We start from the raw sequence: 72089 nt of genomic DNA on the forward strand, positions 1-72089 counted from the left end.
ATATTGCAAGTGAAGGTATCAACCAATATAGACAGAAGAAATTTTTCTCTTAAGAGAGCTCTCTTTATTGATCAAATCTCAGATCTCATCTCAATCCCAATAAACTTATGAATAGCAAGAAGGCCAGTATGATTTCTCCACAGAACTCATGAAGAGGAGTAATGTGGAATAAGCCTGAACATGGAGTCCAGAGCAGGAAAGAATTCAAGGAGGCAGCACGTGAGCTGAGCCTTGAAGGATGCTAGAGATACCAAGAGGTAGAAATAATGAGGAGGGCATTCCAGGCATGGAGAATAGCCACTGCAAAGGTACATAAGTGGGTTGATGTGTCACATATGGGAAACAACCATCAGGCCAGTGGAGCTGGATTCTGAGGGCATTAAGGGCTGACATGTATGACCAACCTGGAAAGAGAGATCGAAGCCAGATTGTAAAGGCTTTAAATGTCAAGCAGACTCATTCTGAGCTGTTTGTTCTATTTCCCTACGTTAAAGAGTTCTGCTCTCTTTCCTGTAAAAGACAGCTAAGTAGCACAGTGGATAGAGTTCTGAGACCAAAGTCAGGAAGACCTGAATTCAAATCAGTCTCAAAAACTCACTAGATGAAGAGAGGACCAGGAATCCATAAATATCCCCCCTTCCCCCCCCCGAAGGATTACAGCCTTCTTATCAATCTGAGTTGGCAAGTTGGGATTTCATAGTCAGACAATTATTTTGTCCTAGCAAGTAAGGAATGCTTTCCTATAAAGTGCTCATACTCTCATCAAGGATTCTACCTAACAATCAATCAGAAATACAATGGGTGTCTGACATTTGGGGAGTGGTTAAATAAATTGTGGCATGTGAAGGTAACTGTGGCACTAAGACTTTTGGGACACCCTCTGTGTGTGTGTGTGTGTATAAATGCATACAATGTGTATATGAATACATACGTACATATATGCATACACAAATACATGCATATCCATATAGGTATGTATGTCTCTTTGTGTGTGTGTGTGTGTGTGTGTGTATTATATAAGTGTATGTTTAGATAGATGGATGGATGGATAGATGGATAGATGGATGGATGGATGGATGGATGGATGGATGGATGGATAGATGGATAGATGCATGGATGGATGGATGGATGGATGGATGGATGGATGGATGGATGGATGGAAGGGTGGGTGGTGGATGGATGGATGGATGAATGGATGGAAGGGTGGGTGGTGGATGGATGGATGGATGAATGGATTACATAGGAAGATAGATAGAATAGACAAGGATTCAAACAGCCCTGACTATAGGGTTAAGTACAGGCTTCCAGCTAGAAGTCCTTCTTATTTTCCTACTAACTCTAGCTGCTAATCAAGCTTTAATGGTTGTCTCCTTTGGACAATGGAAGAGAGAAAAAGTCTCTTTCTGATCTGAGCCCTGTATCTGTCTCATTTCACTCCTAGTTAACACAATGTATACCATGTCATCCTCCATCCTCAGACCAACTAATGACACTATTATTCACTCCTGAAAATCCCACCTTTACATTCATTCATTCAGCTGAACACTACTCTAGACCCAGGATATGATACTGAACACCTGCCCACTGCCTAGAGGTTACAATTCTTCATTGGACCAGTCTCTAAGCCTCATGCTAGCCTGACTCAATCAGTCCACAAGCATTTACTAAACCCTACAATGTTTCAGGCTCTGTACTAAAACTAGAGATACAAAAAAGAGGTAAAAAGCAAGCCCTGCCCCCAAAGAGCTTACATTCTAATGCAGTGCCCTCAAGGATTTGATACAATCTGACCTTGTTCCCTTACCCAGCCATAACCCCAGGATCCTTTGACCATGGTACCCTTTTCTCAGGTCCTTTGTTCAGCCATCTCTGACTCTTCATTACCCATTTTGGGATATTCTTGGCAAAGATAGTAGAATGATTTTCCATTTCCTTCTCCAACTCATTTTACAGGTGAGGAAACTGAGGCCAACAGAGTTAAGCAACTTGCCTGAAGTCACACAGCTAGAAAGTGTCTATTACCAGATTTGAACTGGGGGAGATGAAGCTTCTATTCACAGTGCTACCTAACTGCCCTCATCAGAACCTGTCTTTCTAGTGGACAAGATACTCCATTTTTTCAGCCCAACTGCATGCATTATCATATTGTCCTTACCACAGCCACCACTGCCTTTCTCTCCCCAACCCAATCAAACTGTCCTCTGTATTCTTGGGGCCACTACTACTCCAAGGGCAACTGTTTTGGGCCCAGGTGAAAGTATTTCTAATAATGACTATGTCCATTTAGAATCCCTTCTCTGAGTCTCAGCTCTATCATCTGTTGAACAGACGAGCAATTTAAAATTTAAAATCTTTATCATTCTAATCATGGGTAGAATAATAGAATCTGGAGGCTAGAAAAGCCCTTGGATGTCATCTAGTCCAACCCCTTCATTTTATAAAGGTGAATAGGAAAATCACACAGTGGGTTAGTAGTAGAGAGCCCAAATCTTCTGCCTACAAAATGGATTTTTTCTGGAGAATGGGTCTTCCTATTTCATCCAGGCTGGAAGTGTAGTGGCCACTTGTAGATATAACCCCCTGATGATTAGCATGGAAATCTTAAGCTTTTCTATTTCTCTTACCTGAGCCTATTTTCCCTTCCTTAAACAGGCTAGTGGTGAGGGAGATCACCATACTTAATGTGACCATCCAATCAGCTTAAGCTTAAACAACTAAACACAAGCAATCTACCAGCCTCACCCTTCCCAGAAGCAGGGATGACAGGTATGGACCACCCCACCTGGCTAGATAGTACTTTCATTGTATCATACTGCCTTCCCTCCTCTTTGTAGTATCTCCTAAGGACTTCCATCAAAGGGACTGATCTTTGTTTTAAAGGCAAATTTTACTGAGTATTTACTGGAACTTTAAGAATGCCCAAGCCTTTGGCTTTCACTGTACCAGAGTTCTCTCATCCTGTCCTCACTTGATTGGGTTGAGGTCCTATGGGTCTCGTTCATGACTTTTCACAGCCTAGCCCTCATCCTTTGAGCATTCTCCTTATTCCTCACTGACTTTTAGAATCCAGAAGGTCCCTTCAAAGCTCAGATCAGATCAGATATCTGAGCCCTCCATGAGATCATTCCTGACTCCTTTAGCTAATACAAATGCTGCCATCTCTAAAATTCCTATGAATTTGCTGTGTATATATTTCTTATCCATTTGTATACATATCTCTCCCATTAAAATGTAAGCTTCCTGAGGACAGAAACAGTTTCATTTTTGTCTTTGTATCTCCAGAATGTAGCCCAGTACCTAGAACATAGTAAGCCTTTAAATGTTACTTCTCCCTTTGGGGAACAATGGTGTAGTCTTTCTCAGTGACTATATATATATATATATATATATATATATATATATATATATATATATATATGGTAGTAATTTCCTTTGTAAGCTGATAGATTGTATATAACCTGTCTAAAAGATTAATTATTTTGCAAATTGTGTGAATTAGTTGCTTATATCTTCTGGAAGCCACTGGAAAATAGATAATGCTTTTTCCCTGGTCTCCAAAATAGCCTTTGTGTGTCTTTAGTGCTTCTCAATGATTATGTTAGAGTTAAGAACCAGGCAATGGGATGGCAGCTTTCACCAAGAGGTCCATAGGCTTCACGAGTCCAAGACAAATATACACACAAACACACATGTATGTTAAATACCTTTACTATAGGAAATGAAAATGAAAATCAAATCAAGTTTAACTAGAAAAAATATAATAAATTTAAGAGAACCTTTGGTGTAGTGGAAAGATTTAGAGTCAGAACATCAGGGATAGAAAAACAGATTAGGAGCCAACCTGGCCAACTCAATCAAGCAAGAATGGATGGATGGATGGATGGATGGATGGATGGATGGATGGATGAACAAATGGATGAATGAATGAAAAGCATTTGTTAAGGAGCCCTTACTAAGTGCAAGACACTAAGCCATGTGCTGGAGACACAAAACAACCTATATATAAGGGTGATGAGCAAGGAATGTAAAGACCTTCAGTGACAGGGAAATGGTATCTCCTGAATCAGCCCCTATCATTCTGGGCTCATTCTAGCTTAAAGAAAGTTTGTCCTTACCTTTAAGACTAATGTCTTTGTAACCATGGATAATTCTTTTGAAAGAAATAGATTTTTATTTATATCTTTTGAATTTACATTGTGTGCGTTTCCCCTTTTATAATCCCATTATCTGACTTTTTTCTTTATATCACTATCATTTCTGGATGTGGGGGAGGAGGGCTGGATTTCTTTCCTTCCAGCATGAATCTTTTCTTATATAACAAAGAAGAATAATCAATCAAAACTATCTAATATGTGATCATATAAGACAATACACGATGTCCCAAAGGATATCTCACATCTATGAAAACTGAAGCTCAGCTGGAGAATTGGGGAGAAGAGAAGATTTAGGGAGAATGTATCATTATTTTTCAGTATATGAAGGGTTTCCATTGGATTATAAACTCCTGGAAGGAAGGGACTATCTTTTGTCTCTTTTGCATCCCCATCACTTAGCATAGTACGTGGTACATAGTAGACACTTAATAAGTATTTATTCATTGATTAATTGATTTCATGAGAGTTAAGACTTGTTCTGCTTGTCTCCTATCATAGGAAGGCCTCTTGCAGCTAGGTATAAATGACTCACCCCACAGACAATGATGAAGATGAGGAAGATAATTATGACAATGATATTTATATAGCACTTTTAGATGTGCAAATATAAATATTATACCATTCTGTCTATAATAGTTCTCAAAATAAGATACTATTATCATCATTTGTTGTTATTCATTCATTTTTCAGTCATATCTGACTCTTTGTAACCCCGTTTGGGATTTTCTTGGCAAAGATACTAGAGTGGCTTGCCACTTTCTTCTCCAGCTCATTTTACAGATGAAGAAACTGAGGCAGATAGGGATTAAGTGACTTGCTCAGGGTCACACAATTAGTAAGTTTCAAGCCAAATTTGAGCTTAAGTATTTCTAACTCCAAATCTATGGCTCTCTCCGGTATTCCTTACCTTGTAAAAAATAAGAGTGCCAAACACAGGGCAAGGAAAATTTAATGATTCTTATTCTGACTCTGGTTTTGGTGAGTAGTATGATGTCCTCATTGTCTTCCTTTTCTTTCTGGAAAAGATGCTTGAGTGGTAGTACATACAACCTATTCAGTTTGGACCATCCACAAGTTCTGAGGAGTTAAAGCGGCTCTCACTGAGTTTCTTTCACATGTTCATGTACATTCCAGAGACCACATCACCCCTGGAAGCAAAAACCTTGTGCTAGGCTTGAAACAAAGAAAACTGTGGGTTCCATTTGCCTACGTAACAGAGGTTACTAGTCACTAGTGTCCCCCAATTCCAGCCTGGCTTAAAATTGGATGTCTTCCCCAGCCCAGACTTCTCTCTAAATATTCTATCAGAGGGTTTTGATCACCTTCAGGTAATGCACACTGGACTAGTTGTAGTTTATACAATTATACACGCAGATTTGGAGTATGGAGAGGGGAAAACTCCTGAACAATCAGAGTTGTCCAAAAGTCCAAAAGTGTAATAGGTCGTCTCAGCAAGGATGCTTTCCCTATAACTGGAGGTTTTCAAACTCAATGGACCTCAGGATTCAGAAGAATAGGAGCCAGAGCTGAGAATGGCTAGGCATGGATGAGGTTGAATCTGCATCCTTGTCAAAGGGACATGATAGTGTAAAACAGTACTATTCACATAATGAGCACTTAGGCAACTTGCATGCTGGTGCTAATTGTAACAGGCTTTTTTATCACTAAAATTTTGTGCAGTTTCCTTTTAGGAAGTCAAACCCTCTAATAAATGGGGGAAAAAAGGAAAAACAAAACTATGATGGCTCTGAAGAATGACTTTCTCCCTGCTTATAACAGAGAGAAGGGAAATTGCTAGGATAAGGGGATGAAGTGAAGGGAGGGAAAAGTACACACACACACACACACACACACACAAAGTAAGTATATATAGGGCATCCTAAAAATCCCAATCCATTCTAATGCAATTAGTTCATAAAACTGCCCCCAAAATGTTTGGGATATCTTGTATTGTTTGATATGATCACTGTATTGAATTATTTTGATTAATTATTTTTCTTTTTCATAGAGGAAGATTAAAGCTAGAGTAAGAGGGGCCGTTAGGTTGCTCAGTGGTTAGACAGTCAGGCCTTGATGCAAATCTGGCCTCAGACACTTCCTAGCTGTATGACCCTGTGCAGGTCACTTAACAACCCACATTGCCTAGCCCTTACCACTCTTCTGCCTTAGAACCAATATCAATTCCCAGACAAGAGGTAAGGTTTTATGAAATTACTTTTGTTTATTGTCAATAGTTACAAAACATTATTAATCAATGTTGGAGGTAGATTAGAACTCAGATAAAGAGTTCTTTACTTGTTTTTTCTTACAATAGACTCTTGGCAGTTTGGTGAAACTATGGGCTTATTCTTAGAATATTGTTTTCAAAATGCATAAAATAAAATACAGAATTACAAATCAATATTCCATAAATAGAATTTGATCATGTGATCTAGTATTAATTCAAATAATAGCAGGGATTTCAAAATAGTGAAAATATAAGCAAAATTTTTAAATATTTGTAATGTCACATGTAAATATCTATGCTTTCTAAGTGGTGGCAAAATTACAAGTACTACTACTCCTACTCTGGGTTTTTGCCTACATTCATAATTTAAGGAAATGCTAAATTTCATTTAGAGATTGGTAAAACAAAAGGGTTTTTTTTGGTTTTTTTTTACCCCTGACATTTATTCATATTCATTTTATTAAAAACCCAGCCTTCTGTCTTAGAATCATTGTAAATATCACTTCCAAGACAGAAGAGCAGGAAGGGCTAGGCAATTAGGGCTAAGTGACTTGGTTAGGGTCACACAGCTGGAAAGTGTCTGAGGCCAGATTTGAACCCAGGAACTCTCCAGGTCTGACTCTATTCATTGAGCTGCCTAACCACTCCTATAGATTCTTGACTTTGATGATACTTAGTTCAATTTCAGAAGTCTGAATTTTTTTCTTTTTCTTTCATGGGGAATTTAAAGTACCTTATATACATTTATAAGTTACTAAACTTTTAAAGAATTCTCAACATTGGGGGCAGCTGGGTGGCTCAGTGGATTGAGAGTCAGACAGGAGGTCCTGGGTTCAAATCTGGCCTCAGACACTTCCCAGCTGTGTGACCCTGGGCAAGTCACTTGACCCCCATTGCCTAGCCCTTACCACTCTTCTGCCTTGGAGCCAATACAAAGTATTGACTCCAAGACAGAAGGTAAGGGTTTTTATAAAAAAAAAAAAAAAGATATCTCAACATTTCTAGCCTTTGTATAGTCTGCTGGATTTATGTTCTTTATGTAAACTTCAACTTTTTTACTTATTTTAACTTTAAATAAAAATTATATTTATTTATGGTATTAAAAGATAAAATATGTTGATATAATACAATAACACATATTTGTGCATTTCTGAGTTTCTAAACTTTTTCTGTGTCCTTTGTGACTTCCACACAATTCTCCAAAAATTCCCATTATTTTATGTTGACCCATAATATATCAGAGAGACAGGGAGAAATTATGTCATATTCTTAAAAAGTCTGTATTTGTAGATAAATTAACTGGTCACTATCCTAGTGCTCTTGTATGTGTCTGGGGAACGATACTCAAGACCATTAGAGAGGCCTTCTTTCTTTGCCTCCTGGGTGCCATTTAGTACCATCTCAGCTGGTTCACTTATCTAAACATAGCCTCTGCTTATAAAGTCAATTTGTCAAAGTGAGCTGTTCTCAGGAACATAAATCCTTCAGGTTGAAATTTGTAAAAATTCTATGAAGGAAGTTTTTGGCGACCCAGCTATGCCTCTATGAAGCCAGTATATGGATATGGAAAGCAATAAATTTAAACAATTTTCTGGGTGTCATGTCTACACCAGACTCTAAATACAGGTGAATAAAAATTCTAAGAAAAAACCTTTCATTTTTCTTCTACATGTCCAGCTTCTTATTGGTCATTCCAACACTCGGCATCGAGCTCTTTAACATCCGACACCCAGATTGTTATTCCCCAAGCTTTCATCCTGAGATCTTTTTGATGAAATATTCTGGGTTCACATAATAGCTAACAAGATTTAGGGATGCTTTTCATTTAGGCTGTATACCTAGCTGGAGGAAGAATCACAGACTTAAAAGAGACCTGAGAGTACATCTAGTCCAACATTTCTAGTACATCAACAAGCAATCATTTAGCTTTTGCTTGAGGATCTCTAATGAGAGAGAGCACTCGTTACCTTTTTTGAAGCAACTCATTCTACTTTGAGATAATTCCGTATGTATTAGGAAGGTTTTCCTTACCTGTATTTTGAAACCATTGAAGCCAGTGTTGGCCAGACCAACAGCTTTTCATCTTTCCTTGGAAGAGGGATATACAGGCAAAATACTGAATGTCTGGTGGTTATTAACACTGTACTGATTGAAATTGCAACTAGAGGTTAAAATCTTTGGTTCTATTTAATTCTAAAATTGGAAATGAACTAGAGGCATTTATAAAGAAATTCCCCACTCAAATCTGGTCCAGGTCTGTTCTATTCAACTACCAATGGCTTATGAGTTAGCAGATCTAAATCCCATTCCCACAGATAGAAATCTCCCTCTCATAATGTGTTTTTAAGTTAAACTATAATTAAGCTTCACCAATATGAAATGACCTTAAGTCACATCCTTATTTGTTCTCATCTAGATTATCATAAAAGACTTCTAGCTGCTTTTTTTTTGGGGGGGGGAAGGGGTTCTATTTTGTTTTGTCTATACTTAATAATAGTAGTTTGTTTCTATATAGAACTTCAAAGTTGGCCTAATATTTTACCTATCAATAAATTCTCCTTAAACTTGTGCCATTACTATATCCATCTTTCAAATGAGTAAACTGAGGTGCAGCTAAGTGGCATGCCTAGAGGCATAGAATTACTAAGGACAGAAGGAAACAAATATTTATTAAGTTCCTACTGTGCCAGGCACTGTGCTAAACATGGTTCTTAAAATTAATTAATTAATTAATTAATTAATTAATCTTTACCTTCTATCTTAGAATCAATACTATGTATGAATTCCAAGCAGAAGAAAGGCAAGGGCTAGTGTAAAGATTAAAAGATTCTAAATCAATACATTAGGCAATAGGGGTTAAGTGACTTGCCCAGGGTCACACGGCTTAAAAAAAAATGACTGAAGCCAGATTCAAATTTAGGACTCCCATCTCCAGACCTAGCTCTTAATCACTGAGCCATCCAGATATCCTACTTATTGAATGTTATCTCCTTTGAATCTTAAAATAATCCTGGGAGTGAGATGCTATTTTTACAGATCCTCATTTTTACAAATGAGGAAATTGAGGTAAATAGAGATTAAGTGACTTTCCCAGGGTCCAATAGCTAGTGTCTGAGAGTAGATTTGAACTCAGACATTCATGACTTCATGTCTAGTACTTTATCCACTGTGCTACCTAACTGCATCTGGAAAGGAAGTATTTGTATAGTAAGTTTCTAAAGTAGGACTCAAGCTCATGTCTTCCTGATACTGTGTCCAGTATTCAATGCACACTATGCTATGGTGCTCCTCTACTTCATACCAGCATTTGGGTAACCTTCTTTATGGAGCACCATGGTCATGTCCCTTTCCAACAACAACAACAAAAAAAAAACTGCAGTGGCTCCCATTGACTACTTAATAAAATATAAATTGGCATTCATAGTCATCCACAATTTGGGTCAAGTTCACTGGTGCAGATCTATTCTATACTTGTCCATTATACACCCTATGATCAATATAAAAGGGATCATTCTCTATTCCCTGTTACTCCACTCTCTCCCATCTCCATGTGTTTATTCACACTATGCTCCATGCCTATAATATATGCCCAGTGATGCGCTGTAGCTGGGGCTTATGTCAACTCACAATTAAATTTTCAGTGTGAGCTTTTACACCTCAATAGTCAGCAGATGTTATAAATTCAGGCTTATTTATTGTTTTGTTGATTTCTAGAGTTAAGAAAAGGATGGAGAAAATGTTAATAATTCAGCTGAAACTTAAAAGTGTCCTGTGTATATTTTTCTCCCAAAGAGTCAGTTGTTAAAATTTTACCAGCATGTGTTGTCTACATACATTTGTTGATGTCCTTTGAAGGTCAGCTCAGAGGACAACATTCCAGCCCTATTTTAAGCCCCTGCCTCCCGAGCCAAATGGATCTCTCCTTGCTCAGATTTCTTTTTTTTACATTTTATTTTCCCAATTATGTGTAACAATTTTCAGCATATATGTTCCAAAATTATAAGATCTAAATTGTCTCCTTCCCTCCCCTCCCTTCCCTTCCCGCTCCACAATATTGTCATGTAAAACTTCCATTTTGATCATTGTTATGAGAGCATACTCAAAAAAAACCAAAACTACAAATAGAAAGACAAATAAACTAAAGTGAAAAATAATATAGTTTGATTTGCATTCCGACTCCAACAGTTCTTTCTCTGGGGATAGATTGCATCTTTTGTCATAGAATATCCCAAGTCATTGTATTACTGAGAGTAGCCAAGTATTTCCCAGTTGATCATCATAGAATATTACTTTTACTGTACACAATGTTCTCTTGGTTGTTCATCTCACTCCATATTAGTTCATGTAGATCTTTCCCCCTTTTTTTCTGAAATCATCCTGGTCATCATTCCTTATAGCATAATAGTGTTCCATCTCCATCGTATACCACAATTTGTTCAGCCATTCCCCAATTGATGGACATCCCCTCAATTTCCAATTCTTTGTCACCACAAAAAGAGCTACTATAAATATTTTTTGTACAAGTAGGTTCCCCCCCTTATTTAATCTCTTTGGGATACAGTCATAGTAATGGTATTACTGTATCAAACAGAATACACAGTTTTATAGCCCTTAGGATGTAGTTCCGAATTACCCTCCAGCATGATTGGACCAGTGTACAACTCTACCAACAATGCATTAATTCCTCAAATTTCTTATAATACTTTCCTCTAATTATTTATCTAATAGATATGACAAATCTTTTCCTTCCTAATACTTGCTAATTCTTGGGGAATGTATAGCTCTCTTTCCCTCACCTAGATGTTTTTGGAAGCAGACCTGGCTGTTTTAAATAACCAGATCCAGACACCTTAGGGGGAACTATCTAGAGCAGTGGTTCTCAACCTTTCTAATGCTGTGACCCCACAATATAGTTCCTCATGTTGCGGTGACCCCAAACCAAAATATTATTTTAGTGGCTACTTCAAAACTGTAATTTTGCTACAGTTATGATTCGGAATGTAAATACCTGATATGCATTATGTATTCTCATTGCTACAAATCAAACATAATTTAAACATAGTGATTAATCACAAAAACAATATTTAATTATATGTTGAAAAATATTGATCCAGCAGGAGGCAGCCTGAGTGATGGAGCAGGAGGTAAGTCCTGCCTGGAGAGAAAGTCCGCAGATGCTGCCTTCTTCCTGTCGTCTCCCTCCAAATCGAGCTGAGGCTTCCCTTTGCTGGGGTTACTCAGCTCCATTATCTGCTCCAGGAGTTATCCGCTCCAGGACTCGTTCTTAACCCCTCCCGAGCCAGCGCCTGGGTGCTCTCTCTGGGTTTCTGTTTGAGTCCGGTCTCCAGGCAACAGGGTAAATCCATTGCCCCTCATAGGGGGAGGGCTGCTGATAAGTAAATAATATTAGTACAATGTGCGGGCAGCAGGGTCCCCGTTCTTTCCGAGATCTTGCTGTAAAGTAGTGCAATTTCTCAGCAGCTAAAGCCATAGGAAATATGTATTTTCTGATGACTTTAGGCGACCTCTGTGTTTTGGTCATTAGACCCCCACCAGGGTCGCGACCCACAGGTTGAGAACCGCTGATCTAGAGTTATACTGGTAAATATTCTAACAACCAGATCTCAAAAAAATGTATGGACAACACACTTTTAAGTTGCTCTACATGATTAACATTTTATCCCTCTCTTCCTTGAGTTTGGACAATCAACAAAATATAAGTTTCAGGAAAAATGACACTGTAAAGTTAATAATAATGGAAAGGAATGCCAGTGTGAAGGAGAAAAGCCAGATGCTATTGTTGGAATCCTATACAGGATAAAATATAAATGATTCTATAGATCACTAGGAGAGGATTGCTCCTTGGCAGGGGTCATAACTCTCCTTGGGTTTTGTACAAGTTCTATTTGTTGTCCTTAACTTATAAATAAACTTGTTCATGCTTTGAACCTTGTGAACTAGTATGCTTTTAAAGGGAGCTGGTGATTTGCCCTCCATAGCAGGGAAGAGTAAGGGATATAGAAATCAAATTCTGAAGTTCTGATATGAGTTGACCATTAGCAATGAACCAGTGAAGTAAAAGGCCCTTCAAATTGTGCTTTGGCCCTTTGAGTGATAAGAAAGGCTCTGGTACTAGATTCCATTTGTAAACATTTCCTTGTTTTTATTCATATTATCTACCTTTTACTTATTTATCTGTCCAATATCTAATGCGTCTTCGAATATACTAATCACTTAATAATGAACTTGTTGAAGGAATGCATGAGAATGTTTAGGAAATATAAACTAATTTTAATATTAACTTGAACAAATTATGATTGAAAAAATAAATGTACTGGAGATATATTAGTAAAAGTATTTCATATACACAGTCAATAAACATTTTCCAAGAACTTACTATGTGTCAGGCATTGTGCTAAATGCTGAGGCTACAAATATATAAATAAAGATAGTCACTACCCTCAAGGAGCTTACAATATAATGGGAGATAAATATATTTATGCATGAATGTGTGTATACATGTATGTGTGTGCTTATGCATGCATATATGTGTATTATATATACATATATATGATCTTATATAATATCCTCAAAGCAAAATAGAAATAATTTTAAATTTATCCAGTTGATTTCTCCAGAATTAGTGCAGATAACCAAGACACACCTGTGTGTATTAGGAACATATCATTCAGAATTGCAAGAAAACTTTAAGTTTATGTAATAAAATCCCTTTGTTTTTTGGATACAGAAACTGAACTTCAAAATGCCTTGCCCCAAGTCACACAGGTAGTAAGTTGGATTTGAATACAGCTCTTCTAACTCCAAATACAGTATTACTTCAAAAAGAATATCATGGAAAAGGCCATGGACCTGAAGCCAAGAGATACTGAGGTTGAAATCCCACCTATTGGCAATCCTGAAGCACATAGGACAAAGGATGCTCTCCACCTCCAGGTATAGAACTTTTGGAGTCAGGTATAGATCAAAGCATACAATTTTCCCTTCAGTTTATTTGTATTTTTATTTGGGGGGTTTGGTTTTTTGTAAGTTTTCTCTTACAACAGTGACAATATGGAGATAGACTTTGCATGGTAATACATATATAACCCAGGGTGAATTGCTTCCCAGAGTAAAGGGAGGGAGGGAGACAATTTGAGTCTTGTAACTTCAGGAAATTTATGTGGAAAATTGTTATTACATGCAACTGGTAAAATAAAATATATTTTTAAATCACACCTATAAAAATGGGGATACAAAAATGTGTAATGTTTATCTCTTGGGTTTGCCATGAAGTCAAATGAGAGAGGGGATGCCAAGAGCTTCTAAACTTCTTTTTGTGTGTGTGGAAAGGGAGCAGTAATCATTCTTCTAATCTCTTTTTTAAATTAAATTTATTTTTTTAAAAACATTTTCCCATGTTTACATGATACATTTTCTTCTCCTCTATTCTTCCCTCTCTCCTCCCGGAGTTGACAAGCAATGGGGCTTGTATCATTCTTATGATTTCATTGGTATGGGTTCCTCCCAATAAGGAAAAATCTTCTATCAATGCAGGTCAGAAATTCTCTGCAATTGATTTTAGGCAGTTACCTGAGATATTAGAGTGACTTATTCAGGGGAAACATAATTAGTGTCAGAGGCAAGACTTGAATTCAGGTCTTCCTGACTCCAAGGCCACCTCTCTCAATCCATTGGGTCATGATTTTTTCTAAACCATAAACTCTTCTTTTTTTAATTTTATTTAATTGATTAATTTAGAGTATTTTTCCAGGATTACAAAACCATAAACTCTTCTAAAAGGCCATGTGCCATTCTTTCTGTCATAGGATGCTAAAATCAAGCCATGCTCTGTTGACATCACAGCCTCCTGGGAAATGTTGGGTGACTTGGATAATTTCCTTCAGTTGTTCACTGTCTAAAGATCAGACTGACCTTGCAAAGCTGAATCAAGATGGTGGCAGGGCATAAGTCCATGAAGGGAATGCTAGATGAGGGAGTGAATTTGAGGGGCTCTTTACAAGTGGCAGGGCATTACGTCACCCCTTGAGAGTCACCTGCTCTTCATCATGTAGCTGAGGGATAAACCAGAATCAAACTGCTCTTGCCCACTTTCCAAGAGCTCCAATGAGTTTGAGTCTAGCTAGGTAAATCATTTGGTCCACAACACATCTGTCACAGCTCCAGGACTTATTCATTTCTTACCCAGGGAGCTTGCAAGATGCTTAACAAGGCACCTAGAGCCAATCCAGATGTTCCCTTCCCAGGATCCCATTATTAGGCAAGATGGAGTTCTGTGCCTTCCCCTATGAAGAGAGCAATCAGGAGAGAGTGTCAGCACCATCTGGAGGGAAGGCAATGTCTCTATATGGAAGCCAGATGGGAGCAGCTTCACCCAAATGGAGTGGCACATGCTGGCACCACGCATGCCAAAAGCACGTTTGACACCCCACATCTCCCCATCATTATTTACCAACTTCCCAGAAATCCGGTTTAAGTGGCAAGATGGGCAGAGGCTTTTGCTTATGCTGGGTCTGTAGAGTAGCGCCTGACAGGCAGACTGGGGGAGGCAGGGGCTGGCAGGGCTCAGCTAACAGAGAACAGCCAGAATTAGAAACTAGACTCTCTGGGCTTGCCCTGAGCTCTGTGTCAAACAATTTCCAGTTAAGTGTGAATTTCCTGCTTCCAGAGATGACATTTCCTAAGCTATCGAGGCATTATCATCCTCCTTGCCTTCCTGCTTAGTTCAGGTCATGAAGACCACAATTATGTGTATTTAATGCAATCAGTCAATCAAAAAATACATGAAATGCTTATTACATACACACCTCTGTACTTAGCTCTGGAAATACAAATACCAAAAAATGGATAATTCTTGCCCTGGAGGAACTTAGATTCTACTAGGAGATGCACCATATTAATTCACAGATAAGTAAATATAGGATATAGTAACTACAGGAGCAGCTAGGTGGCACATTGGATGGAGTTCAGAGCCTGGAATCAGGAAGATCTGAGTTCAAATTTGACCTCAGACACTTCTTAGTTGTATTCCCTTGGGCAAGTCACTTAACCTCATGATTGCCTGACATCTGGATCCAGTATCCTGTCCAAGAAAATCCCTTGCATGGCCATGGTCCAATGGGGCTGTGAAATCTGAAAGGCTGAACAACAGCAACAAATACAGGATATATACAAGACAAGGGCTTCCCACCTCTCATCAAAAGAGTACCAGACTAGTGCTGTGCATGCTAAGAAATGGTTAATGTGTTTACTTCTTTTTGCTGAACTGTGCAATTTGTGACAAGAGACTGCTTCTTCTGGGAGTAGAGGTTAGTAGGTGGTGATGGGGGATCACAAAAGGCAAGCATCAACAAAATACTTAAAAGTGCTCGGAAAAAAACACAAAACCCACAGAAGGGAATACAAACAAATATGGTGGGTTTGTTACTGCCCTGTTTGATTTATTTCTATTTCTTCAAAAAACAGTACGCTCCAGAATGTACAATAACAAGTTCACGGTTTCTTGGGCAAGATTCTTCCTTTTTTGTAAATTGAAATCTTAGTTGATAATTGCTAAGTTTACAATAAAAAAAAAAAAGAAAGAAAACACCTTGAGAAGAATAAAGGAATTTTAAAAGTGATTAGGGCAGACAAAAGAAAAGAAGATCAAGAAAGGTCTCTTGAAGGAAGTTTAGTGTGAACTGAGCCTTGATGGGAGTTAAGTTTTTCAAAAAGTCAAGGTGAGGGGGCTGCTAGGTGGCTCAGTGGATAGAGAGCCAGGCCTGGAGATGAGAGGTCCTGGGTTCAAATTTGACCTCAGTTACTTCTTAGCTGTGTGACTCTGGGCAAATCACTTTATACCCCCCTACTCCCCCGCCTTGCTTAGCCCTTACCACTCTTCTACCTTGGAACCAATCAATACACAGTATTGATTCCAAAATAGAAGGTGAGGGTTAAAAAAAAAGGTCAAGGAGAACAGAGAAAGAAAGTAAGAGATGGAATGCTATATGGGAGGAAGAACGAGCAAGGCATTATTATTGGAGCCTTTTAGAGGGCAAGTGCTGGAAGGAGAATAAGGTGTAAACAGCTAGAGGAAGGAGGCTGGAACCAGATTGTGGAGGGTTTCAAATACCAAACAGACTGAATCTGTAGTCTACCCTGTACCCAAGTGGGGAAACACTGAAGCTTCTTGGGTAGGGGAGGGACATGATCAGACTTCTGCTTTACGGGTATCATTTTGGCAGCTGCTGGAAAGGACAGAGAGCCTGGATGCAGAAAGACCAGTGAGGACAATTGCCATCATGTAGCACCCAGGCTGGAGATAGACTGTAGGGCCCAGGGAACTGCAAGGAGGCCATTCCTCTCATGGTTGGGGGTTAAGAAAGTGATGGAGAAAATGTTAAACATGAGGATTAAACCTAAATGTACATCCTGCATACATTTTTTTTTTAACCCGGTGAATGATTTGCCAGCATACCCTTGGCTGGGATCCTCTTGGCACTCGAGTCCTAAGAGTATAATGGTTCTTTCTAAACTAAATTAATTTTTTTAATTAAATTTTCTTTTTTATTGTGAACTCAATGATTGCCAACAAACATTTCAACATACAAAAAACAAGAAAGTGTTGACTGAGAATGTGCTTCTTTTGTTTAGTCTTTTTCTTAATATACACAAACACACATTTTAAAAGATAAAACAAAACTGCTCGATTTTTGTATCCATTCCCTTTTGTGTTTTTGACCTTCTGTTCATTTTATTGATTCTGTTTTTCTATAGATATTTATTCCTCCTCTCCCCTGCTCCCTCAGCCCTATCTTTTTGCTTTCCAAATAAAAATCTTGGCTGCTAAGCTAAACTAAAGACTCAGTAGGTGCCTTATGCCATAGAAGATGCTGTAGGTCAATGTGACAAGAATGTATTGGGGGAAAGGCAGCTAGATAGCACAGTGGATGGATTTTGCCTGGCCTGGACTTGGGAAGACCTCAGATCAATCTGGTCTCAGATACTTCCTATAAGTATGACCCTGGGTAAATCACTTAACCCCAGTTGCCTAACTCTTGCTGCTCTTCTGTCTTACAATTGGTACTAGAATTAGAACTAGAATTGGAATTGGTACTAATTGGTACTAGAATTAGAACTAAAATTAGAATTGGTACTAATTGGTACTAGAATTAGAACTAAAATTAGAATTGGTACTAATTGGTACTAGAATTAGAACTAAAATTAGAATTGGTACTAATTGGTACTAGAATTAGAACTAAAATTAGAATTGGTACTAATTGGTACTAGAATTAGAACTAAAATTAGAATTGGTACTAATTGGTACTAGAATTAGAACTAAAATTAGAATTGGTACTAATTGGTACTAGAATTAGAACTAAGACAGAAGGTAAAGGTTAAAAAAAATCTAGTAGGGATCTACTATATACTATTTTTTCTTAGAGAAGTAGAGGATTGTGGGTGCAGAGTATTGCACACACCGTCAGACAGTTACCCTGTTGATCTGTCTCACTTAGCATTTTTGTTACAGAGGAGAGTTTGACCTACGTGTCAATGCACACTTGTGGAAAATGTCTGGAGAATAAAAACAAAAGTTTTAAAGTCATAAATAATATTTTAAAATTGTCCCATAATTCCAAACCCTCAAAAAAGAGAAGCTTTTGATATTCTCTTTCCTGTCTCTTGGTGAAAAGGAACATATAAGGGAGGAAAGTTGAGCTAGCCTGCCCAGAAGAGGAGCTTTGAGAATGGTGGCAGTTTAGGAACCAGGGTTCCCCATAGTTTAGTTCATATCAGGGTCACAAAGCACAAAATAGAGGACCTTAAAATTACCTTGTCCAATTTCCTCACTTTACACATGAGGATACTGTGACCCAAAGAGGCAAAATGTCATGCCCAGATTTACACAGGTGGGATTAAAACCCAGATCCCCCACCTCTAAAACAAGTACCCTTTCTATTATACCACCCTGCCTCAACCGGATTCCTGGGGCAGAAGAAGAAGGTAAAAGGTGCAAGTTGAACCAAAGAGGGATATGGTGGGACTTAGCTTCTTTCTTCTTGTCCAAAAGGGATATTAAGAAGCAGAAAGAGGGGACAATGGGAAGCCTATATTCTACAATGCTTCATTTCCCTTTGGATTGCCCATGATTCAGTATCATTGGACTTCTTGCTGTTCTTTTTTATATGAAAGTCTCTATCTTGTCTCCAGGCCTTTGAATTGACTGTCCCCCATGCTGAGAATGCACTCTCTCTTATTCACTTCTGCCTCTTGGAATTCCTAATCTCCACACTCAACTCAAGTGCAATCCCCTCTCATTTCATGATCTGCCTCACAAGTTCCAGTGCCCTCCCGACAAATTCACCTTGCTTTATATGCATGTATACATACAAACATATATGTACCCACACAAACACACATCTCTGGGAAACAATCCCCCTGGACTAACACGGGCTGCTTGGGTCCCCAGACAACAGCTGATTACTTCTCCCTCTCAGGATCTAATAAAGACCCTGAGGAGCCAATGGGTTTTCAAGTGTTGTTACTTACCAACCCTTACCCTAACCTCAAAATTCACAAGAAAAGATTCTCTCATCCTTCATCAAAAACAGAAGGGAAAAAAATCAGAGGCCAAGGATTAGAACCCATTTTTTCATGGGGTACATGTTGATCTTAATGTAAAGGACCCAAATCTTGACCCCTTGCTGCACTGTCTCTTACTGGATTCCACCAGTAAAGAAGTAAAACCAAGAGCAGAATAATGAAAAGAAGGGTTAAGGCTAATTAATTAAGGCTTTTTCAGAACACTTTTCTAGTTCTGGCTACATGCCCAATCAAAAAATCATCTTCTAGGGGGCAGTTGGGTAGCTCAGTGGATTGAAAGCCAGGCCTTGAGATGGGAGGTCCTGGGTTCAAATCTGGCCTCAGACACTTCCCAGCTGTGTGACCCTGGACAAGTCACTTAACCCCCATTGCCTAGCCCTTACCACTTTAATGCCTTGGAACCAATACACAGTATTGACTCTAAGAAGGAAGGTGAGGGTTTAAAATTTTTAAAATTTTAATTTTAAAAAATCATCTTCTAACCACATCATCAGTGGGTCAGAACCAGTGGAAGACTGTCCTGCATGTCCCACTGTCTCTCCATTAAACATCATCACAACTCTCCCAGAAGCAGGCTCTGGGGCCTGAGAGAAGGTGGCATCAGTCAAGCATGTTGTTAGATTGTGCCCATGTACCAGTCCTCCATCACACTCATCTGTTACAAAAGTATTATTTTTTTATACTTTCAAATGGCAGAGGTGGGGCCATGGGGGCCAGGAAAGGAAACAAATGCTTGTTAATTGAAGTTTTAAATTAAATTTTTTAAAAATAACAAAAGTACATAAAATGACCTGATTTGGGAGGAAATTAGTCTCTTCCCTACCTACTGCTTCCATAATTTCCAGCCCCTTCATCATTCTTATTTTAGCTCAGTATTATTTAAATCTAGATTCTGACAGGTAGGTGGTAAAGTGAATAGAGTGACAAGTCTGTAGTAAGAGGGAACTGAGTTCAAATTTAGTCTCTGAAACTCTAAGCAAGTCACATTACCTTCATTTGCTTCAGTTTCCTCACTTATAAAATGAGGTTAATAATACCTCCTACCTCCCAGGTTTATTGTGAAGATCAAATACTTTGAAAACCTTGAAGAACTATATAAATTCACACTCTCATGAAGACAGACCCAAGTTCAAATCTAGCCTCAGATACTTATTAACTATGACCCTGGGCAAGTCACTTAATTTTTCTGTTCCTTAGTTTCTTCTGCTATAAAATGGGGATGATCATAACAGCATCTACTTCCCATAATTATTGTGAGGATTAAATGAGACAATAATTGTAAAATGCTTAGCACAGTACCTGGCATGTAATAAATACTATATGTATATATGTGTGTATATATATATATATATATATATATATATATATATATATTTGTGTGTGTGAGTGTTAGCTGTCATCATTATTTGTCTCCTTTTCAGAATGTTTTGATAATTGCAATTCATTACATTGTTTTCTTATATAATACCATGTATTATACTTTATGCATTTAAAAGCATTATTCTGAGAAAGAAGCATTAGGCAATAGACTGCCAAAGGGGTCCATAACACGTGCCAAATATGTTGTTGTCAGTGCCCTTTTTTTTAAACCCTTACCTTCGACCTTAGAATCTATACATTGGTTCTAAGGTAGAAGAGTGGTAAGGGCTAGGCAATGGGGGTGAAGTGACTTGACCAGGGTCACACAGCTAGGAAGTGTCTGAGATCATATTTGAACCCAGGACCTCCCTTCTCTAGGCCTGGCTCTCCATCCACTGAGCTACCCAGTTGCCCCCTTACCCTTTCTAAAATATGGTGCCCAAAATTGAACATGACATTCCAGATGGGCAGCTGTAAAAGCACCTTTTTTAAAACCTCCTCTTTAGTTTCTCTAGAAATATTAAGAAATAATATTTCTTTCTAAAGCTCTTTTCATACACCTGAGAAAAATCCCTTCAGAAAGGTGAGTGATGGATTGAGTATTAAAAAAAAAATCTTTCATTAGATGAATGGGTTAAAGGACAATCTCCTCTCTTCCCACCCCACCCCCAAAGGATTAGTCTAGGGTCCAGCCCATGGAAAGTCCACTCTGAGGATAGGTGCTTTCACTGCCTCCTAATCAGTTTAGATTCTTAATATAGATTTCTAGGAGGGGTACCATTGATTCCTCAAAGGAAGTGAACTAAGAGGAAAGAAAGTTATGTGGTTATTAAATTCTGGAATGTTAACTTAGAGTGTATTTTAACAAAGGTTTGTTTCCCTTGTTCAAGGGCAACTAGGTGGCGTAGTGAATGGAGCACTGGGCTTGGAATCAGGAAGATTCATCTTTATGAGTTCAAATCCATCCTTAAATATTTTCTAGCTGTGTGGCCTTGGGCAAGTCACTTAACCCTGTTTGCCTCAATTCCCTCATCTGCAAAATGAGCTGAAGAAGGAAATGCAAACCTCTCCAAGAAAATCCCAGAATGGGTCATGGGGAGTCAGATTCAATAATTCCTTGTTCAGGATTCCAATAAATTTTGGCTGAAATCTCTAGGTAGAGGATCATGTTGGAAAGTCTGGAAAACCATACCAATTGGAACTTTGACTCTCTCTCTCTCTCTCTCTCTCTCTCTCTCTCTCTCTCTCTCTCTCTCTCTCTCTCTCTCTCTGTCTCTCTCTCTCTTTCTCTCCATGATAAATCAAATGCTTTCTTATAAATTTGGAGTCAGAGAACCTTGGGTAAAGATTCTTGATCGACTGACTACCTATGTGACTTTAGGCAAGTTACTTAGCTTCCCTGATCCTCAATTTTCTCAATAAGAAGACAAAGTTGTTGGGCCAAATGGCCCCTGAGGTCCTTCCCAGCTCTAAAACTATGGTCCTATGTAGCTCAATCAGGGCAAAACAAAAGAAATTCCTCAGGCCAAATAGTTTTCTCTTTCTCAAAAATTCCCCTAAACAAGTTCCCTATTTGGATCATATACCATCTGTGCCAGGGAAAGGAGTGTAGGGACTAGAATAATACAGGAAGCATCCTTGACTTTAAAAATGCTCTAGATGATCTCAGTCCCTGATGGACAGTCAAGCTATGAATACTGAGGGCTTGGACGAGCCTTATTGCAGCTGTTTTCTTCAGCAGAAAACACTCAGGATGCTCCAGACCGTGCCTACCCAAAGGCAGTACATTCTTGCCTGGCTGCACAATCATTCAGGAAGAGAAAATCCATTATCCTTGCACATACACATTTGCATAACTCAGGCCACCTGGAAGATGCCTGTAGTGTTACTTCCCTAGTTAGTAGTGGACCAGAGAGGGCACAGTGCAACACTAGAGAAAACACTATTGAGGTTTTAAAGAATCAGAATCCATGATCTCGTCACTGTTTGCTCTTCCCCTCACCCACCAAAATTACACTGTATTTGTTTTCTCTGTATATTTGTGTGGTAGGTTGAGTCATTTTGGCCCTAACTAGAAGTGTTTCATTTTATACTCTCATCCTCTTTTTCCTATTAATTCTGCAACCCTGTGTTTGTTTGTCCTTTTTTTTTTTAATAAAACCCTCACCTTCCGTCATAGAATCAATACTGTGTATTGGTTCCAAGTCAGAAGAGTGGTAAGGGCTAGGCAGTGGGGGTCAAGTGACTTGCCCAGGGTCACACAGCTAGGAAGTGTCTGAGACTAGTTTGAACCCAGGACCTCCCAACTCTAGACCTGGCTCTCAATCCACTGAACTACCCAGCTTCCCCCTTTTCCTTCATTTCTGAAGAGCCAATGGCATCAAAAGATGATGCCATGGCTTGTTAATAAATTGGATTGAAGTGGGACAAAGTTGCCCAAAGTCCTTAACCTCCCTCACTCTCAGTCATCAAAGTCCAATGGTAAGACAAAAGTCAGGATGACTGGCGATAGCCCAGGATCCAGTGGATAACCTTGGTATTTTGGGTGCCTAACCAAGCTCTCAGACTCCCACAATGCCTGCTTCATCAACTTTCGTGGCCTTTGGAACAAAGTCTCATTTGGGGAAGGGTAGATATAGCCTTAACTCATTGATGTGTCTGAGACCAAAGCATAGTTTAGCTCACCTTTCAAGATAGTTTCAAGAAGAGGTATGTATGTAGGGTGTTAGGGAAGATTAGCGCCTCTGGTGAGAGGGATTACTAAGCCCTTTTCAGGGCTACTCATCTATCTTTGTTGTCTATCTTTCACTCAACCATCCCCTCTGACTTCAAAAAACTATAGCATGCATAGGAGCCTCACAGAACCCGTGCGTCTCCCACCCAGCACCACCACAGGCTTTTTTTGGTCTAGATCTGATGTAGAATGCAACGAGCAGAAGAACAATTTATATAATATCAATATTATAAAGATGAACAATTTTAATTTGAACAATTTTAACTTTCAGATGAGATGATTAACTTTGACTTAACCATTTTACTTTCGTATAGACTGGGGGTAATCTATAAATATTTGTCATGTAAAAACAAAGTCCATCATTTTTAAATAAAATAATGAAGAATGAAATGAGCAGGACCAGGAGAATAATTTGTATGAAAAAAAAATTTTAGAAATAAACAGTTTTGAAAGCCTCAAGAACTATGAGCAATTCAAACACCATTCATGATTCTTGAAGGCCAACGATGAAGCATGTTGGGACAGAGAGATGATGAATTTGGGGTACAAAATGAGACTCAAACCTTTGCATGAGGCTATTGAGGGAATTCATTTAGCTTGATGATGCAGATTTGTTATAAGGACCCCCCCCCTTTTCTTTATTCAGTGTGCTGAAAGAGAGGATGGGAGAGAGAAAGAAAATAGATTTCTATTGATTTTTTTTTCATCAAGATTGGAAGATAGGCTACAGATATGAAATGTTGCATTAACTTTCAAATGAGGACATTAACTTTGACTTAACCATTTTACTTTTTTATAGACGGGATAATCTATAACTATTTGTCATGTGAAAACAAAACCCATCAATAAAACTTTTAAAATATATATCATTGTTATTGCTACTGAAAAGAGCACCCCAATCAAAGCCCTTTGGTTCACCATTCCTGAGACTTCCCACATCAAAATGCTGCCGCACCCCTTGTCACCACTTCTATATGTATTTTTTCTCCCCTATTAAAATGATGATCTCCCCAACCACTTCCTCTGATCCAAGCTCCTAAGTAGACATCTGTAAAGCTCAGAGTTAAACCACTATCTGGAAAAGAGCTTCTATTGTCTTCAGTACAAAGGAGACAGGCATGTTGTCCTCTCTAATGGTCTTATACAAGCTGGAAGTAGGACTGAGATGGAGAAGTAATGAGTCACAAAAGATGATGTATGCTCAGGGACTGCAGGCCCCTGCTCTCCAAACACCCCCATTTAAGGAGGGTACTCAGGTCAGTTACCTCCTCATTTCCCATCAAGCTTTACTCCTCTGAACCTCTCATTCCCCAGAAACTTCCTCATCCTGGAAGATCACTTCATTTCTGGAACTCACACCTTGAAAGTATCCTCTACTCTGAAAAGCCTCCCCCCCCATTTTTATTGGAAGGTGGAGGACTCCTCCATGAGTCTCCACTGAAGGAAGGCATCTAGTCCAGTTATCTCTGCATTTGTCACTCAGCTGCAATACTCTGGACTTCATCATAATGTCTTCTCCCTGGGTATCCTCTCCTCCCCCCTTTTCAGCTTTCCCATATGGATGTAAGAAGATTCAACGGCTGAGATGGTGACACAGCAAAGCACTGTGGAGTGCTCAGGGCCTGTTGGAGCACAAAGGACAACACGGCCATCCAATGCAGCTGAGGAAGTCTCCAGGTGTAACGACTTTTCGTGCCACTGGACCCAGGCTTCCAACGCCGAGAGAGTGGGACTGTCTCTGTGCACCGACTCTTCCACTTAAATCTTCATGCACAGGTGTCTTTGTGCACAAAAACGCACAAAGACAATCGTCATCCTCGGTTACTGAGAGACTACTACTATATGGATGTAAACTCCTTGGGGATAGAAACAATCTTTCTTTATATTTGTTTTATATTCTTAGTGCTTACCACAATGCCTGGTACATAGTAAACACTTAATAAATGTCTTTTGACTGACTGATTGGCAACGGGCAGAAAAGATGTGAGACTGGACCCCTCCAAGTTTAGGAAATGGTAAGCATTTGAGATTCTCCAGTTTCAGTATCAGTAGGTTAGAGTAATAATGAGGATTCTTTTTTCCCCCATCACCATTGTAACACAACTAAAGGAGGAAATAGGGAGTCACATCTGCATCTGCTTCCTCTTATAGACTAAGCTTCTCTACTTAATTAATTTTGCCTCAGTTTCCTTCTCTATATGTTGTAATTGACAATGCTGTCCCCAGGGGGATACAGTGATATACTGGGAAGATGAGAGCCATGTTAAAAGGTATAGCTTTATTTTCATGATTAGCAATAATAATAGCAATGATAATGAGGGTGATGACAATGATAGCTAGCATTTATATAGCACTTTAAGGTTTGCAAAATGCTTTGTAATTTATTATTTTGCCATTTTTGTCCTGATCTCTTTATTACAAATACTATATAGTTAGAATCATTGGTAACATGAACAGTCAGTAGGAAACTTTTTTTTAATTGTGGAAAAATATGGAGAGACCTAATAATGATGAATCAAATGAGCAGAACCAAAAGAACATTATCTACCACAGAAATATTGTTTGAAGAGAGACTTTTGTATGCCCACCTCCAGAGAAAGAACCGACATAGTTTTATATATACATATATCTTTTGGTCAAAAGTTGTCCTCTATAATTGGGAGAAGGGAGGGAGGGAGTTAACTGCATTTTTAATGTAACAAATATTTTTAAATTAAAAAAAAGAATGTAAACTCCTTGAGAGCAGGGCCCATTTTATTTTTGTCTTTTACCTGTCCCGTGTCTAGTAAAAGGCACAGAGCATAATAGGTGCTTAGTAAATGCTTTTTTGATTGATTGTTTTATATAAATTAGGTACTTAAATTGAATTAAGTTGAGAAGGCTGCCCCTGGAAGCTACTCCATTCAACATGGTGTATACTGACCTCTGAGGGCAGAAAAGAGCAAAATAGATATGGTATATTTGAACCTAAATGAAGGATGAACAAGCACAGCCCCCTCCTGGATCTTCCCAGCATCTCCTTCTGCCAAGAGGATCTATGTACCTCCTCCTGTGAAACAGAGAAAAATGGGCATCTCCTATCTTACACGGCCAGTAATTCACATACTAATTTAATAGACATTCAAATGTAATAATGGGACAGATTGCAAAGACAGCCTATAATTCAATGTGCTTTATATACTTTATATGTTAGATGTATGGTTTGCTCTATGCTACAAACTAATATTGCCTTTATTTCTTTCCTAATAAGCATGTTATGGATAGCCATGGACAAGCATCCATCTACTTGTAGAATGTCTACTGGTAGGCGGCCTCACTAAACTCAGAAACTTCAGAAAACAGCTTCAGTTTGCCACTAGGACCATCCTAGACAGTTTTCCAGTTTGGCAACACCTGCCAAATAGTCACTCACCTTGCATAGCTTTCAAGAATTCAGCTCAAAGTAATAGTGCTATTTATATTCATAAAACTATACTGCATTGTACTAGGTAATGGGATTGCAAAGATAATCACTCCCCTGACCTCAAGGAGCTTGCAGTCCAAAAGAAGGATATATCTGATGGGAGAAGTGGTAGCCAGAGAAGACAGTTTTGGTCTGAGGAATCCCAGGGATCTTTAATAGAGCAATCTATTGTTCTACCCTTTCTAGGAGAAATGGAGTGTATGGGGTGTTCAAGGATGACTAGTACTCTAGTGTGAAGGCTTTCTGAGATCTTTTCAGAGTTGATCATCCCCGCTCTGGTGTCCATCTTTCACCCAGCTTTCATGTGTCTCCAAGAACCTATAGCACGTATGTCAGTCATACCCTGGTAAATCATCTGAGCAGGCAAGCTAAACCAGTCTGAAATAATTATTGATTATATACCCCAAGCATGTGAAGACTTCCCCAGTGGAACAGGCAGATGCAAACAATTTGTTCCAGTGGTCATTAAGGCAGCTGAAGCAGGCATTGTAGAGCACTTAGAGCTTGGTCAGAAATGATGGTTTCAAGGTCATCTCTGGTCATCCTCAGTTGTCCTGGCTTTTGTCTTACCACTGGACTTGGATAACTGGAAGAGACAGTCAAGGCTGACAACTTTGTGCAACTCTGCCTCAGTTAAATCCAATTGATGCACAAAGTAGCACCCAATGATGTCATTAGTCTCTTCCGAAAATGAAGGACAAACAACAGTAACAATGGAAATATTGATTTGATTACTGTTACCAGAGCAAGAGGTGGATGGAAGGTGAAACAGATATAGCCAGTTAGGTGAGTTTGTACTACTGATTGTATCAATCAATACACCTTATCCTCAGAGCAGAGTTCTAAAATTGGGGGGGGGGGGATTAATTCCTTTAGGAAAGGAAATCATAGCCTCTGGAGGTCAAGTCACTGACTTTTACTGCTCCAGGAGGGGGAAAGAGGAACAGGGTACAGAGCACGACAAATAACAAACTGTACTGGTGGGCCCTGGTTTTCTGATGGTTGGTGGTCTTAAAATCTATCTTCCATAGGAGGTCCTAGGTTCAAATCTGGCCTCAGGCACTTCCCAGTTGTGTGACCCTGGGCAAGTCACTTGACTCCCATTGCCTAGCCCTTACCATTCTTCTGCCTTGGAGCCAATACAAAGTATTGACTCCAAGACAGAAGGTGAGGGTTTAAAAAAAAAACCTATCTTCCAACAAAGAGTCTCTCCTGTACCTCTTGAAATCATGCTCAATTCCTTGATAAATGCAACCAAAGAAATGACTGATGACAATAATTAATGTGAAGGAGGCCATAAAATGCCATCAACATTCACCATTGTTGTAGAGGATGTCCTTCACTAAATCCAAATTGAAGAAGGATTCCCTACCAATATAAAGTTCTCCAAGTGCTCATGTTTAAAAAACACATTGGGCTGATTGAGAAATTAACCCCAGAACATTACTGCACCTCCTAAATGGGATACCTTTTAACTCAAAAGAAATCAACCTAACAATCCATATAGGAAAAAAAGGAAAAAGATGAGGAATGCCTGCAGTCCAAGTTATGACATCCAATTGGACATTGCCCAATTGTATTTAAAAAAAATTAAAATGGAAATTTCAAACTCCAAATTCAGTTATTTTTTCCCCTTCTGGCAACAGTATAAAGATGACCCAAGTCAATTTTTCAGGACCCTGATTCAGTCAGTTCAGTCAGGGATGGCTAAATTCCCATTTCTCTAGAGTGTTAAAACTTCAAAATGACAACATATCCATAAATTTAAAAATGAAATCCTTATTATCATTACATTTCTGATGATGAAAATAAGACTCTTAAAGGTGGAGGGGCATTGTCCATTGTCACATACCTAATATGTCCAAGGCATGATTCAAAGAATCATTGGGTCATCAATTTCAAGATAGAATGTATTTTTTAACAAATCTTATCCAAAAGCCTTATTTTATAGTTGAGGAAACTGAGGCCCAAAAGGGATATGGTGATACAAGTATAACTTATAAAAGTAAAGCAATTAAATTAATTTCCATTCAATAAACTTTAGGACTTTTACATATTTCAAAATGTTTGATATGAAATGTCCTTCTTTTGTGGAAATCACTAATTTGTACACAATTTGCCATTGATTTCACAAGATTTTAGCACATTTTAAAATTTTTTCATCATTAAAACACACTTATCACATTGGATACTAAGCATTTGATTTAGCAGTTCATTTTTCCAAGCCACAGATTTTTCAATGGTTTCAAATCAGGTGAGAACTCAGTCCATACCTCCATCTTTCAGATGGAACTTCCTAACCATTCAGGGTGACTGGGACACCATGTAACAGTATTCTGTCTTCATTTGGGAATTTGTGTACTTCCGTATCTCCGTGTGTACATCAGAATTCCCTATTCCCTCAATATAGACACGATTTCTTGGCCTAGTGGAATTTTTAAAAATATTACTCAACCATTTTTGGAGCGTGGGTACTTTGCAGCCTGCTGAAAAGGCCCATGTTTATTTCAGGGTCACCTGAACTTATTGTAACACGGGTTTTCAGTTAGACTTGAATGAAAAACTTGTCAGTAGAAATTATCTTTTCCCCCATTGTCAACACTCCATTTTTGTATTGTAGTGCTCTATAATCAGTGTTTTTCCTTCATAGCTGGAAAGCTAAATAAAACAGGGGAAGAAAGAGACAGAGAATGGATTTGGGGGAACCTATCAGAGCCCATAATTCAAGGAACAGAGGCCTAGGTTCCAGTGAGAGGGTCAAGTGATTGGTCAACTATTCCACTAGTCAATCATTTCACTATTCTTCCAACCTCAAAAAGCCTATATCACACTGCAGAGCAATCACTAACAGCCTCTCCAACTGCCAGGTGCCTTTGAAAATCTTTTGTATGACCTGCAATGACTTTGAAACATGTTTCATAATTAACTAGTCACACAAAAATCTGTTATTTTGCAATCCTGATCATTGTTTAGCTTATATATGGTATTTGATTCTGTAAATGAAAATAAATGTGGTTCTTTGTTAAAAAAATCATATTGCTCTCTATGTCTCACCTATATATGTTCTCAACTCCATGATGCCACCTAGGTCCTGTTCTGTTCTTTATTCTCTACTCCTCATATCCTATAAAAAGGGAGCTTTTCTTTTGCTTAGGACCATTGGCTAGAAACTGGATGGCCATTGACCTATTTTATTCTCAAGTTTTGCATCCTGTGAATAAAATAATTTAGAAATATCAGAGAAAATAAAATTCCCATTTCCAACTCTAGCGGAATGTAAGCACCTTGAGGTCAGGGACTATTTCACCTTTTTCTTTGTAGTTGTAGAAGTATCACTGTGTCTGGCACAGAGTAGACATATAATAAATGCTTGTTGAATGGATGAACATTACACAAAAATGAGAGTGAACCAACTTGAATAGATCTAGGCTGAGACAACAAATAAGACAGCTTTATTTTTTTTTCTGCAATGATTCTCCTGGACATAGGTTGTTTATTATTTCTTCTTGCCTTTGATTTTTTTCTGAGGTAATTAGGCTCTTTTCTGAGGATTAATTAGGCTACTCTGCAGCAATAACTTGTCATTTCTTGATATCATTGCTGGTTTTTTTTACCGCATTTTCCTTTGAGATTCAATATGTCTGAATTCTATTACAGGTGAAATCAACAGACCTTGGCAATGGATTGGATGTTGGTGGTTGGGGGAATGAAAGATAGTGAGAAGTTGAGGATAACACGACCCTGGAGAACTTGGAGGGTGGTGTTGTCCTCAACAGAAATGGGGAGGTTAGAGTAGGATAATAGAGGATTTAGGAAGAGAAATAATGAGTTCCATTTTGTATGCATTGAGTTTAAGAGGTGCCTGGGCATCCAACCCAAGAAGGATAAGCAGATATTAAAATAATAATTAAATCTATATATTCTGATGAGCTCAACAAGTGAAGCGGGATAGAGGGGGAAGAAGAGAGGACCCAGGACAGAATTCTGTGAGACATCTATGATTAGAGGACATGATCTGGAGGAAGATCTAGCAAAGGAGACAGAGAGGGAGTGGTCTGATGAGTAGAAGAACCAGGAGATAGTGGGATCCCAAGAATCTATAAAGCAAATATCAAGGAGAAGAGGATGATCAGCACAGACAAATGCTATGGAGAGGTCAAGAATGAAAATTGAGAAATGACTTCTGATTTGGTAAATAAGAGATTATTAGTAACTTGAGAGAACAACTCTAGTAGAATGACGAGGTCAGAAGCCAGTTTGTAAGAGGTTAAGAAGTAGGTGAGGGGAGAGAAAGTGTGTACATGGCCTTCTCAAAGAGCATAGAAACAAAGGACAGAAAAACTGTAGGATGACAGTACAGATGGAAAGATCCAGTGAGCTTTTAAGGATGAGGCATAGGACAGTAGTATTTTTGAGTTAGGGAGTTGTTTTTAAATTTACTACTTACAGGTATTAACAAATTTTCACACATGTTTTTTTTTTTTAAGTTATATGATTGAAGTTATCTCCCTCCCTCCCTTCTCTTCCCCCTCCTGGTGCTGGCAGACAATTTGAACTGGGTTATAATGCAAAATAGATTTCCAAATTATTCATTTTTATAAGTAAATAATCTTATAAAACCCAAAACCCAAAACATAAACCCAAATAGATAATTGAAAAATCATATGCTTTCATCTGCATTCCAACTCCGATAGTTCTTCCTCTGGAGGTAGATAGCATTCTTTGTCATAAGTCCCTCAGAATTGTCCTGGATCATTGTATTACTAAGAATGGCTAAGTCTATCACATTTGATCACTCCACCATATTGCTGTTACTGTGTATAATGTTTTCCTAGTTCTGTTTGTTTCATTCTGCATCAGTTGGATGTGGGCATTTTTGTAGGCAGAGAGGAAGCAACTAATAGAGATTGGAAATAACTGATAAAATGAGGATGTCAGAGGGTACAACCATTTAGAGGAGACTGGATGGAGTGATCATTTCTTCTACAGAAAGGAGGGATTGGCTTTGGTTAGGAGAAAAGCCACTGCTCCAGGAGAGGCAGTGGAAGGAGGAGGCAACCTGTGTGGTGAAGGCCCTTGGACTCATGCCAACCGAGGATGTTTAGTCTAGAGAAGAGACTAATCAGGAGGATGGAGATAGTTGTTTTTAAGTATTTGGAGGGGTGTCATGTGGAGGAGGGATTCAAATTGTTTTCCTACCTGGCCACAAGGTAGAAATAAATGGAGAGTTATTAGGGAATGTTCTCATGTATATGATGGGAAATTTGTTCTAACATGGTATGTTAGTTTTCCTCATTGTGAGGTAATGAGGCAGAATGGGGAAAAGTTGCAAAGAGGTAAAATTAGACTCTTTGTCAGCAAAAACTGCCTAACAATAATAGCTATTGAAAAGTGGAACAGAGCCAGGAATGGTAGTTCAAGCCTATAATCCCTATTGCTGGGAAGAGTGAGGCTGGTCACTTGCTTAAATCCTGGGGTTCTGGGTTTCAGTAAGACTAGATTTAATTACAAGTCAGTGCTAAGTCCAGAGGGCCACCAAGCTGCCTAAGGAGGAGCCCCGGTCAGAAAAAAACAGAGCAGGTTAAATAATGTTTTCTTGATGATCGATGGGGAGATTGAGCCCATGAGTAGCTGTTATCCTCCAATTCCCCAGAGATAGGGAGACTCAGTCTCAAAAATGGCGGGGGTGGGGAGGTAGTATCTGAATCTTCTTTCACAACATGGCCAAATTGGAAATATGTTTTACGTGATCAAACATGAATAACCTAGATCAAATCACTTGCCATCTCAAGGAGAGGGAAGGGAAAGGAGAGAGAGAGAGAAAGAGAGAGAGAGAGAGAGAGAGAGAGAGAGAGAGAGAGAGAGAGAGAGAGAGAGAGAGAGAGAGAGAGAGAGAATTTGGATCTCAAAATTTTAGAAAACATGTCAAAATTTATTACATGTAATTGGGGGGAAATTAATATTAATTAAAAAAATAAAAAGGCCTGCCCAGGAAAAAATGGACTCCTTACTTTAAGGAAAGATTGGATGGCCACTGATTGGGAAGTTGAATAGGGGTATGTCAGAGTAGATAGCTTTAGAGTTCCTTCTACCTCTCAGTTTATGTGATTTCTCAAATTAAGCTAGCATGATTACCTTTGGACTAGTTTCTGACCATATGAAGTTCAAGACAATTCCTTGGATAATGGTTTTTCTACTCAAAATGGCCTCCTTGTCATATACCATCCAAGGAATTCTCTCATCTCTGTGCCTTTGCTCAGGCTGTTCCCCATGCCTAGCATGCATTCCCTTCTTATCTCTGTCTCTGAGAATCCATAAATTCCTTCAAAGCTTAGCTCAAGAATCAATTCCTAGAAGAGTTTCTTCCTGACTCTCCCCTTCCCTTCTTCCCCCCCATCCAAGTTGTAACTTTGTATGTCTTTCCTTTATTTTTCTATTCTCCTGTTCCCAACTCCAGTAGAATGTAAGCTTCTTGAGGCCAGAGACTATTTCACCTTTTTCCTTTGTATTCCCAGAAGCTATCCCTGTGCCTGGCACATAGAAGTTGTTTAATAAATGTAGGTTGAATGGATGAGCATTAAATACAAATGAGAGTGGACCCTCCTGGAGAGATCTAGGCTGAAACAACCAACAAGGCAGCTTTATTCTTCTTTCCTTTGGTGATTCTCCTGATGATGGGTTGTTTACTACTACCTTTAGAAGTGGCTCAAGCTTCTCCCCAACCCCTAAATCTCCCAAGCCTCTGTAGGAACCCAGTGGCAATCTGAAAATACCACTGCTGAGCCACAAGGCTTCAGATATCCAGCAGCTCTTCTGTTCAGGCCTCCCTTGGTATCATACATCAGTCAATAAATATTGCATAAATATTCAAGAATTTTAAAGTCCAGCTGAGGCTACCATAACCTTGGAAGTAGTCGAGTACTTAGATGGCATCATTCACGTCCAATATTGCCAAAGAGGCCTGAACTATCCAAGACCTCATTGAATATCTTGCTTCAGCCTGAGCGGATTCCAGGGGGCAAGAGTGTGTATTCTATTTCTGGAAGCTTAAATTCATCAGTGAGACCAAAATCCTTCTGCCTTGTTGAGTTTCCTGCCTGGGCACTCAGAGTTTCTAGGGTGGCTGGCCAAGAAGTATGATAAGTAAAAAATACAAAGCTTCTCTGCCTCCCTCCGCCACCCTCCCATTTCTGATTCTGTCTCTAAGTCTGGTAGCTTTGCAGAAAGTATTTTGCTCCCGGCAGTTCTCCCAGGAAATATTCCATCTAAGTGACTTCAGACATGAACTGCACAAACAGCAACAGGAAGTTGGGCTAGGTGAAAATTTTATGAAAGCCTTCAGGCATCTATTGTATTTTGGAAAAAGGATGTGTCAAGCTCAACTCAAAAGTCAAACGCAGGAATTACTGGTAGAGTTTTTAGCTCTTATAACACCAACATTTTCCAAGTTTGAAGTTAAAAAAAAAAGTCTACTCAACTTAGAGAAAACTCCCAAAGAGGCAGCTAAGTGGCTAACTGGATGGAGTACCAGACTGGATCATGAAGACCCCGAGTTCAAATGCAGATGTAGACACTTATTAGCTGTATGATCTTGGCAGATCACTTAACCTTGTTTGCCTCAGTTTCCTCGTCTATAAAATGAGGATAAAAACAGTGCCTAACTCTCTGGGTGGTTGTGAGGATCACACTAGATAGTAATTGAAAAGCACATAAAGTAGTTCCTGGCACATAGTAGGTGCCACAGAAATGCTGATTCCCTTCCTCTTTATCTTACCTACAATCAGGCTACCACTTTACTGCCTGGCCATTTCCATACCATTCCTCCCCCTTCTTTATAGCTTTCTTTTATATGATGTCTCTTCCTATTATAATGTAGAATGAAGGCAAAGACTACCTAGCTTTCTTGTATTTGTATCTCTAACACCTAAAGCAGTGTCTGGTGCATAGCAGGGAAAGGGAAAGGTATAAGCATTTATATAGTGCCTTCTATATACCAGGCACTATTCTAACTACTGTTTTACATCTATTATCTCATTTGATCATGGTAAGTGCTTAATAAATGTTTTTCCTTCATTCATTCAACCATTCAGTTATTGACAGATGAGTGGTCTATATGAGGTAGCTAGACAGAGGGCTAGATTTGGAGTTAAGAAGACCAGAGTTCAAATAAAACCCTTATACTTCCTACCCATGTGGGTTGTGACTTAATCTCTGCTTGCCTCAATTTCCCCATCTATAAAATCAGGATAATAATAACACCTACCTCTCAGGGTTCTTGTGAGAATGAAATAAGATGGTATTTGTACAGCACTTTACAAACCTTGAAATATTATAGAAATGTTGTTGTTATTATTAAAATAATTTGAGCAAGGTCCAATTCTTCAAAATCAAACACTTACTTTGGGGGGGGGATTTCCTTTATTTTTAAACATATTTCAGAGATTTTTTTCACATCTGTTAGGAATAGCTAGGTGACACAGAAGATAAAGCTTAGGGCTGGAATCAGAAAGACCTTGGTTTAAATCTAGCCTGATATTTTTACTAAATGTATGACCCTGGACAAGTCACTTTAACTGCTATGCCTTATTTTCCTCATCTGTTAAATAGGGATGATAATAGCAATGCCTCACAAGTTTCTTGTGAAGATCAAATGAGATAATATTTGGAAAATTTTTATCACAGTGCCTGGAATACAATAAGTAACATATGTTAGCCATTGATGTAGTAGTAGTAGTAGTAGTAGTAGTAGTAGTAGTAGTAGTAGTAGTAGTAGTAGTAGTAGTAGTAGTAGTGGTGGTGGTGGTAGTGGCGGTGGTGGTAGTAGTTGTAGTAGTAGTAGTAGTAGCAGCAGCAGCAGCAGCAGCAGTAGTAGTTGTAGTACTATTATTGTTCCTTTCAAATAACCACCCCATCATCAACAATAAAAACTACACTTGTACCAAATTTCAGTTCATTTTTCAGTTGGGTCAGACTTTTCATTGCCCCATTTGGAGTTCTCTTGGCAAAAATAGTGGAATAGTTTGCCATTTCCTTTTAGATATCAATTTTTTTTTTGTTATTAAGTCATTTTTCAGTTGTGTCTGACTTTCCATGACCCCATATATGGTTTTCATGGCAAATATACTGGAGTGGTTTGCCATTTCCTTCTCTAGCTCATTTTACAGAGGAAGAAACTGAGGCAAACAGGTTTAATGGATTTCCCCAGGGCTCCACAGCTAATAAGTATCTGAGGTCAGATTTGAACTCAAGAAGATGAGAGTCTACCGGACTCCAGTTCTGGTGCTCTGTGCACTATGGTGCCACCTACAGCCCCTCCTGGAGAAGTACAAATGAACAAAATCAACACATAGCCTTTCTGACAACACATGCCCTTTACCACGTCCCTGGTTCAATAGTTCTCTCCTAAGAGGAGAAAGTTATGTTTCATTCAATCTTGGTGTCAAGATTTTACCTGTTATTTGTAAGAATTTTAATTCTACAAATTCAGGGCTATTCAATAAATGAAAAATTCTTTTAGGATATCATTAAATGATACACATATCACCTGTAAATGAGAAATCAACAAGAAAAAAATTTTTAGTGAAAATCAAAAGGAGTTTTATTAAAAGCCAAAAGAAAAATATTCACTATTTTATTTAATTATAAGGGTCGTCATTTTATCTACCAGTGCAGTTGTCTGCAAGACTTTAAATATTAAAAGGTAATAGGACAGTGATTTGTCCTTATGTCATTTCTATATAACATTTCTATATGAACTCCATTAAAAAAGGAAGAAAGAATTTTTTTTATAATCCTGATGATGATAATGATGAAGATAACAATGACGATGATGATGACAATTCAGGATGACGTAATTATTGAAACTACAGAAGGGTTATCCTTGATGAACCCAGATTTTTCAATCAATGTAGATAATGCAAGAAAATGATAGTAACCATGTGATCCATTACTGGTTCCTATCAAATACTTAGTAATCAATAAGCTTAAACCTGCACTCAAACTATAGGAAATATCTTCTATATCTTGGTGGATATAATTATATAGCAAAACCAGCTATTTTTCATGGGCTGACAGTGGATAGATCCCTATTCAACAAATACAAAGCTCAGAATACCCTGAAGAATTTAACAAAGTTTTCTAGAATTGGAATACTACCAGAGACCAAACTTTCACCCTCAGGCACCCAAACATAACATCAAGCGTTCCTGTCAAAAAAAGAAACAACTTAAAATGATGTTTTTCATTTGTTGTTGTTCACTAAAGTCAAACTCTTTGTGACCCCATTTGGTGTTTTCTTGGAAAAAATACCGGAATAGTTTACCATTTTCTTCCCCAGATGATTTGACAAAGGAGGAAACTAAGGCAAACAGGGTTGTGACTTACTCAGGGTCATACAGTTAAAAAGTGTATGAGATCAAATTTGAACTCAGGTCTTCCTGACTCCAGGTCCAGGACTCTATCCACTGTGCAACCTAGCTGCTCATAGGATGAATGTTTTTCACAGATGTCACCATATCAAATACTCACAGGCTCCAATTTAAATGAAACAAAAGAACTTTGAAAATACAGAGATCTGGCAGAAGAAATCAAAATCGTGTGGGAAGAGGATAAAGCACACATCATCCTTCTCATCATCTTTACTTTTGGAGATGTAGCAAAGATGTTCCCAGTGGGTCTCCAGAAGATGAGCTTCTATCCCAATACTTTCAGTTAACTACAAAGAAGAAATGTTTCATTCACCTTTACAAATGGTCTCTAAAGCATTAAATATAAAAGAATAAAATAGCATACAGCATGCTAGACCATTTCTATTTGAAGTTCCTAGAACAAAGTAAATATTTTAAACCCTCACCTTTCATCTTAAAATCAATACTATGTATTGGTTCCAAGGCAGAAGAGCAGTAAGGGCTAGGCAATGAGGGTTAAGTGACTTGCCCAGGGTCACACAGGAAGTTTCTGAGGCCAAATTTGAACCCAGGTCCTCCCAACTTCAGACCTTGGACTCTATCCACTGTGCTACCTAGCTACCTCCTTAATCTTTTTTTTTTAACCTTTACCTTCCATCTCAGAATGAATAATATGTATTAGTTACAAGGCAGAAGAATGGTAAGGGCTAGGCAGTGGGGGTTAAGTGATTTGTCCAGAGTCACACAGCCGGGAAGTGTCTGAGGCCAGATTTGAACTTAGGATCTAACTGCTCCCAAACAAGGTAATTATAATCTTCATCATCATACTAGGGGTCAAATTGATACCAGAAGTTACAAAAAGGTTCTCCTTTAGGAAGACTAGAATTCTAGCTCAATGGAGATTTTGCAAGGAAATGGTAGACACTCCAGATCTTTGCTGATCCCAGTTTCAGCCCTATTTAAGGAGTTGTCTTCTGCTTAAAGTAAGAAGAGAAAATGGGAATAACTGCAAAATCAGAGCCTCTTAACTATTAATGTGATAAAACATTGCTGCAGGTTTGCTTTACGGAGTCTTAACAAGTACAACAACAATAGCAACAACAACAACATATCCATTTTAATACCCTAAGTGGTACCACATTCACCTACCTAAAGCAAAAGATTAGAATAGCTTTTCTTGCTGTGTCCTTCCAGGTGGGATTCCGTAGTTTTGTAAACTACAGTTCCAGAATGACCTGTTGGCTATTCCCCAAACTCTACATTCCATCTCTTGTCCCTGTTTCTTTTCTATTGGCTATCTCCCATTCCTATATAATAGGTATGTGGGGTAGAAACACATAGTATCACAGTTTACCATTTTCACAAGGACATGTAGACATCTGCTTACTTTCTGGTCTGGCTTATGCAGTAAAACTTGCAACGTAGCAAGTCTAGATTCCTAGAAGGATCAACATCACATCTTCATTTGTTTTAGCTCTGTCTAACTCTCTTCATGACCCTTTTTTGGGGGGTTTCTTGGCAAAGATACTGGAATGGTTGGCTATTTCCTTCTGCAGCTCATTTTACAGATCAGGAAACTGAGGCAGAGTTAAATGACTTCTCCAGGGTGGCATAGCTAGTAAGTATCTGAGGCTGGATTTGAATTCAGGAAGATGAGTCTTCCATGCACTATGACACCTCTCTGTACAACCCCATGTAGTTACATTTCAAATTTTCTCAAAGTCTTAAGGGCAATCCTATTTGCTAAGGCATATATTCTCCCTACTCACCACACTAGCTATTGAGTTTTCATTGATGTTTCTATTTATAAAATCAACCACTCACCATAATGACATTTTAGATCTTAAATATAAGCAGTTATGTATCAATTAAGCAAAAGAAATATCACAAGCATTCATAAGACAAATGCTTAAAGAATAAATATTTATATTTGTGTGTGTGTATATATGTATATAATTATTTACCTATAAACTTAGGTGATACTCTAACAGCAATGAAATCAGTGTCAGTGGGGAAATGTGGACACATACTGTAAACCTCAAAATTCCTTAGACTTATAAATGTTGGAAATTTCACCATTGGGATATTTCATACTTGGAAAATTTCTTACTGATAGTCTATTGGAATGGGAACTCCATTGGCATGGGAGGTTCCTTCTCTTCCCTTCTTAAGATTACTTTAGGACAGAAACCCTTTGCTGAACAATGGAAAGGACTTTGACCTATGCTTAAGCATAGAACAGGAATTTCTTTGAGTCTTGATTGATTTAGAATTGATACAATGGAGATACTTGGAATAAATCTCCACCCTATTCAGTCCTAATAGGATTGAGTAAGGGCTGCAGCCTAGATCAAAATTTAATTATTCCAATCTCTACCATACTCAAGTTAACAGGATTTAGAAAGGGCTGTAGCAAAGGAGTATAGATTTAATCATTGGAAAATATGACCTTCAACAGACATGTGCAAAAAGCCAGAAACCTCTGGGCGGTCCTGGGTTAAGCGAGAGCCTCCATTGACAGGGAAATTGATGAAGAGTGATTGGTAGATGTGAGGACTGAGGGGAGGCAACTTGGATGGTGTCCTTAAAGATAGGAGGGTCTGGAGACTGGAGGGGATTGAGTTTTTGGTCGGTGGTTCCTGGGCTTGGAGGAAGCTTGCTCTGAAGGAAGCTGAAGGTGGGAGCCTCTGAGACTGTTTCTCCATTTTGGACACGTGAGTAATAGGGACTGATCTCTTTTCTTTGCCCCAGCTATCTAAGGGCTTGGGCCTTTTGGCCCAGCCTAAACAGAAGGGGTATTTAAGCCCTATTCCCTTCTCTCCCCTTTTCTCTCTCTCTATATATATCTCTAATTCCTTTCTTGCTCCTATTGTAATTAAACTCCAAAAAGGGCTGACGGCTGACTTGAGTTTTTCATTTAGGAATTACATAGCTGATTCCTTGGCGACCTTAAATTAATATATATCAGTCTTTTAAAGTGATTCCCTTGTAACATTGTGGCTGACCACACGGGAGTCTAAAGAATCCTCTCAATAAAACTTTTTCCTTGCCTTTTTACTATACTGTTTCACCACTTAGTCCTTTTTTTTTAAAAAAAAAAAAAACTTGGCTTAAAGACACAGCTGCTAGAACACGTGAGTATAAAAAACTTTTTCTCTTTTCTCCTTAAGTTAAATTGGAATCAGCAGTTTTTTCTTTTTCTTCCCTTTAATCTTAAGGGACAGCTGGGTAGCTCAGCGGATTGAGAGCCAGCCCTAGAGGCAGAAGGTCCTGGGTTCAAATCGGACCTCAGATACTTCCCAGCTCTGTGACTCTGATAGACAGAAAACAGCTGTTTTTAAATCTCAGCAACAGGACTCTAAAGTCCTGGCTGGAAGAACTGTTTCTAAATATCCTTTCCCTTAAGGAACAACTTCCTGGATTAGGAAAAAAAAAAAACCCTGTGAAAAGTTTGTTGCTTTGCCCTGCTCCCCACGTGTTTTGTGAAATTACAAAATATACATATAAAAATGAGTACTACATTCTTTGACAATTATATGGCAGCTGAAGAAGTAGGGGCATTGAGGAATGAAGGATACCTCCAAATTTTTATATTAATAGGTACTGTCATTTTTGTACTCCTCAATACTATATTTAGAGATGAAAAAATAAAAAATATTGAGGATAAAATAAAACAAAATGAGGATAAAATAAAACAAAATGAGGATAAAATAAAACAAAATGAGGATAAAATAGAAAATATTGAGGATAAAATAGAAAATGTTGAGGATAAAATAGAAAAAAATGAGGATAAAATAGAAAATATTGAGGATAAAATAGAAAATATTGAGGATAAAATAGAAAAAATTGAGGATACAATAGAAAAAATTGAGGATACAATAGAAAAAATTGAGGATAAAATAGGAAATATTGAGAATAAAATAGAAAAACTTGAGGATAAAATAGGAAATATTGAGAATAAAATAGGAAATATTGAGGATAAAATGGGAGATATGGAAGATAAAATAGGAAAAATTGAGGAAAAAATGCAAGCCCAATTAGAAGATCTAAAATGTTTCTTACAGGATCAATGGGCAAACACCCACTCTACCAGAAACAGACCTGTTTCTGAACCTCTGAATGAGGAAATTTCCTTCCCTGAAATAGAGATGGAAAACACCTTCCCTATAGCCCAGTTAACAGACTGCTTCTCTCGTGCAGTGCAAATCTTGTCTGAATTTAATCCCCAAAACCCTTCCCCTGCAATCCCAGCTTCTCATGTTCCTTCTCCTACAGAAAACCAAATTCCAATGCAAGGGAGATCTTGTCCTCCTAGAGAAACCTGTCCTTGTCAAACTGACCCACAGGTGCAAAATTCAACTAGAGGCCTGTTTCCTCTAAGAGAAGTACCTGAAATAGGACGAAATGGGGATGTGGTGACTTTAAGACATAGGATACCGTTTACTCCCCAAGAAATAAATGAATTTACACGAAATATCCCCACATATGAACAAGATCCTTTTCTAGTAACAAAAAAGATGGGAGACATATTTTTTCAATATAATCCGTCTTACAAGGACGTTGAGAGCTTACTACAGGCTTTTTTAAGTGAACGTGAAAAAAATAAAATAATTGCTCATGTCAACAAAACCCGGGGGCGTAATGCAGCACATTGGCCATCTCAGGATCCCGAATGGGACTATAATAATCCTGAGGACTATCTACAACTATACCGTTGTAGAGAGGCCATCCTCACAGCCATGAAGGAATGTGCGGACAGTACAGATAAGTGGATGGAACTGGAAAAAATTAAGCAAAAGGAAAACGAAACACCCTCCAGATTTATGGACAGAATTATCGAGTTTGGGGACAGATACTTAGATTGGGACTTAAATAAAGAGAATAGTTTAAGACAAGTTAGAAGAATCTTTGTAAATAATTCATGCAAAGTAATTAAAAATTATTTTAAAACACAATGCCCAAGATGGTCAGATATGGACCTTGAAGAATTGCGAAAAACAGCTATATATGTTTTTAAGGGAAACGAAGAAAAGGAGAAAGAGAATAATGATGACATGGAGGAAATGAAGAAAAAAATGAGATGTGTAATAGATAGGATAACTAAATTAGAAAGTGGGCATGATAATGAACCAACGACAATTGCCCCTCTCCAGAAATCCAATTATCAATCCATTACTTGCCACTTCTGTGAGAAGAAGGGCCACAAAATGATGGAATGTAGAACCTTTCTTAAGATGTTTGGAAGGAATACACAGTTTAATAATGGTTTTAGAAATAATAACTATAGAAATTATGATAATGGTTATAGAAACCAAAATTCTAGAAATTATAATAATGACTATGGAAATAACTATAATGAATATAGAAATAAGAGCTTTAGAAACCAGAATTATAGAAATAGGAATTGGGAATTTAATGACAATGCTCAAATTGAAGAAAATTTTAATGATTATACTCAACAATATATGAGAAATGGCGCTCGTCCAAAAATTACTCGAGGTACTAATGACCCTCAGAGAGGTGCCCTTCAGGGGGGTGCCCAAGGAATATCCCAAACACAATGATGGTGCCCGGGGGGGGCTGGGGCACAGGAATCAGAGGATACAACCTTTGATTTCCCAGACCCTGATGTCCTACTACCCGTTGTCCCTATCCACTGCCCTCCCCATACTAATGAACCCCATGTTACCTTAAAAGTGGGTAACACCTATTATGATTGTCTATTAGACACCGGAGCTTCCTGGTCTGTATTAAAGAGAACACCTGATTTACAATGTTATTCTATTGGCTCAGAGAATGTAATGGGAGTATCAGGAATAACCCAAAGAGTTAAAAGACTTCCTCCTAGAATGGTGTCTGTAGGACCCCTGGAGGTACAACACTCCTTCCTTTTGATGCCTGACTCCCCTTTAAATTTGCTGGGGAGGGACCTTCTATGCAAACTCAGAGCCACAATAACCTGCTCCCCAGATGGCTCATTATCATTAGAAGTACCAGAGGAATCTTTAAATTTACTCCCTGTACTTCTCTCTGAAAACCAGGAGGCAAAAGAACCTTCCATTTTTGAAATACCTAAAGATATACCGGAGTCCCTTTGGGCCACATCTTCTTCTGATGTAGGCTTACTTAAATCTGCTGTTCCTGTGCAGATAAAAACTAAATCTAGCCCACCTCCTTCTATCCCTCAGTATCCCCTCTCAAAGGAGGCAATTGAGGGTATTACACCAGTTATTAACTCATTAATAGAACAGGGAATAATAATCCCTTGCAAATCTGAATACAACACGCCCATCCTGCCAATTAAAAAACCAAAAAAAGGGCCCGATGGCAAGCACATCTATAGATTTGTACAGGATCTAAGGGCAGTGAATAATCACGTTATAAAGAGACACTCCGTAGTTTCTGACATACATACTATTATTTCATCTATTCCTAGCACAGCTACATACTTTACAGTAGTAGACTTGTGTTCAGCTTTCTTTTCCATACCAATACATGAAAACTCCAGGCATATTTTTGCTTTCACCTGGAAGGGCTCACAATATACCTGGTGTCGGCTGCCACAGGGTTATGTCGAAAGTCCGAGCTTATTTGAGCAAATTTTGAGCCAAGACACAGACAATATAACATTTAAAAATAGCAAATTAATCAAATATGTAGATGATCTACTCTTGGCTTCAACAGATGCAGAAACATGTCAAGAAGATAGCAAACACCTTCTTTTGGAATTGCACAAAAGAGGACATAAAATCTCTAAGGATAAAGTTCAATGGTGTCTCCAAAAAGTAGAATATTTGGGATTCATCTTGACTGCGGGTGCTCGTTATATTTCTCCAAAACGAATTGAGAACATTCAAAAATTGAGTGCTCCTACCACTAAGAAACAGCTGAGAGCAATTTTAGGAGCAACAGGGTTTTGTAGACAATGGATTCCTTGCTATGGGGAAATCACTAAACCCCTTATAGCATTAACAAAGGATTCAGTTCCTGAACCCCTCAAATTAGAGCCTGAACACTTGTCAGCTCTAACAGATCTGAAAAAGGCTATCATGTCTGCCCCTGCTCTAGGCATCCCAGATTACAACAAACCATTTACTTTATATGTGCATGAGCGAAGAGGAGTAGCCTCTGGTGTGTTATCTCAGACTTTGGGACCTTCTCAGCGCCCAATTGCTTATTATTCTGCCCAACTAGACCCAGTAGCAGCAGGAGCACCACCATGCCTTAGAGGAGTAGCTGCTACAGCCTTACTAGTAACAAAAACCGTTGATTTAGTATTGGGATGTCCATTAACAATAATGTGCCCACATGAGATTGAAGCATTATTGGTAAAACATAGAACACAGGCATTCTCGGATCAGAGAATTACAAGGTATGAAATAACCTTATTAAATAGTGAAAATATTACCTTGAAACGCTGTTCAACTCTTAACCCTGCCACCTTGCTTCCAGATTTACCTACTTCAGGAGAACCACTACATAACTGTGAAACATTAGTGTCCATGGCAGAAAAGCCTCGAGATAATCTCTTGGACACTCCCTTAGACAATGCAGATCTGATTTTATTTACCGATGGTTCCTCTTTTATGAGGGATGGCATACGTTACACTGGAGCTGCCGTAGTCTCAGAATTTGCCACTGAATGGTCAGCTTCACTACCTTCTAACATTAGTGCTCAAGGAGCAGAACTCATAGCTCTAAAACAAGCTTGTATAATTGCCAAGGATAAAAAGGCAACAATTTATACAGATTCTAGATATGCTTTCGGCATTTGTCACTCAGTCGGGATGCTATGGCTCCAAAGAGGATTTTTAACCTCAGCTGGAAAATCCATAGCTAATGCAGAAATTATTAATGAAGTTCTTTCTGCTCTCAAACTGCCTAAAGCCCTAGCTGTAGTTCATTGCTCTGCCCATACAGGTGGCTCTGACCCTGTCTCTAGAGGAAATGACCGAGCAGATGCCGCTGCAAAACTAGCAGCCATAGAAGGACCTGGATTAATTTTAACATTAACAACCACTGATAATTTAAATTTATCACTCTCCTATAATGAAAAGGAAGTGGAAAAATGGAAACAAAAATTTAAAGCAAAACAAATTAATGGAGTATGGGTGTCACCTGAAGGAAAACCCCTGCTCCCTAGAAGTTTCTATAACCAAATTTGCCAATCTATTCATAAAAATGGTCATTTTGGCACCCAGGGCATCGTGGACTCTGTCAAGAGAGTATGGATAGCCCCTGGTATAACTACTGTAGCCTCTAAAGTATGTTCAGCCTGCCCTATTTGCCAGGCATATAACCAACATGCATATCGTGGAAAAGCCTTTGGGGGACGTCCTCTGGCTTACACACCTTTTGAACACCTACAGATAGATTTCATAACAATGCCAAAGGCTGGACGTTATAAATTTTGTCTAGTAATTGTAGATCAACTAACCAGATGGCCGGAAGCATTTCCTACGACCCGAGCCACAGCAGATTTTGTTGCAAAGATACTTTTAAAAGAAATCATTCCTCGTTTTGGCCTACCAGCACGTATTGACTCCGATAGAGGGAGTCATTTTACCGATTCTGTCTTAAATCAAATATATTCTTGCTTGGGGATAACTCCAAAATTCCATGTTCCATATCACCCCCAGAGCTCAGGCCAAGTGGAGAGGATGAATAAAGAACTTAAGACTATGATTGGCAAATTATGCACTGAGACCCATTTAAAATGGCCTGAAATTCTCCCTCTGGCCCTATTTTATCTTAGAAGCAGGCCTAGAGGAGACTTACATATTTCACCATTTGAGATGCTTTTTGGACATCCGCCTATACAGGCTAAGCCTTTCTCCCCGGCTTATACATCGCTATTAGGGGGAGATATTACTATTGCTTCCTATATACAGGAGTTACAGCACAAACTACGTGAACTTCATGAATCCGGAGCTGCAGTACAAGCTGGACCATTAGACTTTTCTCTGCATGACCTGAACCCAGGAGATAAAGTTTATATCAAGAATTTCAAGCGAACTGGAGCAACTGAACCTTCATGGGAAGGACCATTCCAAATATTATTAACTACTCCAACATCTATAAAGATTGGAGAAAGAGACTCTTGGATTCACTGCTCACATGTGAAGAAAGCATCTTCTGCTGAGACTGATTGACTCTATCCTATCATATGAATTGTGACTCTATCTTATCATAAGAATTGGAGATAATAATCCATAGACAAATGGATGCTGGTTTTTTTTCTTTCAAGAATATATTGAATTACTGATTTTTTTTCTTATTTTTTCTTATTTCTTTTCTTTTATTTTTTATCAGAATATTTGATTTTTTTTTCATTTTTGTACTGAAGGTACACATAATTAATATTAATATTTTTTTCCCTGCAGTAATACAAGTTAATATATATACTCTTGCTATAATATCAATATATGCCTAAAGGCTTTAAACTATGGGAACCTGTCATTTATTGATAAAATATTATAGGACTGTGATTAATGTTTGTGTCTGATTCCAGGAAAAGGGATAAAAACAAGGAGCACAGACTAAACCTGAATAGTGCCAATAGAGCACACATGAAATATTAAAGTGAGACTCAAGGTTGCGACGCTTAACTTATGTTTAAGTCGTAGGACTTCCTTGTATCTACACTCCTTTCGAAGTACTCAAACAAGTACAAAGCTTGACTATCATGCTGGCTCCCTATATCTCTGAAGGAAAAAAAATCAGACAAGGGAATGACATTTCCCCATCAAAATAGAATTCTAATTCTTTTCTTCTTATATTATGGCAACTTCCTGTAGTCTTGGCTACAAATGGCTAAGTGAAATATTACTGCATTCTGTCCTACATACTTGTGGGATAGAAATTACTTTAAACTGGACCTATACAAGGTCTATTTTGAAATTTTCTTATGTTTTTGATTATTTTTCTATTTTTTTGATAATTGACACATACAACCCCATACCTGAACATTGCATTCTGAGCTTAACTTGATATTTTTTTTTTAATACTTACTTCAGGGGGGATTGTATTTTAATTTAAAATCTAAGAATTTTTGAATTTTTTTTGTTTGAGATTTTATTTTTATAAAAATCCAAGACTTTTGTTTAAGATTTTACTTTTATAAAAATTTCAAAGATTTTGATTTTGTTCAAGAAAAGATCTTCAAGAAAGAAGCTTGAAACTTTTATATCCAGAGAATGAACTGTTGCAGAAAGATGCCAAAAACCTACACTTCATCAAGAAGATCAAGAATGAACTTTGGATGTGATTGATTGGACTGAACTTTTGATTGAACATTTATTGTAACATTTATGCCAAAAGGGACTGCCCCTAATTTGGCTTTCTGTCAATGCGCCTAGCAAACATTGGTTTTGCTTTCTTTTCTTTTCTATTTCCTCTCTCACTATTCTAATTTCTCTTAGAAAATTGAATATTGTGTATATCTTTAGTTAGAAGTGAATTTAGAACTACAAAATGATTATGTTAAATGATCAATGGGGAGACTAGTCTCCCAATGATCATCAGGGGGGATTGTAAACCTCAAAATTCCTTAGACTTATAAATGTTGGAAATTTCACCATTGGGATATTTCATACTTGGAAAATTTCTTACTGATAGTCTATTGGAATGGGAACTCCATTGGCATGGGAGGTTCCTTCTCTTCCCTTCTTAAGATTACTTTAGGACAGAAACCCTTTGCTGAACAATGGAAAGGACTTTGACCTATGCTTAAGCATAGAACAGGAATTTCTTTGAGTCTTGATTGATTTAGAATTGATACAATGGAGATACTTGGAATAAATCTCCACCCTATTCAGTCCTAATAGGATTGAGTAAGGGCTGCAGCCTAGATCAAAATTTAATTATTCCAATCTCTACCATACTCAAGTTAACAGGATTTAGAAAGGGCTGTAGCAAAGGAGTATAGATTTAATCATTGGAAAATATGACCTTCAACAGACATGTGCAAAAAGCCAGAAACCTCTGGGCGGTCCTGGGTTAAGCGAGAGCCTCCATTGACAGGGAAATTGATGAAGAGTGATTGGTAGATGTGAGGACTGAGGGGAGGCAACTTGGATGGTGTCCTTAAAGATAGGAGGGTCTGGAGACTGGAGGGGATTGAGTTTTTGGTCGGTGGTTCCTGGGCTTGGAGGAAGCTTGCTCTGAAGGAAGCTGAAGGTGGGAGCCTCTGAGACTGTTTCTCCATTTTGGACACGTGAGTAATAGGGACTGATCTCTTTTCTTTGCCCCAGCTATCTAAGGGCTTGGGCCTTTTGGCCCAGCCTAAACAGAAGGGGTATTTAAGCCCTATTCCCTTCTCTCCCCTTTTCTCTCTCTATATATATATCTCTAATTCCTTTCTTGCTCCTATTGTAATTAAACTCCAAAAAGGGCTGACGGCTGACTTGAGTTTTTCATTTAGGAATTACATAGCTGATTCCTTGGCGACCTTAAATTAATATATATCAGTCTTTTAAAGTGATTCCCTTGTAACAATTCCCTTTAAAAGAAGCGTGCCAAGGCAGCATGTGAAGAAGGAAAATCTATGCGTTCAGGGTAACTCACAGCTCTGGAACTATAAATTTCCATGTTCTTTTTCTTTTAGGAACTGAAAATTGGGAAATTCAAATTGATTCTATTTTGTTACTGAATGAATTCTATATCATTGCTGACATTTTTGTTACCTGCCTGAGTTATGTTTCTTTTGTCTCAGAATTAAATTTGGAAATTCAGCTTTTCTGAAAATCACTCATTGTTTCTGAATTAATTTTAGAAGCTTAGTTCTTCTGCTAATCTCTGTTCTATTCTTGCCTCAAGGAAATCTCTTATCCTTGAAAGAAGCAAGTGGATGCCAGGGACGCTGGTTGGTTATCCAAGGTAGTCTGGTCATTTAACTCTCCTAGCAGGTGGACTCAAACAATGAGATTTTCTTAGTGGCAGGATGGAAGGAGGAACTGTTGCTCGTCCCTCTTTCCTGATTTCCAGCCAATCATATTGTTCCTCATGTCTACGATGCCACATCCTCCTGGGGGGAAAAAATCCTCCTTAGAACATCCTCCTGGGGGGAAAAAAAAAACCTTTGAGCATTCCAGGGAAACTTTTCCCTCAGAGATTGCTCCATGGAGATTTGCACCAGAGAGCTGACTCTCCCCTCAATCCTATCTTTTCCAAGTGAGGGTAAAGTCCCACAGCGTTGGAGAAGAGGCAGCTTTGCTTGTTTGTCTTGGTGTCTTGTCTGTGTTTAATAATTGACCATAGAGGGGGCAGCTGGGTAGCTCAGTGGATTGAGAGCCAGGCCTAGAGATGGGAGGTCCTGGGTTCAAATCTGGCCTCAGACACTTCCCAGCTGTGTGACCCTGGGCAAGTCACTTGACCCCCATTGCCTAGCCCTTACCACTCTTCTGCCTTGGAGCCAATACACAGTATTGGCTCCAAGACAGAAGGTAAGGGTTTAAAAAAAAATAATTGACCATAGAAAACCTAGGAATTAGAATTGGGTTCTAAGACCCTTGAAGAGATTGACTTCATAAAGGACTCTCCGTTCATTCTGGGAGAATATTATAAGATGTGCACCAATGGATGCCCCTTTAAAGAAGTACTATAGAAGTGGGATGCCTCTTAGGGAAACTGCCCACTTCTCTGCCAGGAAGTTGAAGCAGTAACAAAGAAACAGAAATACTTCTCATTCCAGAAGGGGTTAGGGAGGCACAATGTCACTGGTAACCATTATTGACAAGTGGCATAGCCAGCATTCACAAATAACCATAGTTGGCTAGTGACTGATAAACTGGTGGTGGATACTTCCCAGTGGAAGGCAGGAAAAACAGAAATTATTCTTCTAAAAGAAGAGTCCCAAATTTGGCTTGAAAAGGAACTTTCAGCTGTGCCCACTACAGTTTTAGCTTTATTATTGCTGTTTAATGTCTATGTGTCTGTCTGATGTTGATAACTGCTCATTTCACTATATTTAATTTCTAGAAAGAGCGGCGGTTTCTAGATTTTCCCCTTATACTCTCCTGTCTTAGTTATAAACTATGTACCCAAACAAAGATTCAATCTGTTGGCAATTGCACCTACTGGGAGAATTGATCCCAGGGGTGGAAAATAAGGGTCAACATATAAACATTACATCCTCCCAGGAGGGTCTTCTTTGTACTCAGGAATCTTTACTTAGACAGAAACTGACTACCAATTCTGGTACCACAATTGGCAGCAGCCACCACAATGCTCTGCCTCCATTTTATTCTCCTCCTGTAACGGCTGGAAATTTAGTTTCTTCTGACCCTGAGGAACAGTTTGTGTGTATTTTCCCTTCTCAAGAAAAGCAATTATTTATAGACACCTTCAGCCTTTCAGTCCCTCAGACCTCTCTATCTTAAGCGGGGATACACCCAAATTTGATGAATACTCTGGAATTGTTATTACCTAATTTCGGGTGATTTTTAGTGGTTTTAACTTCACTTGGAGAAATGTCACTGACTTTATGGAGACATTATCCCTAGAGGAAGAACTACCATCATAGAGGCAGCTAATAGACTGCCTCTTTCCAGAGGAGACCCTTCAGACCTTGAAGGTCTTACTAATTGGCCAATGTAAGATCCCCATTGGAATCCCAATGTTCAAGCCAATTATACTAAATTGGAAAAAGCCAGGGTACCTTAATTGCTCTTATGTACCACCAGACCAGAAAATTGGGGTAAATTCCAAGAGAAGTAAGAAAAAAAACCTTTAATTTTTTATAATAGATTTGCCTAAGTGCTTTAGGCAGGATGTCTAATTAGGCTTACTCAACCCATAAGATGAACATATCATTAGGACATAATTCATGAATTGATCCCTTCCTGAGGTACAAAAACAGTTCCATAAGAGATGCCCTGATGCCATCGCATGAAACGCCTATTGGTCAACTTAAGAGTATTGCCGCTGGGTAGCACAGTGGATTGAGAACCAGTCCTAGAGACGGGAGGTCCTAGGTTCAAATCTGGCTTCAGCCACTTCCCAGCTGTGTGACCCTGGGCAAGTCACTTGACCCCCATTGCCTAGCCCTTACCACTCTTCTGCCTTGGAGCCAATACACAGTATTGACTCCAAGACGGAAGGTAAGGGTTTAAAAAAAAAAAGAGTATTGCCCTACACATTTATGAAGGAAAAGAAAAACAAGGGAAAGAGAAACCTATGGAAAAAGAACCAATTCCCCCTTGCTCTTGTACAGATCCCCAATATCCACACAGACCTTATCAATCATGCAAATAATTTTACTGTTGTGAAAATGTAACACTAGCCTTTCAAGACAACCTTTGGATTTGGAAGCAAAAACTCTTACTTCTGAACCTCTGAACCATATCTGTCTGAGGCAATGGGTGGAATCCTCCCTAACGTGCTGCTATACTGATGCCATGCAGCCATTCAAGGACCATGTGGTGATTCTTGGCATCCAAAAGACCTGCTTCTGCTCCAGCCTGAGGTCAGAGTACTCCACAAGAACTCGGGAAGGGGACGTGACAAGGAGTATAAATTGGAATAGGGGAAGAAAGTGGGCTCCTTTGCCTCAGAACCACAGACAGAGAAGGTGGCTAGAGGAATGCTGGTGTGCCATGGTATAGCTGCTCAGTTGGCTTGGGTGGCAGCTAGGAAAGTGCCAGTATGGGCAAGCTAGTTCAGGGATGGCTAGGAGAGCCCTGGCATGCACACACAGTCAGGCTCGGTGCTGGTGCAGCCAGCTTGGGGAGGAGGTAGCTAAAAGAGTGTCCAGCCATACGTGGCTGATGTCTTCTTTTTCTCTAGCCACATAATTATAAATTAAGATATGGTCTCTAGGTCATTTTAATCTTAACACTATCAAATCATTGGGTTATTTGCTTAAGACTAGGAAAAATGAGACAGAATATGGGAAAAGTGGCCCTTGAAGTTCCCAGGAGAACTTGGATGCATGAAGGGGGAGGGAGGGCTGTGGATTTGAGGGAGGACTCTTCTATGAACCTTACGCTGTGGTCCCAGTCATTCCAATTCATTCTTCTTCCTGTACTAGTGAACCTCATATAACCTCTAATTATGATGATATAATCTATAATTGCTTGCTGTATACCAGTGCCTTTGATCCAGTCCTAATAAGTAAACCTGATTTTGAATGTGCTGCTCTTAGATCTTTGAATGTAGTCAGGGTTTGGGGAATGTCTCTAAATGTTCCAGGATTATCCCCTCGCACTCTTTCTATTGGTCCTCTTTCTGATGAACACGCCTTCTTCCTCATACCCAAATCCCCAGTGAACCTGTTGGGACATGATCTCTTCTGCAAACTTAGGGCTACTATTTCCTCTCTCCACGTGGTTCTCAGTCCCTGTGGCTGCCTGAGAATTCCCTCTCCTTATCCCCCTTTCTCGTTCAGAATGTCCAAGCGACCACCAGGGACTCTTAGCATCCTATCTGACATCTCAGCTCTCCATGGACCTCTTTATCTTCAGATGAAGAACTCCTAAAATCAGCCATCCCTCTTACCATCAAAATTAGAGGATGCCTTCTATCATCTATCTCCCAGTACTTTTTAGCCAGGGAGGATACTGAGAGCATTTCACTTATCATTGACTCTTTAAGAAACCAGGTAGCTTACACATCTGCATGCAACTCACCCGTCCCCTCTGTCAAGAAACCAAATCTAGGTCTTGATTTGGCTTCCATCACTTTTACAGGTGCCATGTTAGTCTAGGCCAGGGTGACCTGCTTCTTTTTTTTTTATTTAAACCCTTACCTTCCGTCTTGGAGTCAACACTGTGTATTGGCTCCAAAGCAGAAGAGTGGTAAGGGCTAGGCAATGGGGGTCAAGTGACTTGCCCAGGGTCACACAGCTGGGAAGTGGCTGAGGCCAGATTTGACCTGCTTCTAATAGCTCTGGGTTCTGGGGTTTGGTGGGAGGACAGTTATCATCTATTACTTGAACTTCATCAAAGGGACCATAAAGTCTCAACATGAAAGTTCAGTGGTGCCTTCCATAAATGGAATATTTGAGGTTGATTTTAGCTGCAGGAACTAATTCTCTCTCTCCTAAATGCATTCATGCTATCTAGCAGCTTTGCCCTAACCACTAAGCAGCAGTACTGTGCCAGCCTTGGAGGAGATGGATACTACAAGCAGTAGATTCCTTCATTCAGTGAGCTTATCAAACCCTGCTCTCTGACTAAAGACTGTTCAGAACCTTTGCAGCTTGAGAATCAATGTCTCTCCACCTTTGCAGACCTCAGAGGAACCCTGTTATTGGCACACGCACTGAGGCTCCCATATTGATCTTTCTCCCTTTTTTTACACACCTGTGATGTAGGGGAGGGAATTTTGAGGTAGTTTCTGGTGTTCTGACCCAGACATTCAAACTCACTCAGTGACCAGTGGCTTCTGATTGTGCCCAACTTGATTCTTCTTGACTCTGCCTACAGGCTGTGGCTTCCACTGTCCTTTTGGGAGAAAAGGCTTGTGATTTGGTTTTGAGGTTCCCCTTAACAATTCAGTGTCCCCATGAAGCCAAAGCCCTCTTACTTAAACACTGAATTTAAGCCTTTTAACATCAAGGACTTGCCAAATATGAGGTGGCCTTGCTTGGCAAAAAAAAATATCACTCTCAAGCTCTGTGCCATTCTAAATCTTGCCACCCCACTGCCCAATTTGCCAGTATCTGGTGAACTGCTACACAAGCCCTTGGTGGATATGGCTGAGACCTTCCTTACACCCCTTTGCACAATCCTGATTATGTTAAAAAAAAAAACCCTTACCCCCCATCTTAGAATCAACACTGTGTATTGGTTCCAAAGCAGAAGAATGGTAAGGGCTAGGCAATGGAGGTTAAGTGACTTGCCCAGGGTCACACAGCTAGGATGTGTCTGAGACCACATTTGAACCTAGGACCTCCCATCTCTAGCCTTGGTTCTCAATCCAGTGAGCCACCTAGTCGCCCTGAACTCTACCACTGTTTTATTTACTGATGGATCTTTTATGTGAGAGATAGTGCCAGCACACTAGTGTTGCCATAGTTTCTGATTGACACTGTCTGAGCAGCTTTGTTATCTTCAAGTCTCATTGCCCAAGCTGCTGAGCTCATAGATCTTACCCAGGCATGTCATCTTGCCAAAAGAGAAAATGCCATAATTTATAGTGACTCACAGTATGTGTTTGGTGTCCATCATGCTGTTGGAATGTTTAAGTTACAGAGGAGGGTTTTGACTTCTGCTGGTAGTCACTGCAAATGCTGATTTCATCAAAGATCTTGTATCTGCTCTGAAACTCCTCACTGCCCTGGTCATTGCCTATTGCTCTGCCCACACTAGTGGAACTGATCCTATTTCGAGAGAAAATGAATATGCTGAGACGAGGGCAAAACTTGCTGCCCTGGAAGGTTCTACACATATTTTCTACCTTTCTTCTTCTTGTGATGATGATATCTCTCTTTCCTAAAATGACTAAAAAACTGAGAAGTGGATACAATGGCTTAAGATTAAACAGGTTGCTGGGGTCTAGATGACCTCAGAGAGCAAAACACTCCTCTCCCAGAGTTTCTGTTACCACATATGCCTGTCTGTTCATAAGAGGGGGTGTTTGGGGGCTCAGGGAATTGTAGATTCAGTTAGGAGGGCTTGGGTGGCCCCTGGTATCATCCAGGTGTGAGTGTTCTTTTTATACTATTTGCCAGACATATAATCAGTATGCTCTTTATTTTATTGCCTGTGGTGAGTGTCCCTTAGATTATACACTTTTTGCATATTTGCATCTTGATTTCATTCATATGACTAAGTCTGGCCACAATAAGATCTGTCTTGTTATTGTTGGCCAACTCACCAAATAAATAAATGGAGACCTTTCCTAGCTCTCAAGAAATAGCTGGATTTTGTTGCTAAGGTTCTTCTAAAAGAAATTATTCTCCGCTTTAGCTCACCAGTCTGTACTTATTTTGAAAAGGGAACCCACTCTATGTATTCATTCAGCCCCATGTCAAACCCTGTCTAAACATCATTTTCAAATTCCATGTCTTACTACCTCTAAAACTCAGACCAAATTGAACATTTGAATAGAGAGTTGAAAACTATAGTGAGACACATCTGAAAAGGCTTAACATCCTTCCTCTGATCTTGTTCTATATTCGCAGCAGACCAAGGGGACATCTACATATATCTTCTTTAGAAATGCTTTGGGGAGGGGGCAGCTGGGTGGCTCAGTGGATTGAGAGCCAGGCCTAGAGATTGGAGGTCCTAGGTTCAAATCTGGCCTCAGCCACTTCCTAGCTGTGTGACCCTGGGCAAGTCACTTGACTCCCATTGCCTAGCCCTTACCACTCTTCTGCCTTGGAGCCAATACCCAGTATTGACTTCAAGATGGAAGGTAAGGGTTTAAAAAAAAAAAGAAATGCTTTTGGGGGGAAAGGGCAGCTAGGTGTCACAGTGGTTAGAGTGCCAAGCCTAGAGATGGGAGGCCCTGGGTTAAAATGTGATCTCGGACACTTCCTAGCTTTGTTACCCTGAGGAAATCACTTAACCCCCATTGCCTAGCCTTTATCACTCTTTGTTTTGGAAACAATACATAGCATTAGTTCTATGATGGAAAAAAGGATTAAAGAAAACTAAATGTTTTTGAACACCAGCATGCCCATAGTGCATGCATCCTTTCTAGGATGAGATACCTCTGTGGCTTCCTATATGCAGGAAATACAAAACAGGCTGTGAAAATGACATGACAACATTGTTAGGGCACTGATCCTAAATTTGCCTATTGGCAACATCTAATCATTGCTCTTTTATCTGCCCTTGGAGACTAAATAGAACAAGCCTAATTCCTCTTCTACATGACAGCTCTTTAAACACAAGAAAGCTACCATGTTTCCAGGGAATCTTTTCTTCTCCAGCCTAAGCATCTCTAGTTCCTTCAACCAAACCTCATATGGCTCAAACTCTAGAATCTTCATCCTGGTGAGCTTCCTGTGAGAAGAGAGTAAGAGACCAGCAGTGAATAAAAAGGAGAAAGAAATCACATAGATTATTTGGAGAGCCTTAGACTCATGAAAGCTGATGATAGAATGTGGTGGGGGAAATTTGGGGAGAAACTGAGGAAAACTTGATGAACGATCTTTAGGTCCAATTTCTATATCTGACTTCTGAAAAAAAAAGGTTGAAGGAAAATGAGCAGGATGAAGGAAGATTAAAAAAGACTACTAAGAATATGATGGGAAGAACTCAAACAAAAGGATGAAAGAAGGGAAAGTTGCAAGTGAGGGAAGAAAGTGGGACAAATTGATTTGTAAAGGAAATTGATAGATGAGATTAGAAAGTGGAATAAGTTCCTGAAAAATAATATTGATAAGAGGAAGAGCAAGGTAAAGTATGGTTATGGAGCTATGGAGGCTAAGGAAGCTAATGTGCTTATGGCTATCTAGCTGGTCAACCCAGTGACAGTAGATAGAATACTTGGCCCAGAGTCAAGAAGACCTGAGTTCAAATATTACTTTGGATACTTAGTCATGTGACCCTAGACAAGTCACTCAATGATATTTGCCTCATTTTACTCATCTGTAAAATGGGCTGAAGGAGGAAATGGCACACCACTCCAGGATCTTTGTCAAGAAGACCCCAAATAGGGTCACGAAGAGTCAGACACAACAAAAACAATTCAACAATGAATTCTAGTGATTAAGAAGTGAGAAAGGGATGCAGAAATCTTTAAAAGAGAAGAAATGGGGGGTGGCAAAATTGGGACATTAATGCATTGCTAGTGGAGTTGTGAATTGATCCAGCCATTCTGGATGGCAATTTGGAACTATGCCCAAAGGGCTTTAAAAGACTGCTGGATCTTTGATCCAGCCATAGCACTGCACGGTTTGTACCCCAAAGAGATCATAGGGAAAAAAGACTTGTACAAAAATATTCATAGCTGTGCTCCTTGTGATGGCAAAAAATTGGAAAATGAGAGGATGCCCTTCAATTGGGGAATGTCTGAACACATTATGGTATCTGTTGGTGATGGAATACTATTGGGCTCAAAGGAATAATGAACTGGAGGGATTCTATGTGAACTGGAAGGACCTCCAGGAAGTGATGCAGAGTGAAAGGAGCAGAACCAGGAGAACAATGTACACAGAGATGGATACATTGTGGCACAATCAAATGTAAAGGACTTCTCTACTAGCAGCAATGCAGTGACCCAGGACAATTCGGAGGGACTTATGAGAAAGATTCTATCCACAACCAGAGGAAGAGCTGTGGGAGTAGAAACACAGAAGAAAAACAACTGCTTGATTATATGGGTTGATGGGGATATGATTGGGGATGCAGATTCTAAATGATCACCCTGGTGAAAATATTAATAATAGGGAAATAGGTCTTGCTCAATGAATGACACATGTAAAACCCAGTGAAATTGCATGTTGGCTATGGGGGGAGGGAAATAACATGAATCATGTAACCATGGGAAAATATTCTAAATTAATTAATTAAATTTTAATTAAAAATAAATGAATAAAAGAGAAGAAATGCAAGGTATTTTTAAAACAGTTCAAAAAGGATGGAGGGGGAAAAAATCTCAACCAGCATGTAAATCAAGATCAGGAAAATGTTGCCATGAATGATTCATATGAGAGCAATGTTTTTGGCCTTTTCAGAACAATTTTGTACAGTCCTAGCCTCAGGCAGAGCTAAGTTCTGTCCAATTTTTGCTTCTCATGTAAAATGATGAGTGATATGACCTTATATAGAATGCTCTTCTCTTCAAAATACATTTAACCTCTTTATATCATTGATGAATTTCAATTTCCAAAGAATTTATCCCTTCCTAAAACATGACTGAACAGTGTTTTTTCATTAGCTAGATTTCATTTTGGTAATGGTCATCACAATTCTTCCTAGAGATTTCTTTAATCTTAATAAGTGAGGAGAGCCCTAGAATGGATTAGCTCCCCCCCCCCCAAATATTCTACCACTATTTGTGTTACCTTGGGCAAATGAGTTACCTTTTTGTTCGCCTCAGTTTCTTAATCTATAAAATGAGGAGGTCAGACTAAATGACCACAAAGATCCCTTTTTATCCTAAACCTATGATTGGGTGATGTTTGGTTTCTCATGCATCAAAAAGGAAAATGTATGAGAGTTCCTTCTCAGAGGTAAAACCATATATTAAAGATGAGCTTGCAGGAGAAATTTTCCTCCCTTACCTAACACCCATAAATTACCCAAGTGTATTTAAGAGTTTGCTTCATTGATTTATAATATGGTTCATTTAGGATACTCAAACTTATTTCAGGGATGACAGCCGTAACTTGAAATGCTCTTTAAAGTGAAGGTGGACTACAAATAATCCTGAGATTTCATTTGTAACAAATTATCCCCTAGGAATGCAGTGTCAGCAGGAAGTGGGCCATACATTAATCCTTGATACAGTGGCCCTGTATAGACACTGCTTTCAGCCCTTTCCTCTCCCCCCAACAGAGAAAGGGGCTATTGGGGGCAGGGAAATAGAAAACCTTATTTGTGTATCCACATGATATACTTAGATTGGTCCAAAAAAAAGTGCTGATATCTCTCTTTGAAGATATTTGGAAGAGGGAGACAAAGAATAGTCTCTAAGTAAATATAGGACAATGAGTTTATATTTAGAAGAAAAATATATCCCAGAAGAAGAGGTTGAGGGAAGGGCAGGTAGCTCAGAGGCTTCAAATTTTTTTTTTCTGAAACTTTGGATGAAATCAGAAGAATAAAACCTCCCTTATGGAGGACTTGAAGGCAGCTCTATATTTATTCTTCTTCAAAACAGATGAAGAAAAAATTGTTCTCCAAGAGTCTATCCACCATGAATGAAAATCGTTTCAACTCTTGACTCTGCAAACCCCAAGAATTTCCATACAAGAAGTTGGTCATTTGTATCTCCTGTTGCCTCTTTTCATTTTTCAGTGGTGTTTATCCATTTGAGGTCTCTGAAACCATTCTGGAATCAAGTTCTATTCCATGCATCGGTCCTCATCTTTGGAATTGCCAAGGGATCGCTCATGCCCTCTTTGAGCATTTGAAAAACATTGGAACAGATATGACAATGAATACCCGCTCTTAGTGAATCCAAATTTCCATTAAATTGTTGGAAAGACAACTTGGTGATTTAGCCTTGCTTAAGGAGGCCTATAGGAAGGAAATAGTCCTGTATCATGGTAACTCTCAGTTGTGAGGACTTTCTGCAGAGAAGGAAAGGCAAATGAAGCAGACTTTAGGATTTGGGACCAGATGGACAATTTTGCAGAATCCAATCATAAAGTGAAAATACTTGACTGTCTGAGCCATCCTCAGTAATTTACCACAAGGAAGAGATCTTCATGGGTCACTCTGCATCCATTTATTTACAACCTAGCAAGAAAATGCCTCACTGGCAGAGCTCCCTATCCCCTTTTGAACCTTCCCTCCAGACCCAAAACAAACACAGTCCTTCTTTCCTCCTGCTTTCCATAGAGAAAGGGGAACTATATGTTTACTGCTCCCACATCACGTGCACATGTGCGAATATGGTTGTCATGTTCATTCTTTGTTTTTGAAGAGGACCAATGACATAATGATATTGGGATCAGAATACCATGTGTTTGACTGTGGCCGATCACTCCAATATGAGGAAGGTTCTAGCACAGGTCAGGCACAAGCAATCCATGAGAACATTTGGGATGGAGATGTCTCTGGATTTTCACAGCTCCTCATTTCATTTGTGCTACCGTGATTCTGCTTTGGTCATGGAGTACAGTGCCTTTTTTGATGTGGGCACACCATTCTGGGCAGTCCTGGACCAGTGTCTCCCATGACTCATAATTGGTTCTTATTTTATTTTTTTCTTTTTAAACTTTATTTAATTAGATGATTTAGAATATTTTTCCATGGTTACAAGACTCATGTTCTTCCCCCTCCACTCCTCCAACCCCTCCCATATTTGACATGCAAGTTCACTAAGTTTAACATGTGTTATTGATCAAGACCTATTTCCATATTATTACTATTTGCACCTGGGTGATCGCTTAGAGTCTACATCCCCAATCATATCCCCATTGACCCATGTGATCAAGAAAGTTGTTTTTTCTTCTGTGTTTCTGCTCCCACAGTTCTTCCTCTGGATGTGGATAGCATCTTTCTCATAAGACCCTCAGAATTGTCATGGATCATTGCATTGCTGCTAGTAGAGAAGCCCATTACATTAAATTGTGCCACAGTGTATCCATCTCTGTGTACAGTGTTCTCCTGGTTCTGCTCCTTTCACTCTGCATCAATTCCTGGAGGTCATTCCAGTTCACATGGAATCCCTCCAGTTCATTCACTTTGAGCACAATAGTATTCCATCACCAACATATATCACAATTTATTCAGTCATTCCCCAATTGGAGGACATCCCCTCATTTTCCATTTTTTACTAAGGCTAAATTTGAATTCAGATCTTCCTGATTCTTTATTCACTGTGCCACCTATGTACCTATTTATCACTTTAATTCTTGTATAATTCACTTGTGCCACTTACCTATTTATAAATTGTCTGCTAATATTGAATACTGGTTAATGAATGCACTTTCTATGATCTTCTAGCACTTAGAAAGGCATTTTATACACATTAAGTGCTTAATCAATGCTTTTTCTGTTCATTTGGTTCATTTGCAAAAAGAACAAACCAAACAAGTACATGCATAATTGATGGAAAGTGGGGCTACACTGAGGGAACATGAGTGGAGGGTCACATATCTGGAAACAAGAAAGGACCATGCATACCTCTGATGGTGAGATGGGAATAGAATTCAAGCTCTTGATCAACTAGAGGGATTTACCTTAGTAAGGAGTAAGGCTACCTCTTCTTTAAGACAGGGCTGAAGGAGGGGATAGTTGCAGAAAGAATTTAAGTGGATGCACGGTCCCCAAGAATTCTCCCAGGTTTGGAGCAGCCCCTTGAGAAGGTTGCCCTGCTGTAAAGGTTACATATCTGAGCTTCCTGGGCTTATTTCTCTTCCAAACTCAATTCTTAATAGACAGGGTTAACTCTCAACTCATAAAATCCCTCCATTTCCCTGCCTCCATTGACTGGCCTGATCCTTGCTGTGGGCTATGTCTTCTAGGGGAAAGTTTAATCCTTACTTATTTTATTACCAAATATGATTGTGTCTCTAAGCACTTAGGATAGTATCTGGCATGTAGAAGGTGCTTAATAAGTGCTTGTTCCAATGTACAAAAGGTATCAAAAATTAGAAGCAGGTAGGTAGCTCAATGCATAGTAGAGACAAGATGTCCTGCATTCAAATGTGACCTCAAACACTTTCTAGCTGTGAGACCCTGGGCAAGTCACTTAAGCCCCATTGCCTAGCCCTTACCACTCTTCTTCCTTGGAACCAACACATAGTATTGATTCCAAGACGGAAGGTAAGGGTTGGTTTTTTAAAGATGTAATAAAAAATCGGTACTCATAAAGTCACAAAGCAGTAAAATAAACAAACAAACAAAAAGAAACTCATGTATTTAACTTTTTATAGGGTTTTTTTTTTTGCTTTTGTGATTCTTTTGGATACTTGCCTAGCATGCATGTTTAAATAGTTAAAAGGGAAATAACTTGAGATGATGGCTAGCTTTTGTTTAATGTCTTATAAAATGTTCGTGAGCAATCCAAGCATAATTGATAAGAACAGATGTATTAAGTTGATGTAAGTAGAATAAAAGTTTTATGAATGGGAAAACAAATAAATGCTTCTGCCTTTCACTTCCTCTTCCCTTTGCAGTAAGTCATCATTAACAATGAGAGAGGGACAAAGAGAAGAACTCTCTTCCCTATGAAAAAAAAATACTCCTATCCAAGGGTTGGGTTCTTCTATAGTTCCATAGTTGACTCTCTTCTCAACTCCTAAAGTCCACATCCCTAGAACTGCTCCTTCTCTTGACAAAATCCTTAGAAAGTGTGCCTTGCTTTATAAAAGAACACTAGGGTGTTGGCTATTTTTCTGCCATCCATTAGATAGCCAACTTCTAATTCCAAATTAAGCTTAACTCTAGAATTATAAACTTAATAAAGAGGAAACAAAACATCTCTACTTTTTGCTTATTTTAAGATCGCAATATTTAACACCTTATTGTCTATGTTCTCTGTCCCCTAGTTTCCATTATTTCCTCCATTGGAATTGGAGAAAATCAAATGAATAAGACTTTGCTGATCCACTTCCTCTCCTCTACCCAAATGGTAAACCATAGGGAATCACTGAATTTTTTAAAGCTTTTCTCTTTCATTACTATGAACTTGATAAGCACTAAAAGACATGAATGTTCCCACATTCAAAGAACAAAGAATATTGTTGTGCATACAGAAGATTATTTTCGTGAGTATGATGGTAGTCAAGGAAGATTGGTAGTAAATCCTGAGCTGGGGAGGTATGAACCAGAGACAATGCCCTGAGTAAATTCAGTATTAAAAAACTTTAGCCATTAACTGGATTTTTCTCCTGTGTCAGCAGGATGGAATTCTTCTGAATCACTCCCTTTCCTCTGAGTCAGATTGTTATGCCCAGGGCAGCTTCTCTTGGAAATGGGCCTGAAATTCTCCTTATATTAAGCGAATGGGATCGAGTCCACATTAATATAATAGAAAATTGAACATTGAGGTAACATCATACTAAGACAGCTTGGAAAGAAATTCATTCAATTAGGGCAAATTCAACTTAAATCTGAATGCTGCATCTTAATTGCCTTGGCCAGACAGTGGGGAATGGAAAGGCTAAATTGGCTTTGAATCTTGGATTTTATTCATTGCAAGATAACTGAATTTCAAATATCGAACTTCATTCATATGGACAATGGTCTTTTTTTGAAGCATAGATACTGCCAACAATGGATAAATGTAAGGTAACTGGGCTTCCAAAATCTTGGCAGGCATTTTCTGTGTTGCTCTAGAAATGGAAATAAAAGTAAGCTTTGGGGATAAAAATAATACCGTGTCTTTGACATAAGATATCAGTCCAGATATCTGGCCCAAGTGGATGACAAAGAACTGAGATTCATAAGGAAGGGTTTTAGAAAAAGGAGAGAGAAAATATGAACCTCCCATTGTCCACAACTGTGAATAATTAAATGATAACCAAAAAAAAAATAGCTAACATTTATATAGTGCTTTGTATGTGTCAAGAACTGTACTGAGCACTTAATTATTATCTCATTTAATCCTCACAACAACCATTGGAGATAGGTGCTATTATTATCCCTATTTAACAAATGAGGAATTGGGGCTAACAGAGATGAAATGATTTGTCTCAGGGTCACATTTAAGTGTCTGTGGCTGAATTTGAACTCGAGTCTTTCTGACTCCAGACCTGGTGCTCCATTCACTGTACCATGAAGCTATTTATTGACCTACTCAAAAGTGGACTAGCCTATTAAGAGTGTAGCAGATCTTCCATCACTGGAAGTCCTTAAGTAATGATTAGAAGACCCCACATGACTAGACAAAATGGTTTCTGAACTCATTTCAAATCCAAAGAGTCTGTTAATCTTCATTTGAAATGATTATGGCAGCTCTAGTCTTGGAACCTCAAGAAGGTTATAATGAAGTAAGACAATGACCATAGCTTAAGAAATCAAGTAGATGCAGGGTGGTTCCCATAGTAGTCAGGAATGGAAGAATGACTGATTGAATAAAAGCATTTATTAAACACTCATAATATGTGAAGAAGATGGGATGAAAGCAGCAAAATGGACAGAAGAATCAAGTCAGAGGGTCTGGTTTCAACTCTGATTTAACTATATGACATTGGTTAAGTCATTTATCTGCCATAAGCCTTTGTTTGTTTATCTGCAAAATGAAGGGATTAAATGAAATAACTTTTGAGATCTCTTCTAGATCCAGTTCTATGAGCCCCATGATTTCTGCATAAAAATTAGATTCAATTAAAAATATTAATTTAGTCTGCAGAAGTTAAAAAAAGAGGAGACATAATTCAAAGCTATTAAATTTGGCAATTATTTATTTACCACCTGATATAGAGCAGACAAAGTGTGCAGATAGGAGCAGTTAGGTAGCTCTGTGGATAGAATGATGGGTCTGGAGTAAAGAAAATCTGAGTTCTAATCTGACTTCAGATGCTTACTAGTTGTGTGACCCTGAGCAAATCATTTAACCCTATTTCCCTCAGTTTCCTACTCTGTAAAATGAATTAGAGATTGAAATTGCAAACCACTCCAGGATCTTTGCCAAGAAAACCCCATAGACAATATTGATATGTCCACAGAGTCAGAAAGAGTCAGAGGTAACTGAATGACTGAACAACAAAGAGGCCAGGAACACTATTAGATGGGGGGATTACAAAGGCAGAAATGAAATGGACCATAACCCCAAGTAACTTATATGCTGTAGACTCATGCATGAGGTGGAAAGGTAAACACTGAATTCCTCAGTAGACCCTGTTGAGTCTCATGTACTCACATATACTCATGATGACAAAGACAAGAACATCAGTACCAAAATAGGTACTACTTGAAAACTGCTCTCTTGTCAGAGCTCTGGATCTGACTTTAAAAGCACCTTTAATAATAACTTTCTGCTTTTGTTTACTATTTTAAACTACCGTTGTTAGTGGTGAAAATGTTTTTAAAAAAATTTTAACCAATCTCCCTCTTCTCTTCCCAAAACATAAAAAAGATATTTCTAAGTTGAATTAATAAATCAATAAGTTGGGGACAACTGTCTTTCTCCAGAGACAATAGCTGAGCAAGGGAATCCAGGAAAAAGGGCAGGACAGTTAAGAAAAACAAGGAACCAGCTGATCGGGTTTGGTTTTCAGTTGAAATTCCATAAATAATAGAAAGTCATAGGGAATGGTCCAAGGGAATGTATTGAATTGGGAATTTGTCTGCCTACAGAAAATTGACTTGTGGAAAATGGTGGCCCTGAGGGATGCTGTCCATAATGGTCAGTTGTGATATTATTAGAAGAAGGAGGTGTACCATCCTCTAGACCCATGGTGATGAACCTATGGCATGCATGCCAGGGGGGAGGGGACACTCAGAGCCCTCTCTGTGGGCACATGCACCATTCTCCCAGCACAGAGTTTACCAGAGTTTGTAAGTAGAAAGTCAGAGGGACATGAGACCAGGATGCTCCCCTCCTGCTCCCCTGAGGACATTTCTCACATCACCCTAATGTCTAAAAGGTTCACCATCACTGGTCCAGACCATTCCTGAGTCTCTCAAAGGAACAATGGGGGAAGGAAGTCAGCAAGAAGAGGGGATGAGATGAGCTGGAAGACTTGCTAGGGGAAGGAAGAACCCTTGATGCTTAGCATAGTACCTGGCATATAGTAAATGTTTCATAAATGTTTGTGACTCTACTTGACATCAATGCTTTTGAAAGTAACTCTGATCCCCCTACCCTAGTTATATCTCCATTCTTGTTTTCCTCCTGAGCCACAGTGAGGCTGCCAGTCAAAGTCCTCAGTATCCTTTAGAGTTTGAAAGATTGGAGATGTCAGTAGCAGCTGTCTAATGCCTCTTGAGTTTGCATGGAGAAGGTGATAGGTGTTTTTGAAAGGCCTCTAGCTACAGAACTCACTTGAAACCTCTCTTGTTGGAAGAGTTTATTTAAAAATCCCTATGTGTTTCTTTGTGGAGCACGATCTTTTTTTCTTTTTGTCTTTCTGTTTTTTTTTTCTTCCTAAGGAACTCAAAGATGCTATATACAGATAGGAAAGGACCAGAAGAGGAAGACTAATTTGGAAGACCCCACTAGCTAGAGATTGCTAAGAAGTGTGCTATCCTAGAGAATCAATAAGTAAAGACCTTAGAAGATAGTGTGACTTCTTCCCTTCTCAGGGTTCACCAAAAGGCCAATAGAGAAGTGGGGAGCAATCACTATTGCCTCTGGTCCCTATTCAAAATTGACACATTATCAGGATCTCCACCCCCAAACTTAAGGTGAGTTTGGTCACTAAATTATTTTTTTAAAAACCAAAGTAGAACCTAGAATCCACCTGAGCAGTAGCCTGGGCTAGTATTGGGTAACTGCCAATAATTGAGGTACAAGTTCACTCCTACTCAGATAGATTATTAGGGAAAAAAACTTTTGAATAACATGAGCTATCTAAAAGAAAAATGAAGGTTAGCTACCTGGAACAGTTGATAGAGCACTGGGCTTAGAATCAGGAAAACATCATGAGTTCAAATCCAGTCTCAGACACTTACTATGTGACTCTGAGAAAGTCACTCTACCCTGTTTGACTCAGTTTCCTCATCTGTAAAATGAGTAGGAGAAAGAAAATCACAAAGCATTACAATAACTTTGTAAAGAAAACTAACCTGGTTTGCCTCAATTTCCTCATCTGTAAAATGAGCTGGAAGAAGGAAATGGCAAACCACTCCATTATCTTTGTCAAGAAAATTAATATGATGAACTGTGGTACAATCAAATGTAATTTACTTCTCTATTAGTAGTCACTCCATGATCCAGGATAATTCTGAGAGACTTATGAAAAAGAACACTATCCACATCCAGAGAAAGAACTGTGGGGGCAGAAACACAGAAGAAAAACAACTGCTTGATCACTGGGGCTGATGGGGATATGATTGGGGATGTAGACTCTAAACGATCACCCTAGTACAATTATCAATAATATGGAAATAGCTCTTGATCAATGACACATGTAAAACCCAGTGGAATTGCTCATCAGCTATGGGAGGGGGTGGGATAAGGGAGGGAAAGAACATGAATCATGGAAGCATGGAAAAATATTCTAAATTAATTAAATAAAAATTTTTAATTAAAAAATAACTAATATGGTTTGCCTCAATTTCCTCGTCTGCAAAAAGAGCTGTAGAAGAATATGGCAAACCATTCCACTAACTTGTCAAGAAAACTAACCTGGTTTGCCTTAATTTCCTCTGAAGAAGGAAATGGCAAGCCATTCCACTAACTTGTCAAGAAAACTAACCTGGTTTGCCTCAATTTCCTCTGAAGAAGGAAACAGCAAACCATTCCACTAACTTGTCAAGAAAACTAACCTGGTTTGCCTTAATTTCCTCTGAAGAAGGAAATGGCAAACCATTCCACTAACTTGTCAAGAAAACTAACCTGGTTTGCCTTAATTTCCTCTGAAGAAGGAAATGGCAAACCATTCCACTAACTTGTCAAGAAAACTAACCTGGTTTGCCTCAATTTCCTCTGAAGAAGGAAATGGCAAACCATTCCACTAACTTGTCAAGAAAACTAACCTGGTGTGCCTCAATTTCCTCTAAAGAAGGAAACGGCAAACCATTCCAATCTCTTTGCTTAGAAAACCTCAAGATGAGGTCATGGTTAGTCAGACACAGCTGAAAAACAACTGAACAACAACAAAAAGGGAAAGAAGAGCTTTGGTAGGTTCCTTCTTTGGAAGTCTTTAGACAAAACCTGAATGGCAATCTGCTGTTTCAATTGTCAAGAGGGATTATTGTTCAGGCATAGGTTAGATTATACAGACTCTGAGGTCTTTCTGGGTTCTGAAATTCTATGATTTCAGTGAGAGACTCAAGTCATTTTTCTGGTTTTGTCCCCCCAACAAACTGGAGAAAGGCCAAGAGAAAGCCAATCATTTACCTTCCCTCATATAATAAGCTTTTAAAACTAAACATGTATTCTCCTTCTCCAACCACCCCCAAGGCATCTCATTTGAGGATGGTTTCTTTCGACTTCAATTTGATTCAATTATATCCAATTCAATTAAAAAACACAGAGAGAGAACACGTTTTAAAGCACACCTTGTGTCCCAAACACTTTGCTAGGGGTAGGTTCTGGGAAAGTGCATCTCTCCTTGGCAGCCCATCTCCCAACTTATGTACCTTTACATTATTTGTCCTCCATGCCTGGAAAGTTCATCCTCCTCACCTCCATCTCAGCTTTCCTGGCTTCCTTCAAAATTCATCCCACATTCCAACTTCCCTGTGGTTCTGGCTAGTGCCTCCCCTCAGAGATTACCTTCCATTTACCCCGTATATATCTTGTTTGTATATAGACATATATGTATGTATGTATATGCATGTATATGTCTTTTGTGTCTATAGTTGTTTGCTTATTGTCTTCCCCATGAGAACATAACTTCCTTGGAGAATGGGTTTTTCTTTTAATTTCTTTATATACTTAGCACGTAAAAGAATTATTGCTTTATACTTAGCTCATAGTAAATGATTGTTGACTTGACTTACCCAAGGTCATACAGAAGCATTTTTTGATTTGAACCCAGACATAGGTCTAATTATATATCCAGTGTTCACACTGTACTAAACTCTGAACAAATGCTTGTTGACTTATCCATGGTCACACAGCTAGTGACTGAAGCAGGATTTGAAGTCACTTCCTCTGGCTACAAAGTCAGGGTTCAATGTGCCAGGCATTGTGATGGGGACAGGGCATAAAAAAGTCAAAAATAAAAATAGTCCCTGAACTTAATGAGTTTAAACTCTCCCTTCCTGTAGTTTTCTGAGGTTCTAACACTTCCTTTGTGGCCCTTGATGTGTTCCTTTCTGTACTGAAGAATTTCTCTGAATTGAGCATTTTATTTCAACAAGTAAAGGGTGACTGCTCTCCTTGTTCTGAAAGGCACAGACCCACAGCCATGAGGCCTGGATTACCATCATGACTGAAGAAGAGAAAACCTGGATGGGACATGACAGCTGTCTTGAAGTATTTGAACGGTCACCGTGTTAAAGTGGGAATAACTAAGGAGCAATTAGGTAACACAGTAGGTAATGTGCCAGGTCTGGAATATTAAAAAAAAGCCTCAGACATTTATTGTGTGACTAAGTCACATAACCCTGTTTTCCTCAGTTTCCTCATCTGTATAAGGGTAAATTAGGGTTGAGACTGAATATAAATTTAATTGGTCACCAGGGATTTAATTCAAATCCCAAATAAAAGACTCAAGTCAGTTTGGAAATTTTATGATGGTTTAATTAATATAGAGGGAAATAATTAAGAAGAAGAGAGAGGGAGAGGGTATAGGATTTTTCCAGCCTAGCCTGAGCCAAGGGGAGTTCAGAGACCTTCTAGCCACCAGGACTCCTCCGAGATGAGGGGCCTCCTAGGAGGATGGCATTTTTAGGAGGTAAACTAAAGGAGAAAAAAAAAAGAATCAGTCTAAACTCCAAGAGAGCTCAGTGAAGATGCCTCACCTGATCTATGATATTAAGCTTCTCCCAGGATTGTATCAAGGACACTCACCACCAAACCTGGACAATAGCTGCAACCATGCCAACATTACAAGATGCCCAGCACACTGCCACCAGCCACCTCTGCCACCAGAGCCAGAGCTACCTCTCCGTGAAAAGAGCCTGGAGAGAGGAAGTGATGCAAAATGTATAGACTGTTTTTTACATCACTTCCTGCGTCTCAAATGTGCCAATGGTAGCTTAAGCTTGACTTAGGACAGCTCAGGAGTCTGTCAGTTGTTTCTGATTTGTCATTTGCTAATACATGTCTGTCACAGGCCGTCCTTCTCAATACTTAATCCTTAAGTAGGGGTGTAGACATTCCTGTTTTGTTAGACAAAGCAGGGTGGAGTAAATCTAAAATTCACATCTGTTAAATGAGCTGGAAGAGGAGATGGCAAACTACTATCTTGGCCAAGAAAACCCCAAATGGGGTTGCAAAGAGTCAGATAGGACTGAAAAATAACAGCAAAAACTTGGCCCCAAAGGGTACAACCAAGAGTAAGGAATGGACATTATGGAGAAGAAAATGAAGGTTTCATTTCAGGAAAGACTCTCAAGTAACCTAGAGTTATTGAAAAGTCAAACCAGCTGGTTTGGTCCCTCTACACTGGAAATCTTCAAAGAAAGGATGGGTGGCCACTTGTTGAGGATGCTTTAGAAGGCATTGTCCTTCAGGGAGAAATGGATTCTGAAGTCCCTTCCAACTCCCAGATTTGTTGTCTCAGCTCCCTCTCCCTCTCATCTTACCCTCTTTGCAAGGGTACCCAACAGATTCAATTTTCTCTCCCAATCTCAGGCTTTGCCTCCTTTGTGATCTCCCACTGAGATCCCATTTACAGCCTGAGTTCTTGTCTCCTCATCAGCTCAGGAGTAAAGCTGAGAAGATAGACAGGTCCTGCATTAGATGCATACAGCTCAGCAGACCCAGGCTGGCTGCTTCCTACCTACCATTATTGTTTCTTGTGCCTTTGGGCCAATCGAGAAAACCATGTCACTCCTCTCCTCAATAAACTCCTAAGGCTCCGTATTACTTCTAGGATTGAATATAAAATCCTCATTTGACTCTTAAAGTTCTTTACAATGTGGCTTTTTCCCATGTTTCTGGTCTTCTTACCATTCTGCCCACCTCAGAATACTCTTGATCCCGTGACATTAGCCTTCTTGCCATTCCTTACAGATGACAGTCTGTCTCTCAATTTCAAGCTTTTTTACTGGCTATCCCCAGGATCTGAGTGTTCTCCCTCCTCACCTAGGCCTCTGGCTTCCTGATTCCTTCAAGACTGAGCTCAATCCTAACTTCTACAAGAGACTCCCCCCAGCTTTCCTCCACTTTTCTTCTTCTCCTTCTTCCCTTTGGGATTATTTCTTTATATTTTCCATATGTATGTCTTATATGTACTTAGCTGTTTGCCTGTCATCTCCACCATCAGGAAGTGAGTTCTCCAGAGGAGGAATAGTGCTTTTGTTTTCTTTGTATATCCAGTATATATAATAAAAATTATTATTATTATATAATTGTATTTTGTTCTTATATAATTACATGACAACAATATCATTGTAATTATTATTACTAAGTTTTAGAGATACAAATAAAAGCAAAAACAGCTGTTCCCTTTTCTGAGAGCTCACATCCTAATTCTTCTTTTCAGGGATTTTCTTTCCTCTTTCTTTTTTCCTCTTTCCTTCCTTCCTTCCATTATCCTTTCTTTCTTTCTTTCTTTCTTTCTCTTTCTTTCTTTCTTTCTCTTTCTTTCTTTCTTTCTTCCTCCTCCTCCTCATCTTCCTCCTCCTTTCTTCCTCTTCCTCCTCCTCCTTCTCCCTCTCCTCCTCCTCCTTTTCTGCTTTTTCTTCCTCCTCCTCATTATTATTATTTCTATAGTACGTGTTATGTTAAGCCCTCTTACAAATATTATCTCATTTGATCTTATCTAATTTGGCTTAACAATAGACTTAGCACAAAGTAGGTGTTTAACAAATGCCTATTGATTTAATAAGCAGTGAAAAATAACTTACATAGGCATTAACTAAAAGTAGATGGAAAAAGGCAAGATCCATTACTGGAGATCTCCGCTCAATTCAATTTAAAAACCAATTATTAAGTGCTCACTATGTTCCAGGTGATATCCTAAGTGCTGAGGACACAATTATAAAAACAAAACAGGACATGACTCTCAGATCTTCCATTCTGATGAGGGAAACAGCATGTACACTAATGAGTATATTATATATATAAGAAAGGGCATACAAAGTAATTTTTGAGAGAGGGCCATAGTAATTGGGGATATCAGAAAAGGACTTATGTAGGAGGCAGTACCTGTGCTAAGACTTGAAGAAAACTAGGGATTCTAATATGGAAAAATAAATGAAATACATTTCAAGCATGGGGCATAGCCTGAACTATGGAACATGGAGATGGGAAGTGGAACCTCATGTATCTTTTGTTGGAATACAAAGTGCCTGAAAGAGCCCCCCTAAAATTAGATAGAACCAATTTAGAAAGGGCTTTTTAAAAGTGGTATGTATATTTGGTGAATGTTCTCAACCTAAAGTCAGGAAGACATGAGTTCAAATCCAGCCTCAGTTACTTGCTATGTGACTCAAGGCAATTCATTTAACCTCTGTTTGCTTCACGTTCCTCATCTGTAAAATAAAGATAACAAGGATCAAATGAGATAACAGGCACTTTAATAAATTCTTATTTTGGGACCTTCCAAGTAAAGCAGTTTGTATTTCATCCTGGGGGTGATAGGGAGCCACAGGTAACATGGTTAGAGCCATGAAGAATTCAACAAGCCCATAGGGTAGTTGTGCAGATCAAGTGAAATTAAATAGATAAGAGCACTCTACCATACAGCATTGTAGAAATATGGGTTGTGATCATGCTTCGGAGGAGTTTGGAAGGTGGTGGGGCCAAGGCAGGAAAGAGCGACATAGGTATCCTCCCCACTGATGGAGATACAGGT

Source organism: Monodelphis domestica, chromosome 3 (genome assembly GCF_027887165.1).
Source record: "Monodelphis domestica isolate mMonDom1 chromosome 3, mMonDom1.pri, whole genome shotgun sequence".
NCBI lineage: Eukaryota > Metazoa > Chordata > Mammalia > Didelphimorphia > Didelphidae > Monodelphis > Monodelphis domestica.